General features: G+C 38.7%; 1 protein-coding gene across 1 annotated transcript; it reads left to right on the forward strand.

Moving 5' to 3' along the window:
- Nucleotides 1-18,939: 18,939 nt before the first annotated feature.
- LOC100733423 (aldehyde dehydrogenase 1A1-like) lies at nucleotides 18,940-50,607 on the forward strand. Its single transcript, XM_063249716.1, has 13 exons — nucleotides 18,940-19,101; nucleotides 22,060-22,164; nucleotides 27,547-27,687; nucleotides 28,746-28,875; nucleotides 30,455-30,516; nucleotides 31,402-31,530; nucleotides 32,940-33,053; nucleotides 36,545-36,647; nucleotides 38,322-38,506; nucleotides 41,495-41,659; nucleotides 43,960-44,117; nucleotides 45,869-45,943; nucleotides 50,048-50,607. Exons 1-13 carry the CDS (start codon nucleotides 19,036-19,038, stop codon nucleotides 50,118-50,120), a joined length of 1,506 nt encoding a protein of 501 aa, XP_063105786.1. The 5' UTR covers nucleotides 18,940-19,035; the 3' UTR covers nucleotides 50,121-50,607.
- Nucleotides 50,608-65,527: the final 14,920 nt, after the last annotated feature.

Genomic DNA, 65,527 nt, shown 5'->3' on the forward strand with positions numbered 1-65,527 from the left:
TTTCCTTTTTGAATATCTAGCTAAATTTTAACAAATACACCTGTCTTAATACGAACTCTGTGCTACCTGGCAGGTCCATAAACTCAAACACTTTCTTGGAAAAGGTTTGAGGTTAATTCTTAAAGTAATCATTACCAATATTGATGTAACCATTAATGCCGGATTGTTGGGTGAGTTGGCAACTCCTCTAGTATATTAACAAAAGTCTTCATTTAAACAAATTTTAATCTACAGAGGATATCTAAATTAAGGATGACTTTTTTCCTTTCCAAGACTTTTTTTTTTTTTTAACATAAGTCAACATAGTTCACAAAAGGTTCACAGAGCATGGGTTATTTCGGTGTCTGGAAATGCAGAGCAAACTATGGACGTTGTAACATAACAGGATCCTGGAGGAAAGAGCCACACAGGGTGCTCCTTGGCTGTATTAATCATGAAGTCGGTGGGGAACAAAGAACTGAAAAGACTTTGTTGTGATTCCGATTATTCCTAAGAGATGAGATTGCTCTTCACTGAGTAACACTGTAGAACCTATGGATTTAACAGCTCGTGATGTGATTGGTTTGAAAAACTCAGCACCATATTGATTTAATTCAGCTGGTGTTAAGTTGCCTACCAGCTTTTATTCCATAACAATCCATCCCTTGACACCTTAATAACCACACGCATTTCCTTAAACTACAGTCTTTAGTGGCATATTTGTGAAAGCTAACATATCTTGGTCTACTCAGATTTACATCAATTCAACAATTACATATGTATAATTCTTTTTATACTTATTTCTTCACCAAAAACAAAATATTCAAAGGGTGACCAAGGTTCAACTTTAAAACACAATACTTTTGATTAATCTTATTACAAATATATAAAAACAACATTAAAATCAAACTAAAAGAAAAATTACAGTCACAGTCCTTGCTTCCCATTAACCTTTAACAGGGCATGGCAAGACTAAAATATAAAATCCCTGTAATTCAAATATACTCTTCATTTTCCCATTGTCCTGTTCCTCTAAACATCTATGTAAAGTTTTCTGTTTTATCTTTACAACCCACAGTTCCACTAGAGCCTTCTTTCTGGCCAAATATTTTACTCTATTCCAACATAGATCTGGTCGAAAGCTCTCAGAAGTAACTGTACTACCATCCCACCAATAGACTGCCCTAAAATTTTCCTGCCATCCAGGTAGTATTTCTAAACGGAAGCAAAACGCAAAACAGCTTTCAGCCAAAGCACAGAATACTGCCTGGACTCCAACAGCCATCACAGTCCTTCTCAGCAGAAGTTTCCAGCACTCCATCTTAACCAGCGTTTCCATCAGTTCTCTGATTTTTCAGGCTCTGACCAGAGTCTCTAATATAGTTCACAGCAGTTTCCCAAAATTTTTCCAAATTAATTGCCAAGGCTCGTAAGCTGCATGGCCAGGCAACAACAGAGCAATGACCCCACTCTCTTGGTACCAATTTCTGTTGTAGTCAGGGGTTGTGCAGAGAATAATTAGAATCAGGACATAGAATTTATAGTATTATTTATGATGACCACCCAGAGTTTAACAAAAGAAAGTGCGGGAAATCTGTCCACAACACTAAAGACTCAGAATATTCAGTCAAGGGTCTGGATCCCACAGCAATGTCCTGCATGAGGCTAAAGAATGAAAGCCCATGACAGTGCTTCCTGCAGGTCCAACTGGAGGTGTAGAGTCCATGACAAGGACTCACACCAGTCTGTTTTACGGATCTGCACCAGGAAGGCCCAAAGGTCAGGGGTAGAAGCTAGAAAATCTATGCTAGCATGGAGAAGAAGCTGTGCTGGTAGGTTGAGGGTTCTACACTGGAGCCAAGAAGTCATACTCAAAATAGGACCTGGGCTGCCCCCTCAGGGACACGAAGGTCCTGAGCTCCTCCAATGATAAGAACAGTCAAGTACGTGCCAGAAAGCCAGCATGATGAGTTTTTCCTGGAGGCTAAATGGACACATCTCCTCCAGAGCCAGGAAGTGATGCTCGATGTAAAGACCAGAGCTCCCCCAAAGTGAACCACAGCCACTCTTACCAACAAGGTCCAGAGCTCTTCCGATAACAGTGGTTGAATTCACACTGGGGAAGCTAGTCATGATGAGCTCCTCCACTAAAAACAGTGGCTCAAACAGCAGCATGTGGGAGAGCCCACAATACCCTACTCATTTTCTTTACGTCTCTATTTAGGCTGGCAACTCTCCTCAGGTGGAACATCTACGCTCAGTACCATGTAGATTTAATTCCATTGGCATTAAGTTGACCACCAGTCTTTAATCCATAACAGAATATCATTTCAAAAACACTAGTTTATCCAAAACACTAGTTTAATATTATAATTTATAAAAAATATGTGAGTCTTAAAGCAATTGTTCTAATTCAAGTAGGAAGAAATATAGAGTCCTGGATGGAGGCCAGGGAATCCAAGTCCCACAAGGAAATGTTTTTAATATATTGCATTATTCAGACATCTACTCTCTTGGAATATTTGATAATTTTTCATGCCACTATTCAAAAATTCTTCCAAATCAAGAATGTTTTCAATATTGCAAATAAAGTACTGAGCCAATATTTTTGTTATACTTTCTTGAACCACATTATTAGCTGAATTCCTTTAGCATTATGATTTTGTTTAGGTATTAGATTCCTTTGGTTGGAAACAAAGAGTGCTTTCAATACTTTAAGAAGTATTTTCAATTAGTTATTAACACAAAAGTCTTGTGTACTGTTTTACACACAAATTTGGTTAATCAATCAGTGTTTATTATGGTAATAAGTAGGCATGAAACAGGACAAAAAGTAAAGATGATTAATGTAATTCTTATCTTCCAGTTGCTCACAAAGTCTAGCAGAGGGAACAGACACACAATCTCAATTATAAAACATCATGACTAATGTGTGTAAGATTTTGAGGCCAAATCTAAAGAAAACAAATCAGGAAGCAGAGAAATGCAGAATCCTGAGGGTATAATTTGATCTCTTGAGTCTGTCTGTGTCTAGATCCAATTCTTTCCTATTGTAATTCTCCAATTAAATCAATTCTTTCTGTTCTGTTTTGATTTACTAACATAGTTTGAGTTGAGTTTCTGTGCTGATAGTTGAAAATGCTCTCACTGATACAAAGAATGAAATTCAGAGAAGAATGTGAGCAGAATCTAGGCTCGTGTGCTCACCTGTAACCCCAGCACTGTGGCAGGCTAGGCCAGGAAAATGGTAAGTTTGAGCCCAGCCTAGTATTGCTTAAGAAGGAGGGGGAAGATAAGGAGGAGGAAGAGGAGAAAGAGGAGGTGGAGGGGAAGAGAAGGGCTGAGAGGTATAATAAAAGGAGTTACAGTAATTTAGAAGGGCAGTTACACTGGGATTAAAGAAGAAAAGATATATTCAAGTTGAGCAAGACTAGAGGGGCAGACAGAAGATGAGGTGTCAGCAACACTGTAAGATGCCCAATCCTAGCACATAGGCAGGTGAAAAGAGCTCATTGTTAAAGAAAATGAGTCAATGGTAAGGGCGTTCTCTAGTTCTCTTTGTGGGCAGTCCAAGGAAGCATTTAGGGATTAATGCGCCCTGTTGGAGAACCAAGGGGAATAGGCAGAGACCACGTGTGCAGCTCCCCTCAAGCACTCGCAGAGCTGGTTCCAAAACTGCTGTAGATAGTTATGTGGCCCTTGCTACTCCTTCTTTGCAAAGCTGGGCATGGCCAGATGTAAGAGGTCACTCCAGCTCTGTGCCCACCGCAGGGTGCAGGTGACTCACTACTGCTGGGAATGGGATAGAGACCCAGACTCTTAGCTTCAGAATCTCTCACTGTGGGTGACTGAGTAGCAATCCAGTCTGCAGCAATGTCAGTGGTTGCAGAGAGGTGACATCTTCCCTGTGCCAGGGTGCAGCCAGAAGAAGGCTCCACTGCCTCTACTCAAATGTTCACGATTAATCTAGGGCGATTTGGCTCTCACGATGGAATGAAAATGAGAGGCTAAGCAGGACTTGAAGTACACAACACAGAAGTTCTGAAAAAAAGAATTGAACTATTTATTGCCTTCAGCCTACGGAGAGATTATCCGAAACTAAATGCAAAACCCACGATCTCAGTATGAAGGGGGTGAGCGTGAGCATAAGTGCACAGCAGAGAGACCCAGGGACACAGGTAGCATCATAACAATCCTGCAAGCTTAAATTAAAACTAAGCCAAAACAACGCAGATAAGTTACCCTACTAGTGTCTCTTAGTTCATTGAAAAGAAGGCTTGTGTTAACATCATTTGGAGAATTTTTATGCCCATATTTGTACTCTGAGTAACTAAATATAATAATATAGAATGTGTTAGTTATTGCTACTCTTCTATTATTTTGTTATAAAATTTTATTTTACTTTTTTCCATAAAATAAAAAGTTCAAAAGAAAAAGGAAACATATAAGCCAAAGTAACTTTTCACTTCTAAACACTTGAACAAGAAATTAAAATATTAATGTAAAATCAATTTTGAATAGAGTATCACAGTTTCTTAAGTTACACTATTCAAAGCCACAAAACAGACTTCCTCTACCCCAGTATTCCTATTCCTGAGATAAGATGATAAGAATATTATTAATAGAAGTGCAAAGCACATGCATGAGAAATTCACCGTAGCATTCTATATAATTCAAATGGACTGAGAAAAGATTAGATCCATAATAATGCATAAATGGATAAAAAAGATCCTGCAAAAGTGTAGATACTCATAAGTACTAAAAACAGAGTGAAAATAAGAAAATCAGGGTAAGTTTTGAAAGAAAGAAGCAGTATACAAAAATGCCTATGCATTATGTTGTCTAAATGTATAATTTGGACAAAGTTAAATCACATAAGAAAACAGGAACTAGGCAAGTATATGTATTGAAAATTAATTCATGAGACTGGAAGAGGAACAGAGAATCTCTTCAGTAAATTGTGTTTGGATAACAGAAAAAACAAAATCAATTCTAGGTAAATAAAAAGCTTAAATGTAAAAGGTGAAACTTTTAGACTTTGAGAAGATACTTAGAGTAAGCTTTTTCTGGTCTCTGAACAAAGAATATTGGCCATTAAAAATATGTGGGGGGGGGAAGCATTTAACATAAAGTAGCAGAACAGGTATCATAAAAATAAGAAACTTCTTTTTGTCAAAAATATCCAGTAAACAGTAAAAATTCAATCCACAAGTGTGAGGAATGCATAAACTGACCAGGGATTTGTATGTATGTATACAAAGGATTGAAAGATGAACAAAAGTCGTAAATATATACTTTATAGATTTAGAACTATAAATAACCATGAAACACATGAAAAGATTCTAAATCTCATGAATAACCAACCCATTTGAAGTGAAACCACTCTGAGATATGTTTTACACCAGGGCCGCTATATGTTTAACTCCAAAAGAATCATTCATATGCATACAGTACAAGCAGCACCTCTGGAAGCTGAGAAATGCTTGGTTTTCTTTCACCACCACTATGCCTGCAGATTTTCAGAAATCGCCAATAGCAAGTCTCTACAAGGAGGTGAAATAACAGGAATCTCGGTGACTGATTATCTAAGTATAAACTGGATCAAATCCTTTGGAGAATAGCTGCCATAATCTACTATGACTATTAAAAGACTTGATGAGGAATTGGCAAGAGGGTTGACTAGTAATGAGCAGAGAAGTGAGCAATCACCAAGCCATAGTCACAATAAAAATGCACAAAAGAATCAGCAAAAATTTCTCCAGACAACCTTGGAAGCTGGCCTCAAAAGCAAAGAAAGCAGATCAATAAAGTAAAATAGTGATGACAATGATAAAAGATTGTCACTGTGGGTAAGGTTAAAGTTCGGGAGAGCTAGAAAAGTGGAAGTGTAGGGAGAAACAAATTTGAAATGCATTCTGTGATATCCATAATAATACAGAAACCAGGACGTGAGTCAGCAAACCACAACCTTGGAATCAAATTCAGCCTCCTATCTGTTGCAGGGAAACTCTATTCAGCGATCTTTCTTAGACCAGATCTTCCAGATAGGCAGAGATTTTCTCTCCTGTGTCCTAGGCAATGGGAAGAGGAAATACAATAGTTTCCCAGTCACCGAAACTTCTGTATATTTAGTTATTTGGAATATAAGGACAACCAGAGCAGAATTACATGTTGTCACAGATTAAGTTAATCTCAACCTAACAGGAAAAATTATGAAACCATCACAGGATAAGAACACTACCAGGGGGCGGGGAGGGGCATGACCAAAGTTTCCTTGCCTCAAAGGCAAATAAACAGAATTTCTGTGGGAAGTAACCTTGCATATGAACCAGAAAGAAACAGAAAATCTCTTGCTTTATTAACAGGCTATTTACAGTGTAGGAACTGGAAAACTGTGATGCTAACTAGTGACTTTTTAAAAATTTCTTTGCGAGTTTTCTATCTCCTCCAGCACAGGTTGAACCATGGTCCAGGGAATAATAAACTGTTAGCCATTTATCAAATAGATACTATATGGTCTATTCTTAAACCTAGCTTTTCTCTTTTAACATCAATGTCGACAATTTACAAAATTTAAAAGTAATCATGGAAAAGTCAGTCAAGTGCAATGTCTTTTTCTCTGTATCACATTTATACACCACCAAGTGACCTGGAATCTAGGAAAGGTTAGGAAGACAGTAACAACCCAAAGGTATTACTGACCTCAACAATCTAAGTGTTCTTTTCTGTATATTGGCAGAAAGAGTCCTAATTTTCACCTGAATTTGTGAGATACTCAGAGCAGAATTAAACTTATAGCAGCTAGAAATAGCTGTCATTCTCATTGTCACTGTTCTTTTAGTGGTTGACCTTCTTTCAAAGTGAGATTTTCAATAATGAGCAATATTCCACTGACTGAAAAATGATGGAGTGTAGAATGCTACACAGATGGACCAAAATAACCAACTCCTGGATAAATCATTGCTATGTATCCAGAATACCACAGGTTTAGCATGGATTTACTAACTGAAATACCTTTCCTGAGCCAAAAGCCTAAAAGGATTTCTGAGACACCAAGCTTTTTTTGGCTTTATTTTGTTTTGTTTTTTATGCAAGTTATTTTTTTTAGTAGCAATGATTTTATTCTCCCAGTTTTATAAATTACTTGCTTAGTCCTTTAGAGGGAGAGCTCCAGCAACCTCTTTTGTAGATTAACCCCAGGGAAAAAATAATTTTCTTCATCCACAGTATTAATAACCACTCAGATATGGAGGCATGTAAGAAATAGTTCTAGTAGACTCACTTTAGAGACTGACTCAGATGGTGGTTAAAGTAAAAACAGTTAGTTACATCACGTTAGCTTCAATTCCCCTGAAGTGATGTACCTCTGCCAAAGTACAAGGAAAGAGTAATTTACGGTTGTATGGAGCAGAATAAACTCTATGTACACAGTGCTCCTTAAAATCCAAAAAGCTATTTTCAGCATTAGTTATGTGCTTTGTAGAATTTTTCAGTTTAGAGGGACTTTGAGGAACAGTTGGCTTACGCACAGATAATTTTAAGAGACACTATGTGTTTATGGAGCTTATGACCCATGAATTTGAGAAACATTTAGGAATATGAGGCAAAGAAATGTACCATTTCTTTTTGACTAGAAAAGCTGTGTCCTAGAAGAGGAATTTCCTGATGATTTGGCTAAGGGAGCCTTTGAAATCTGGATCCAGAATGAAGCATGATACTATTGTCTGAGAGAAACTATTTCCTATGTTCACACACCATTTATTTTGAAAATGTTTAACCTCACCATGCTAAATTACCCTTCTGTGTGCTAAAACTGTAACAGTGTGACTTCAAATAGAAATAGATCCAGGATTCTCAGCACATTATCCAAACCATTTCCAAAACTAACAGAACTATTTGCTAGCAATTTGGGGTTAGTACTTACTTTTGATATCAAGTTTTGAAGAAGAGGGTCCTGAGTGAAATCATTGCTTGTCCCTCAGAAATAGACTAGAAACACAAGAAACATACATGAAAAATGTCCTTCTAAAATATTCTTGAAGTGGTATCTAATATATGTTAATCATTATTTATGTTGTCACAACATCTAAGGATTAAAACAAAACAACAAGACATGGAAGCAAAACATTTAAAATACTGTGAATTTCATATTAACAGAGCATCCATTCTTGGTCTGTTTGAGAATAATAAAGCCTATGTTTCTTGGACTTTCATTATCCATGGTGTCGCAAGGTCTGAGTCTCCCATCAAGAATCATCCCACAGCTGGGGTGAGCCTTGTGTTATCACACACAGTCACCGCAGAGCTTTTTTCTGCTTCTAGTTTATATTTCTAAAATAACCTACTGAGGTGAAATTTATAGACTATAAAACTCTACTTAGAATTTTGAAATGAGTCATTTTGCAGAAAATACTTCCGCGGTCTTTAGTATGTTCACAGTGTGTTCACAGTATGTTCACAACCACCACTCTTACCTAGCTGCAAAATAGTCCCATCACCGCAAAGTAAAACATATCCATTAAGCTTTTCTCTCCATTTCTGCTCTTTCTACCCTTTTCTTAGCTACCACTAATCTTCACTCTTTCTCATCTCCTTCTCCTTCTTGATTGTTTCCTTTTAGTGAATGTTTATCAACACATCTACTCTCCATAAACCCATCTGACAGCACATCTCTGCTGCTGCCATTTACAACTTGATAGATTTGAGACTAGAGAAAAGAGCACATTCTGTCTTGGAGGTCACTGCCAACACCCATTCCTCTGCTATATTAGCTCCCTGGCTACTCTACCTGCTCAGCATTGCTGTGGTCCCTGCATCTTTGCTGCCTTGAATGATACACAGAAGTCTTCAAATTATCCTGTGGAGACTGTATTTTCTGGGTTCATTAATAAGCCTCAGTCACTGTGAGGAGACCATGTCTGTCTATCTCCTTTTATATTTCTCTGTATCACATGGGGAAAACACTAAACTTGAAACTCCTTAAATTTCTTTGTCTACATGGAAAGATGATTTTTCATTAATTAAGGACATTTCATTAATTGAATTCAACCAATTTTTGTCTCTGTAATTATGACCAGAGATTATGTTTGGGAGAGGGACAGTAGATCAGAAGAAAATTCCAATAGCAATTGGCCAATTATTATCAGAATCAACTCTCATCTCTGGTAACTAAAGTATTATTAGAAACCTAAGCTTTCTCTCCTGCTGGTATATTCAATTGAAGACGCTCCTTAAAAGTACTCTTGATAAGGCAATATAATCAGTTCCAGACACAGCAAAATGTATCTGGATACTAGATTTTTAGTTTGAATTTATTTAGAGTCTACTGGGATTCTAAATGAAAGTATGAAACTTCATACTGGAATAATAAATTGAGATGATTTTACATTTTTTAGCATCAACTTGATTTAAAATGACCATAAAAAGGAAAAACTTCAAGACAATATACATAAATGAGGAAAGATGCGTCAACACATACATCTGTGCATGTAATAGGCAAGTAAACTATAATGAAAGAGGCAAACAATATCATCAGATATTTATTATTATTCAAAAGAAAAGGCTTAAAATATGCAGAAAATAACAATAAATAAATCATAAAAATTAGCTATTTTATGAATCAACCAACTTTTTAAAAATCACTGTGCTTTTTCTTTTCTGATTGAATAATTTCCATTTCACTCCACATTTCTCCTACTAAAACTCATTTGAACATGCAAGCTAAAAACATCATAAATAGCTATGAAATGCATACTTGTTTCAATGAGAAAGGAAGACGAACTCTCCAAAGTCAAATGAACAAGAAAGAAAATAAAACTGAGGGTAAACAACTGTGATCATTCTTATCAATGTTTCACCCATGAACAAAAGTTTCAGTAGCTAGAAATAAGCACACTTTAGGTTTTATGAAGAAGAGTTGGGAGCTGACACCCTATGTTTTGGAAAGACTTCCTCATTAAAGTATGTAACAGGACAATATATTATTTAATAACATTAGTTATTTAATGGCATGGTCATTGTCCTTTACCCTAGATTGTAGATCTCTTTTCTGAGATTTCATAAGCAAAGGCTAACACAATTTGGTGATATTAAACTTCAGCAACAATTTCGATATTTTGAAAAATTTCAGCCACTTATGTGGGTGGAGGTGGCCCATCTCCTTTGATTTTGGCAGTGACTGAGGTTTGAATGGAGTTGGATGAAGAGAAAGAGCAGTTTTAGTGACCCTAGAAGCATATTTCTTCTTCATAATGACAACTTCCTCAAGGACCTGGGAAAAGTCACATGTTAGAGATGAATCATTTGTTTCTTTATTTTTCATCTATTTTTTCTCTGTACACAGAAAGGATATTTTAACAGCCCTTGCTGACTGAGCCCCTCATACATTAAGTCCACAAAAGTGGGTCCAGGCTTGAGGATTGCTGCCATGGCCGGTTACTGTCTCCTCTGTAAGGAAAGGAAAAAAGGAAAAAGTCTTTTAACCGTGTAACCATTTCCAAGAATATAACATTATTCTACAGATAAGGAGCGTAGCCCACAATACTTTGCCCAGAAATACAGATATCAAGCACTGTGGTTTCTAGGCAAAAAGTGAAAGTAATTGCCCAAAAGAAATTAAGTTTGAAGAATGACTGATCCTTAAATGATGCTTAGTAAACAGTTGTTGAAATTAAACCTGTAGACGTGGTGACTGTCTCCAAAGCTGCTGCTTTTCCCTACATTCCCTAATGTCTGTGTTGTTTGTTTCATTTAGGTTGCTTTTGTTTGGTCTTGTTTTATGAAACAGAGTTTTGTTATGCAGTTCAAGTTGGCCTTCAACTCATTGGATAGCCCAGGCTGGCCTTGAATTTGGGGTGTTCTTCCCTAAGGTCCCTGTTGCTGGATTTATAGGGGTGCTTTACTATGTTCACCTCAGTAATGCCTGTCTTAGAGCCTGTACATATATAATCATCCAAAAACATGCAAAGATGTGCTCATCTGAAGAATGAGATGGCTGAGATGGAATACCAAGTATGTTACGAAATCTGGTGCTTTCACTGCTTGGACATTGAATAAGCCAGTCTTTGTATCCACAAACAACTGTGAGGCAGAGAGCACAAGAAAGCAACAAACCACAGCTGCTGGGCCCTGGCTGCAGCCGCTGCAGGTTTAGTAGCAGCTGCTGTGGAATTGTAAAATGCTGAGGAAATGCATTTATGGAAAAACAATTAGACTGAGCAGAAATGAAAGTTGAGAGAGAGTGGGAGTTTCCTTTGAAGATGGACAGAAAACTGAGATTTCACATTTATTTTGGAAAAACTATTCAGTAACATTAGTTTTCCCATTTAAATTCAACATTCTGGGAAGCTAGTAATTTCACTAGAAGAAAATTGTTGTTGCAAATTCACAATAATCAGAGAATCCAAAGAATTTTACCTTGTTCCTAGAACTTTCACTTTAGCCTCCATACAATAAAGCATTGTAATTAACATGAGCATACTTTCCTTTAAAATTGTCCTTTGTGAAAGTTCCAAGCTTAAACACTGTTGGGAGCCGCAGCCCCGAGCCCGGTCGCCTCACTTGGCGGACGTGAGGCCTGTAGTAAAGAGTAAAGCCTGAGGTAGATTACCCCTCCCATCGAGCACGTTAGTTTCCTGCTTACCGCGTAAGCAACCCGCTCAACAATATAGTCTGCCTGGCAACTGATGATGTTAGCCAATCAGCTTGCCTTGCTTACTTTAACATGATTGGACACTATCCGTATATATACTGGTGCCACCCCTGGGGGGGAAGAAGAAGCCCGGAAGTAGAAGCCCAAAAGGAGCCGCGGGGAGCGGACCAAAGGAGGCTTCGGCTGGGAGCGATCCCAGGGCAGGCTGTACGGAGAAGGAAAATAAAAGAAAAGGTTGTCCACTGCCAGACTTTGTCGTGTGTCCTTCCTGCCGGCCGGGAGCGACATTGACATTTGGAGGTCCGCACGGGGACTGATCACCCCCGAGACGTGACAGCGGACAACGCTCCAGTACAGAGCTGCGAGACAGGTGAGTTGGGGATAAGCCTGGGCTCTGGGTGGCGCGCACCTACAGGGCTTTTAGACTCCCCTCAGGCTCACGCGTAAGTGGCGGATTCCTTGGGCCTCACGCGGTGAGTAACATATTAAAAGATGGGAAACATGCTAGGTAGCAACACTAAGAGCGAGGGTGGTTGTGGAGAAAGCTCTCAAGAGCTTACAAAAGTACGCAGGGTATTTGAGCAGGCCCAGTCGGGGAGCTCCCGAGAGGGGCCCGTCAAGGGGAACAAAGATGCTAAGGAGAAGGACGGGGCTCTAGCCTCGGAGTCGTCTGACTCCGAGGACGAGGGAAAGTTGAATGGCAAGGAGGCCAAAGAGACCAGTTGTCAGGAGCCTAAGTCGCTCGATAAGGAGTCGCAGGGTTCTTTCCCAGCGTTGCGCCATGAATTGCGCTCCGCTCAACTTGGTCTGCGGAGGAGTAGAGAGCTCCTGAGCGCTCCCCGGCACGAGAGGGAGGCGAAGCCTTCCGCCCCACCTTGGGGGCTGTTCCCGGAGGCGATCCCTCGCCGCGAGGCGGCCGCCCGGGAGCTCCCTTCCCCTTCGCCAGAACAGGAAGTGATGCACGGGCCCCCATTTTCCGCCCAATCATGGCCGCCGTCTTATGCTCCGCCGCCGGCGGGTCGGTATTTTTACAGGCGGCTTTGGCAGGGGGGACGTTTGTCTCATGAGGTACATCCACCACCTGGGATAGATAGTGGCCCCTACGGGATATTTCCTGTACAAGTAGCTATGGGCCAGGGACGTAATGCATGGGAGCCTTTTGAGATAAAGCAGATTAGAGAACTTAAAAATACAGTTACAACCTTTGGGCCGACTGCGCCTTACACCATTGCCATGCTGGAGAACCTGTCTTCTGGGCCCCTCACCCCCGCGGACTGGATTCAGCTGGCAAAGGCGTGTCTGCCCTCGGGTAGTTACCTGGATTGGCGAGCCTGGTACGCAGAGTTCTCTGCAGAGCAGGCTGAGAGAAACGCCAGTCGGGGAAACCGGGGGTGAAACAAGAAAATGCTTATGGGAGAAGGTCGGCACGCTGATGATCAGACTCAGTTCCCCGGCGCTGTCTATGAACAAATCAATGCCATAGGGCTCCGCGCCTGAAAGCAGGTAAGTGGTGCCGGAAGAGCCTCCTTGTGTCTTTCAAAAATAATTCAGGGTACCACAGAGCCATTTGTTGACTTTGTGGCCCGAATGCAAGATGCTGCCGATAAGATATTTTCTGATCCGGGAGTGGCTCGACCGCTGGTAAGACAGCTGATTTTTGAGCAATGTACAAAGGAGTGCAAGGCAGCGATAGCTCCTCATAAGAACAAGGACCTCAACGCCTGGATTAGGATATGTAGAGAGATAGGGGGGCCGCTCTCCAACTCGGGAGTGGCTGCTCTCCTGGCCGCGGCTGTACAGCAGAGGGGACCTCGCGGGTTAGAAGGGGAATGTAAGGCTAAAGGGTGTTTTGCCTGCGGGGAGCCAGGACACATTAAACGTCATTGCCCAAACAATGCAGATGCTAGGCCTCGCCCTAGGAATAAAGAACCATATGTTTGTGGGCGATGCAAGAGGGGATCACACAAAGCTGAGGAGTGTAGGTCGGTCTTTGACGCTCAGGGCAACCGTATTTGTGGACGAGATGCTAGAGAGCCAAAAAACGGCCAGAGGGGGCCCCCTTCACAGGCGGGCCCCCGCCCCAGAGACAGGACAGCTCAGGATGGCAGCCTTCAACAAGGGCCACCCCTGGGTCAGCAGGTGTGGACCTCAGTGTCGCCTCCAGACTTATATTAGTGCCTGATATGGGTGTTCGAGTGGTTGAAACCACCTTTAAGGGACCGTTACCCGAAAATTCCGTGGGTCTGGTGATCGGGAGATCCTCCACGGCCCTTCGGGGTCTCATAGTAGTCCCGGGGGTCATAGACTCAGACTACACAGGACACATTAAAATTATGGTTCAATCTCTTGTGGGTACTATGGTAATCAATAAAGGAGACAAGATAGCGCAGCTCTTGCTGCTCCCCAGTCTCCACAAGAGATTCCCCTCAAAGCAGAAAATTAGAAAAAGTCAAGGTTTCGGTTCCTCAGGGGAAGTCTTCGAGGGACTCCATATAATACTTGATAAAAGGCCCATGCTCTCACTTAAGGTCAATGGCAAGAATATAACAGGGCTCCTAGACACAGGAGCTGACCGTTCCATTATCTCTAGAAAGGATTGGCCCTCCAACTGGCCCACCAACACTGCAGATAACACGCTGCAGGGCCTGGGGATGGTGTCAGCTCCTCAGGTTAGTGCTTCAACCCTGTTCTGGTGCGATGAGGAGGGTCATCAGGGCCATTTCCAACCATTTGTGTTGCAGTTGCCAGTGTCTCTATGGGAAAGGGATATCCTCACTCAGATGGATGTCACGCTTACGTCAAACTGCTCCCCCCAGGCTAAGGATATACTCAGGAACCAGGGATATACCCCCGGCAAAGGCTTGGGCAATGCCCTACAGGGTCGGACATCCCCAATACCAGTAGAGAACAAAAAAGGTAGGCAAGGGCTGGGTTTTTCTTAGGGGCCGCTGAAAAAGCTCTCCTACCCACTTCGATCAAAATCACCTGGAGGTCAAATGATCCGGTTTGGGTACCTCAGTGGCCCCTGCCTAAGGAGAAGCTATTAGCCTTGTCAGAAATAGTCAGTACACAACTTAGATTAGGACACATTAAGCCGTCAACCTCCCCATGGAACACCCCCATTTTTATAATTAAGAAAAAGTCTGACAAGTGGAGGCTACTCCATGATCTAAGGGCGGTCAACGCGCAGATGCAGTCCCTGGGGGCGGTCCAGAGGGGGCTGCCAGCTCTCTCAGCCATCCCTCAGTCCTGGCCAGTTTATGTTATAGATCTTAGAGACTGTTTCTTCTCAATCCCCCTACATCCAGAGGACACTCATAGGTTCACCTTCACTTTACCCACCATTAACCAAGAAAGCCCTGATCTCAGATACGAGTGGATAACGCTGCCCCAAGGTATGGCCAACAGTCCCACTATGTGTCAGATTTACCTTGATTCCCTACTGGCCCCCCTACGGAAATCCTTTCCCAAGATAAGATGTGTACATTACATGGACGACCTTTTACTCAGCGGCAGGGACCCAGACATGCTAAATAATATGCTTGGCCAGTTGGTCGAGGCCCTGAGACAAGCTAATCTGCATGTTGCCCCCGACAAGATTCAGGGAGAAAAAATGGTGACCTACTTAGGTGCAAAAATCTCCCCTATGCTAGTCTCTCCACAGAAGGTCACCATTAGGACGGATGGCGTTAGGACCCTAAATGACATGCAAAAGCTATTGGGAGACATTAATTGGATTAGGCCATATTTACATATACCAAATTCAGATCTCAAACCCCTGTTCGACCTTCTAAAGGGAGACCCAGATATAGCCTCCCACAGGAGGCTCACTCCTGAGGCAAGAGCTGCCTTACAGAGAGTGAAAAAAGCCTTAGGTGGGGCTACCTTACACAGAATTAAACCAGGGCGACCCTTTGATGTCTGTTTGCTACAGACTAGTCTACAGCCCACAGCGGTGATTTGACAGAAAGGACCATTACTGTGGATACACCCTAAGGTCTCACCTGCAAAAGTCATAGAGCATTACCCGGAGGCAGTCGCTTCATTGGCCCTTAAAGCGCATGATAGAGCTGTCCAACATTTTGGCTCAGGACCACAAGCCATCCGAGTACCCTATACCGCCAGCCAGATCAAGACCCTGGCTGCCTGCATAGATACGTGGGCCATTCTGAGATGTGTTTTCCATGGGGATATAAACAATCAATACCCTAAAGACCATATCTTGTCATTTGTCACTCAGCACCCTATAATTTTTCCAAAGGTTACTGCCTCTGAGCCATTAGTCCCAGCAACTACAATATACACAGATGGCTCCAAGACAGGGATAGGCGCCTATGTGATCCTAGGCAAGCCCCCGGTTACCATACAATTTAAACCTGATCAGCCTCAGGTGGTAGAACTACAGATCGTTAAAATGATTCTTGAACGGTTCTCAGAAGCCATTAATATTGTCTCCGATTCTAGGTATGTGGTCAATGCTATGCAAGTGCTTGAGACTGCCGGTTTAATTAGATCCACTTCCACAGTGGCTGGGCTGTTCCTGTCTATCCAGACATTGCTTCAGAACAGACACCATAAGGTCTTCACCACCCACATAAGAACACATACATCCCTGCCGGGGCCCATGGCACAGGGGAATGCGGCTGCTGATACTGCCACTCGCCCGTTATGGATTTTTACCTTACTAACACCAATCGAGCGAGCCCGTGCCTTCCATGATAAGTTTCATGTCAATGCCAGGACACTAGCAAACCATTTCCATGTTTCCAGAACAGATGCACGAGATATCGTGCGACTATGTGACTCCTGTGCCACATACAAACCTGCCATACCGATGGGAGTAAACCCTCGAGGTTTGATCCCTGGTGATGTTTGGCAGATGGACATCACACATATACAGGAGTTTGGGACTCTTAAATATGTTCATGTTTCCACAGACACCTGTTCTCACGTCATATTCGCAACAGCAGAAACAGGTAAAAAAGTGTCTAATGTGATCAATCATTGCCTGGCGGCTTGGGCCTCATGGGGCAAACCAAAAATATTAAAAACTGATAATAGACCAGCCTATATAGACAAAGCCTTCAATGAGTTCTGCAAAATGATGGAGGTTCAATTAAAACATGGTATCCCATATAATCCCCAAGGTCAAGGAATCATTGAGAGGGCTCATAGAAGCCTCAAAGAAATTTTACAAAAACAAAAAGGGGGAGTAGGCCAAGGCCTGGCCCCAAAGGCACGATTATCCATGGCACTATTCACACACAATTTTTTAAATTTAAATAATGATAATTGCTCCCCAGCCGTGGAGCACTGCAACCCTTCCCCCAACCATAAAGGGTGGGTGAAGTGGAAAGATGTCCTGACAGGACAATGGATGGGCCCGGATCCAGTGGTCAGCTGGAACCGAGGCGCGGTTTGTGTTTTCCCACAGGAATCGGGACGAGAACCACTGTGGGTACCGGAGAGACTGACACGGGCGACAAAGCCCTCGACTGAAGATCAGACCTGCCCTACCGGAGATCCATCACAGACCAACCAACAAGATGAATAGAAATAGCGGTAGCCCGAAATGGACAAGAAGATCCTCAGGCATATGCATGGCTTGCTCGCCTAGCCTACGACCGAGTCTAGGGGTGGTGAGCTTCCCACACTCCTCCTCTAAAAAATTATGACATAGCTGGGTAGGAGAGTCAATGACGGGTAAGAGCGTACTCCCCCCGTGCGACTCAACCTAAGCCAGGCCCTACCCCATCCTGCACGTAAGCCGCTGGACTGTTAGATGCTGCCCAGGTCTAAATTTCTCTCCGAGGGGATTTCTTTACGGAGAGGAAATAAGTGCAAGCTTGTGTGCATCCAGGTTCCGTCCAGTTTGTGCCTGGCCCTAGAAAAAGGACGAGGGCCTCAGGGCCTTGGCAGACCATGGGACGGCCGACCAGGGTCTAAGCCAAGGACCTACGGTGGGCCTACACATAGGGCATAAGCCTCTGCACCCAGTCCAGGAAGGGCTACGATGCGCACATTCATAAAAAATAAAAAAGGGGGAGATGTTGGGAGCCGCAGCCCCGAGCCCGGTCGCCTCACTTGGCGGACGTGAGGCCTGTAGTAAAGAGTAAAGCCTGAGGTAGATTACCCCTCCCATCGAGCACGTTAGTTTCCTGCTTACCGCGTAAGCAACCCGCTCAACAATATAGTCTGCCTGGCAACTGATGATGTTAGCCAATCAGCTTGCCTTGCTTACTTTAACATGATTGGACACTGTATCCGTATATATACTGGTGCCACCCCTGGGGGGGAAGAAGAAGCCCGGAAGTAGAAGCCCAAAAGGAGCCGCGGGGAGCGGACCAAAGGAGGCTTCGGCTGGGAGCGATCCCAGGGCAGGCTGTACGGAGAAGGAAAATAAAAGAAAAGGTTGTCCACTGCCAGACTTTGTCGTGTGTCCTTCCTGCCGGCCGGGAGCGACATCGACAAAACACCAAGAATTGGAATTGAGAGTCCCATTTAAAATTTTTGTGTGATTGTCTATAGCAGTGATTGATGAATACACACACCTTTCAGAACCAGAGGTCCCCTTAGTTTTAACTGAGCTTTCACAGATGACACTGTCACACGGCTGATTTCGGTGACCCTGTGCTGTGTGTCAGTGTACTCTGCATGCCCTGAGAGCCCTGCTCACTGTTCTGTATCCACATAGAAAATACATGTAATTTAGGGCTTCGGAAATCACTGTAGACGCACTCACCCAGCACTGGAGTACACCTGAATGATTAGGTGTTTAGCAAGCTGGCATAGGCAGCAACTACAGGGCCCTTATGCCCCTTCGAGGTCTGGTTCTCTGGGGATGGACTGATTTGCTGCCAGCCTTGTCCACCTGGTTAGGGCTGTTTTCCTTCCCATCTTCCCCTGAAAACAAGTGTCCCTTTGGACTCTTTCCATTCTCAGATTCTCTAATTCCAAGGCTGTCAGAGAACAGAAAGTTTCACAGTACCATAAGAGCCAAAATAAGTAAATAAATAAATAAAGAACTGGGTTTAGTGGCCAGAGCAGCTGTGCTGCATATTCTTATCACAGGTTTAAGCTCTGTAAATTTTAATTCATCTGTAAATAGTGCCCTGTCTCCAGATGCAACTTTGGTGCTGGAGCGCTGGTTTTCTTAAGGGCTTAAGTTCAGAATCAAAAGTGTTACAAATAAGTAGTGTCCTCGTTTTTTTTTTTTTCTTTCTTTCTTTCTTTCTTTTTTTTTTTTTTTTTTTTTTTTTTTTTGTTCCGGGTCTGTTCACCCAATCATATCCCAATATGCAAATAAACTTTAGTCACTGCAGATAAAACAGGAAAAATAAAGCCAAGTGCTGTATCTGAGTCAAATTGCTCAGCTCGTCAACTGTGTTCCAGGAGCAGAACCAGAAATGTTTCCCTCAGCAAAAATAGCTGTACCTGCCCCTCTGGCTGATTTAAAGATTCAGTACACTAAGGTGAGTACCACTAGCATGTGCTGCATTGCTTTGGGTTTCCATAAGATCCACCTCTTTGAAGCTTAAAAGGTCGAAGTAACTGGAATTGTGTGAAGAGCCCTTTGGAAATACAAAAAATAATGCGTTATATAAAATGCAGCTCTGGTTGTGCGTAATCGTGCAGGCCTGTAATCCCTGCACTCCAGGGGCTGAGAAAGGATTGCTGTGAATTTGAGGCCACCCTGAAGTACATGGCGAGTTCCTCTCCTAAAAACAATATTGAAAAAACAAAAGGCAGGTCTGAGCTTGGTGGCCTAATCATATAATAAATTCTCAATTGTATTAAACATTTTGCTAATTTATCATATTTGCAAGTGAAAGAAATTCCTTCCTATGTGAAAGTTTATCATTATATTATTATATTATATTATTATTATTCTGGTTTCCGTAGAAACCAGAACTTAGTGGACTTCAATAAACAGTGCCTTCTGCTTAAGAAACAGTTATCAGAGACCCGCTATCTCCCTTGGGAGAAGACACTGGTCTCACTGTGAGGAGGAAAGTTAGGAAGATCCCTTTTTAAGACTGCTGTTAAACATTTTCCTTTCATCTGTGATTTTCTAGTTAATTTCCTTTTACATTTTTCTTCTTTGAAAAACAAATATTTTTCCACTCAAAATTTTGCCTTGCTGCCTCAGCGTTTGAGCTTGAAGCTGCTGCCAGAGATCTAGCTTTGTTTCCTTTATGCTGCACCTAACTATGTCCCAGGGCTCTGGTATTGTTTATTCTTCCCTTTATTTCAACTATTTCTTCTCTAGTCCTCTTTCCCTCCAGTCTTTGGCACACTTTTCGGTCCCTAAGGTTGACAAAATATTGGCAATATATTTTACTCCCTGTGTGTTTACATCACCACCACCCCCTCTATGTCAAAATGAACTGCAGGTCTGAAAATCCACACAGCCAAGTCATAAGGTGATTCTATATAACCTCCCCCTCCTTTGGAATATTTGAAAAGAAATCCTTTGTGCACTGAAAATGGAGCCTCTTCACAGCTCCCTGCCATAAGGAAGTGTTGGTTCCCCTTACGAAAGCACAGAGCAACTTGCTCACTGGGGCTTAGGGCAGCAGGAGCTGATTAAGGGAATTTAGGTGACTTTGTGAAAGGGAATCTTACTGCAGACTCCAAAATCGCTCATCAGCAGAGAAGATTGAGAGGATTTCCTCTAGCCACCAGCAAAATACGAACTTGATATCAGGCTGAAATATTTGGAGACTGCTTTTTAAAAAATCTGTAGTTGTATACCAAACATACTGAAATATAGTAACTGTTACTCTGGAAAGGCAAAATGTTCCAAAAATATGATCTGGATATTAAACTGAATCTCACAAAGGGGTATTTGTTTGTCAATGATAACAAGATGTATCTTTTTAAGTCTAACATATCCAAAACGAAAAGTATAGAAATCTATTTGTATGTTATTTTGACATTCCCACTGATAGTTTCTCCAAATAAAATAAGACACACTTGAATTCAAAGAGCCTGCATAAGCATCTATAATTTCAAACCAATATTGTGCAGTTAATAATGTTGATGTCATTATATTACTGTACATCTTTATTACACTAAATATCCTGAGTCTAAAATTGTTACTAGACTTGAATATATATAATGATTAAAAAGGATTCAAGTACATATTGCTTTTACATCATTCTATTTATTTGCTAATCTTGTCAAAGTCAGACAGGAAGCAGAAAATTAGGTTGTTGCCATGATACATCATTTCAACAGACCCAACAAAGATATCATCAATATTATAATAAAAATTTTTTAGCCTGTACTACTCTATATCTACTTAATACAATTATAGGGGGTGGTATTTATTCAAATATATGAACACACAGCTAGTATAAAAATAATAAATGTAAAGCTAAGAAAATTAAAATACACAAAAAGGTAGCTCATAGATTCTCCATAACTCAGAAGCAGAAAATAATGTCAGAATACCATGGATTTACAATTAAGGGCCAGGGATTTAGCTCCCAGCATAAGTGCTTGCCTGGCAAACATAAGGTTATGTGTTCGATCTCCCATACCAAATATAAAAAAATCAAAACAAACAACGTACAATTACTTCACTCATACTATCTATACCGAGTTCTGTTATTCCCTTGTTCTCTTATTGATGATAGAAGAAAAGTGACTTATATTGCAAAGGCCAATACTACGTTCTGCACTAAAGCCTCAGGCTCTTATTCTTAGCTTACTAATATAGACTCTGGGCTAATTCATAAACTGGTTTCTGTATTTCAAAGAACTTTTGGTACTTTAAAATCAGTATTTGCAAAACACTCATTGATCCAGAATATAGGTCAAGCTTCTTACTGGGGCATCAAAATTCATCACAAACCAACTTCCTTCTCATTGTCAGGACTGATCCATGACTTGATTTAATGGGAGCTCTCAGCTGGGGCAGCCTTTATTTCTTCAGAACCAATCAATAAAATACAGACCTCTAGCCAACAGTTTCTAAGCAAATTTCATATAAACCAGCTTGTAAGAACAAAATAAATCATCAGAAAGTAGTCTGTCATGAGATCAATTTAAAATAGCCAAAATGGTTGTGCTCAGAATTTGAAGTAGAAAATAGATCAAACTGACCAAAGCTTCTACTCTGGTCTCAGATTCCCACTATTTCACGCAACAACAGCAATTTTAAAATTGTTTTCTCCAGTCTGTACTTTCAAGCATTGAAAAGACTGCATACCTTCCTGAAACTTAAAAAATATTACTTTATTTCTGTGTGCAGATGTGCTTGTGTATTTGTATGTGTGTTTGTATGTAAAATGTCAGTTACAAACAAAAAAATTTAGCTAGGAAAAATTGTTAGGCATTGTGTGATGCTTCAGTTTAAATTCATAGACATTTCCCGTAGGTGTGACTTTAATCCTCTTTAATGTCTTTTGTCTGTATCCCCACAGATCTTCATCAACAACGAGTGGCATAATTCAGTCAGTGGCAAGAAATTCCCCGTCATTAATCCTGCAACCGAAGAGGTGATCTGTGAGGTGGAGGAAGGAGATAAGGTGAGTTTCTGAATCCAGCTCTGCTTCATGCCAGGCTCAGCTGCCTCTCACCGGCCCTGAGCTCCCACTCCATTGACAAGTGAACACGTGGCTTGGACACGGGGCTGTGGGACAGTCCTGGCCTATGAAGAGCACTGGGTCACTGCATAATAATGACAATCCTTATAGTCAGGTTTCAGTGTTATTTCTCTTCTTATAGTTTTCTCTGCTTTTCAAATGCATAGTGCATAATACATTTATGATACACACAATTTGTACAATAAAAGATTAATCACAGGTTTGAAAAAGGAGAGAAATCCTTTATATAAAAGACTTCTTTTTAATTTGCTGGGTAAAAAATTTAAAACTAATGAATGATTTTGGACACTAATTATATGATAACTACATTACCAACTTATTTTACTAAAAATGTTTTTTGTTTGTTTATTTTTTGGGTTTTTTTGTTTTTGTTCTTTTTTTTTTTATGTTTTGATACCATGGATCAAACCTGCACTGCCAGGCAAGCACTTGTACTGCTGAGCTAAATCTGCAGCTAAAATCTTTAAATTATTATGAATTAGTATACCCTTATGATAACAGGTGGAATAACTAGCTAAAAGTATAGTTATATTCTAGTTAAAATAGTAGGAAAACAGAAACTACTTAGATAGTTTTTCTTAATTCTAAGTACTGCATTAATTTAATAATTCTAACTTTAAGGGGAAGGTAAAATTTTTAGTTGTATTTATAAATGATGATAAATAGCAGAGTAGAAATAGCTGAGTTTTTATTCGAGTATATTACTAATAACATCTTGAAAAGTGCCAGGCACTTAAAGCTTCAGTTACTATGGGATTTTACACTTCTTTCAAGTCTTCTCAAATCTTCCCTGTGTAATTAGGGAACATTGTATTGGCCCGTAATCCTGTGTTACTCTATATAGGTAGTGGTTCTTGTAATGTGCCTATTCACAGTAAACCTAGTATTGTGGAACTGACTCTTTAGGTAATGAGCCAGAAGTTTCAGGGACGGAATGTACGGGTAGAATTGAACTAAGACTGGGCTTTCAGTGCTATCACAAAGCAAGGAGGAAGGGCGGGCACACATGGAGTTTCCAGAGCAGAGCGAGATGTGGGTGGTTACCGGGTTCACTTCAGTGGCTGTTTTAGGCTGTGTGGAGTAATCCTGCAAACTGCTCCTGGTACTGCAGCATAAACTAATAAATAATTGGTGGGTATAAAAGTAAACTGCCATTAGAGTAAATTCTTGTGATGAGGATAAAATTAATACTGCTCTGATAACCGTTTTCTTCATCTGTGATTAAATTCATATGGCCATGTGTGATGAGAAGCAGCTGAAGGGTTCAGTCCTTTATCAGTGCGCAATTTAAGAAGTTTTCATCATTCAAGTTATTTTCATACACTCAGCTTGTGGGTCTTTACTTAAAAAAAAAAAAATCCAGCTCTTAAGCAATAGTGTTTCTGCTGGTAGTAAATTTGAGTTAATGCCCGAATTGTTTTCTGGTTCATTAAAAAAATTAAACCCCTGAAGATTTCAGCCCTTGAATAAAACTGCTAGCTCTGAATTTAAAACAACAAAAAAATGAAAGATTAACCAAAAACAACAAATTTTATGCCTAATATCTTTAATAATACAAAAGCTTTGTTATGTAATGGAATCAGTTAAAATATTACTTATGATATAAATGTCAATAAAGTTATATAAGGGTAACATGATAGGTTTACAAGATGGCTAACCAAATTATGAAGCATTTATTAACTGCCTATTGTAGGCCCAGAATAAAAAGAAATGTAGCCTGTAACACAGATCGCAGTAAATATTCATTGCAAAGGGGACATTATTAGAATTCTGCAGAGCTACAAAAACTACACTGAAGTCAGATTTTAGTTCTGCTCTGCTGGATCTCATGTTTCTGGGTTCTACTCACCTGTGAAACAAGATACATGAAGATCGTTGTAGTAACTTGGGGCTATAAAGAACGTACATATTATACGTTCCCATATACAGAGCCTCAGTGTAAGTAAGCTCCCGTTACCTAGCATCAAGCCTGATCAGTCTGATGAGGATTTAGTGATATTAGAATATTTGAAGGCTAAAGAAGGGTAGGATTTTGAAAACAAAGGACTGTGCTGGTAGAACTTTCTTGGCAAGGAGCATCCCAGGATGATAAGAAGTCAGATCAGAGGGCGTTTCAAGGTCCAAAGATAATGACCTTGGCAGTCTGGCCTTGAAACTGTAGGCAAAAAGAACAGTTATAAACACCAAGAAAGAAAGTGACAAGATAGAATTATATGAAAAAGACTCACTGGGTAGCAACAGGCAACACAAGAAGGGCAGGCTGTCAGCAGTTTAAAATAACAAAAGGTACAGGAGTAGGGTGTTACTGAAAATACATTACAGTACACTGGAATTGCTGAGGGGTACAGTATTTTAATGCTATGACTTCTAGGATTATAAGAACAATTGCAACTGTCCAGAAATGTTTACCATAAGGTCTCTCTCTCATAAAAAGTGGGTATCATGGGTTACCTCATTTAATCCGCAACTCAACTCTGTGAGGTCACTTACCTTGAATTTACAAGAAAACAGAAGTTAAAAAATGTGGCACAATGTTTGACTTTAGAATACAGTAGAGCCTCTGTATCTATAAACTCCTCCTTTGCAGAATGAACCCACCGTGATGACGTGGTTGCTGACACCAAATATGAAGTTAGGCTTAAGAGGGATGGGTCTATAACACTGAACATGTGCAGACATTTTTATCATAATCCTCTAAATGAATAACATAATAGCTACTTGCATAGCATTTGTATTATAGTAGATACAACAGTAATATAGAGATAATTTAATATATATGTTAAAATGTATATATATATTTTATTTTTTGCAAAAATACTGTTTGTATTTAAATAAAAGACATCTGTGGATTTAGATTAACTCTACGGTGGTCCATAGAATAAGTTGCTCTTGGATACAGAGGAATAACTGTTACTCATGGTATATAAGATAGTGGGGTGATGATTTGGGTAAAGTCCTTCCCATTTGACTGAATATTTCAAAAGGGAAATCTCTTAAATACAGTATTCTATCATTAGTAGACTGATGAGAAAATGCTGTAGGGTGGATTGTGTATGAAAATCTTTATATGGATGGATAAATAGAAAGATGGACCAAGTGATCACTAAGGATGGCTGGATGACTCAAAATGTATCTAGTAAGTAGGAATTTGAATATGTCTGTTTTATGTTGCTCCAAAACTATAAGTTAACTATCGTGTTGCTATTTATGCTCTCTACGCTTAAATATAATATATGAGAGAAAGCCAGATACAATTCAAAAGACACAGCCACAAGAATATCTTTATTTTAGCAACATTCTCAAAGGATGTGTTTTTCACATGACAGAGTAATTGTCCTGAGGCCAGTTCCTCTTGTTCTTCTGGGGTGCTCAGAACACATCTGAAAGCCCATATTTGGCTATGACCAACAGCAGAACAATGAGCAGAAGGACAAAAACAAAAGTTGTGTCACACAGAGCTGTTCAAACACAGAGCTGCATGCATTTGATAGGACATGATATCCAGAGGCCATACTGGCAATCACAGATTCTTGTGGTTTGCTTCTCTGTTTCTTTTCCTAAACAGTGCTCTCTGATTTTAATTGGAGAAGGGAAGAATTTATGGTAAAAGCAATGATAAAGCATAAACAATATGATTAACCAAATGCTCAAAATATGCACTGTGTATGCTTTTATCAGCATGAAAAGCAATAAAGCCATATGTTTTACTGTATATATTCATCATTCTTCCAGGTTTTACAGTGAGACACACGAGTGAGATGAATTACAGTGAACAAAAACTTGTGCATAGATAGTCACTTAATTAGATCAGATGACACTTTTAGAGTGTCTCTCTTGCTCCATGTTATATTAGTTTAGTTATAAATACAGATACAGATTTACAAAGGTTCAATTTCCAATTTTTAACTTTAACAAGATGCAAGTGTAATACACATTCAGTGGAAATCATACTTTGAATTTTCAATTTTGATGTTTTGCCCCAGTCTGGCAATACTCAGCAGAACAATAGTTTCCTGAAACACAGAGTAGCAGCAGCAAAGCACAGCTCCCAGTCAGCTCCACAACCCAGCTGTACACTGCCAGTACTGCTCAACATTGAACAGCAAAGGGAGATATTCACCACTTGACTCCCGTGGTATCTTAAACATTCTGAGCACATTTAAGGCAAGCAAGGCCAAACCTTGACATTGTTTAGATCAGGTCTATTACATGTATTTTGACTTATATTATTTCAACTTACCTGTGTTTATGGGGATGATCCCTCTCAAAAATCAAGGAACATCTGTATTTAAACATGCTTCTATTTATTTGCACTTTAATTTTAATTTGTAATTTGGATATTTCTTAATTGAATGCAGTCTAAGGTGGGGACATAATAATTTCATGTCTATGACTCTCTAAAAGGCAGGATTTAGCTTTAAATAAGATTCACCTTGTGAGCAACTTCAGAAGAGTCATTTCCTTTTACTCTTCCTAATTCTCAATGGGAATTTTATCTTCAGCCAGAAGTTGCAAGCTACTGGGGTGAGGTGTTGTCTTAATCTGTGGAATTCCGCAGAGTAGTCAGGCCGATACAGAAGAACGGGGGTGAGAGGAATATTTGCAATTTAATGTATTTGCAATTGATGTGTGGGAAAGTAAGAATGGTGATACTTATTATAGGTATATTTTGTAGGACATGAGAAGCTGTCAGCTCAAGGATCCATAAGGAAATGGAAACCAAGGAGGTTTAAGAGACAAGTAACGGAGTGTACCTGATTTAGAAAATAACACAAAACAATGAGGGAAGGCAGCTTGAGAGCAGGATGATATGAGGCAGGTTACCAAAGGAATATAAAGTATGCTGAAGAGCAGGACATCCATGCTTAGACGAGCTTCACTGAAATTCAGTTCATCCACTTTTAGATACTGACCTTGAGCAAATCTCCTCTCTCCTCTCCTGTGTTTCTTCATCTGTTAAAAGAAGAACATGTTGGCCCTAAGATATTGTTGAGAATCAAATGAATCATCAAATATAACATTATTCAAACAGTTCCCAGAATATGGTAAACACTCAAATGAGAACAACTAGTAAAATACAGTTAACACTTATATTCTAGGAAATCAAGCAGGTGTCAGGAGTGATGGCTCAGCAAGGGTCAGTGCAGCTACCATAGCTGGATGTGTAGAATGTGCCAGGCTTGGAGGTCATGGAGACGCCACACCTGCTCATGAGTAGCTACAGCTGTTTTCAAGGGTTGTTGCTATAGGCTTTGCTCTGCCAGTAAGTTGAGCGCATTGAACTGAATTCTCCCTGACTTGCAGGCAGATGTTGACAAAGCAGTGCAGGCCGCAAGACAAGCCTTTCAGATTGGCTCTCCATGGCGCACTATGGATGCCTCAGAGAGGGGCCGCCTCCTCCACAAGCTGGCTGACTTAATTGAAAGAGATCATCTGCTGCTGGCAGTGAGTATGACCACACTGGATGCATAGGGGGAGCTCGCCAAAGCATTTGCTGTTTGCCTTGGCACCATGATTGGTTTTTGTGAACACTACATCCTCTCTATTTTAAAAAGGAAAAATACTTGGTCTTTAGGACTCTTAGCCCTGGGGTTATTGTCAAGTAGTCATCCACTGGCTTGTTGTAGGTGATGCTAACTTCTGCTCCAATAACTAATCTTATTGACAAAGTTTTGTCAGTTCTTCAGTTAAGCCAAATTAAAGAAATGTCTTTCCTTTATTGTAGACTTTAACAAGCTTGCATGCCAGCATGCAACGGGAATCTTGTACAATATTGTACTAAGTTGTCAAATTTTCTTACCTGTGAACTGTTATTGAAATTCTTACTTGACTTTGTGAAGGTATCCCAAATATTTCACTAACATAAATCTTTTTTCTCTTTAGTTCCATAATTTCTGCTGAAGAAAATTCATGAACGAAAGACCCAGATGTTATAATTATTTAAGTGGATTACTAATATTTATATATAATTCAACATTAAAATGATTCTTTTGAGACCCATCTTTTCCTCTTTGACATTTTATGTAGTCCAGGGTAGCTACTAACCTATGGTGATCTTCTTGCTTCAGCCACCAGAGTGCTGAAAATATCACTGAAACATGATTAAAAATTACTAATAGGAAACTGTCTCCATGTTGAAATCTTATGGCAACACCAACCTGATCAAGGAGACTCCGTACTGTTCTCACAGCAAGTTACATCAAATTGTCAGCAACTCTTCAAATGTTGATTGATAGAAAACATTCAGACTGAGACGGAGTAACCACTCTGGTTTAGTAGCTGTGATTTCCTACGCATTTAATCTAGATTGTGTAATATGACACTATACACAGGTTATTATATCTCTTTTCTAGTTTTTCCTTTTAAAGAGCAAATTAATCAAGATAATTTCAGATTTCTTCTATATCCAAAATTCTGAAGTGCATATTCAACATTTCAACCATATGTATTTTAATCTAAAATTTTTATAGAAATTTAAATTTATGGATTGATCTATTTTTCAGACCATGGAGACAACAAATGCTGGAAAACTATTTGCTAGTACATATCTGATGGAAATAGGAAGCAGTGTGAAAACTCTACGCTACTGTGCAGGCTGGGCAGACAAGATCCAGGGCCGCACCATCCCCAGCGGTGAGGAGCCACAGGAGACCTCCGGGGCAGGGATGGGGCAGGGACTATAGAGCTGAATAACTGCAAGTGCCCTCTTGAACATGCAGCCAAGTGAAGCAAAATTATTCTCACCTGAGGTTAAGCCAACAAGTTCTAACCTAGGGTGTTCTGTGACTACTCCGCAATCGGCCTTTAAAGTTGTTTTAGCATAACAGGGCAGAGCTCCAAGGATAGGTTAGAAATTGGTGAAGTAGGAGCATTTTCATGGTTACAATTACTGATTTGGGGCAACTCTCTTAGGGCCCAAACTTTTCATAGCTGACCTCAGACATTAATTATTTGGGTTTCGTTCCCATAGTGACACTTAGACCCTTCCACAGTGTAATTATCAAAGGCTCATGGCTGCTCCACTGTGGGCCAGTTATGGGCATCTGTGCGTGTTCAAACTCAGTACAGTTAGAGCACAATAATCAAACAAACCAGCTCATTTTGATTGACTTCAAATATCTTCAAAACAATGTGAGTGTATGTGCATAGCCTGAGGTAAGAATTTGTGTATATAAACATGCACATAGGTATTATTTTGTTGTATATATGCACATAACAAAATAGAAATATTAAACATGTTTCACATGAAAAGAATCAGTTGGAGAAATTGTAAGGGAAGAGTTTAACTCATACAAGTGTGTTAACTTTGGGAATAAACCACTTCCAGAAATGGCCCTGATGTGCACTTCTAATCTAGCTGGAGTTTCTTTTGGGTTACAAGGGACAGGAAGTAAAAAGGGGAGAATGAGACCTCCGCGATACCGAGAAAGGGGATCCCTTTAGTGATGGTCTTACTTTAGCCTCAGACCATATAGGAAAAGCCACTGAAAGCACACGTGGATCTTCAGAAAGGCAGGCCTTGATCTGGCAGCCAAGGGGTTCTGCTGGGGATGGAAACAGAGGTAAACCCACCGAGCTGTGATGCTCTTGGGATGCCCACATCAAATTCTGAAGCACAGTAACCAGGCAGCTCTGGACAGAAAGGAGGTGGCCTTCACAGGGTCGTTTTTCACATGGACCCTGCTCTTAGTTTTGGTTTAGTAAGCAGAGGAAAAAGACATTTTAGAGCAAGTCGTTGAAAAAGTTTATTCCTTCTAGAAAGACAGTTTTAATTTTACTATTTTAGAAATTAAGTTGCTTTGTTCAAAATGGCTTGGTTATTGGTAAAGCTTTGAGCTGCTAGAAACACATTTGAACAAGGTTCTTCTTTCAGCTAGATATGGCCCTGCCTCCCTTTTCTTCCTTTTCCTATAAAACTTGAGCATAACAATGTAGAAAATGTTTCTCCTTGATGAAGAACAACAGAATTGTCTTCCTGATACTTCCTGACTTTCATCACTGTTTTTATTTAACTCTGTCTTATGGTTTCTATCCTTCTGGATTTAATTTGAAGGCTCAAATACATGTTTTGTAAGTTATTTAAGATATCACTTCTTTTTCATTTCTTTGATTACTATTTTCATCTTCCTCTCACATCAGTTTCAAGTCTCCATCCTTCCAAACTCAAGTAGATTAGCTCCCTGTAGAGCTGGGTGTGTGCTTCCTTTTCCAGATGGAGACTTTTTCACTTACACGAGACGTGAACCTGTTGGAGTGTGCGGCCAAATCCTTCCTGTAAGTCGCTCTCTTGTATAAGGTTTTTTTAAGGCCTAATTTAACATAAGCCTATTTAATTTGTTAACAAATATTTCTATGACTCAAACGTATGCTTTCCTACTGGTTTAATATGATGTAAATTTCAACAAGTAGGATTTATTGAAACCAGGTTTCCTATGACTGAATTTCTGGGATATAATTTAGGAAATAATGAAAATCTATCTCTACACTGACATCTTATCACCACTTATAGAGGAAAAAAATAAAAAACAAGAAACTTCCCTGGGTTCACAGGGCTACTCAGTGGTTGCATTGTGACCTTAGCCAAGCTCTCCTCCTGGGAACCCTCGCAACATTTTCTTTAACGAGACTGTTTGTCCAGGACTAGGGGAGTCGTTTAGTGGAGGTCCACATGCAACCTGTGTGAAGCCCTATGTTGGAAAACTGTAACTACAAAAGCAGAGTATTTATCCTATAAATGATTAATATTTCGGGGGTAAATAAAATGAATGACCTATAAGGAGATGAGAATAACCACTTTTTAAAATCAAGTGCTATTATTTTGTATTCTTATTCTACCAGAAAAAATAGTCACTACACTGTTGGCTGGTATCCAAAAGCAGGCAGTGATTGTTTTTCCTGGTAGAATAAGAATTTAAAATAACAGCACTTGATCAAATATGGGGGCTCTATTCTTGTCCCGTCTATATGCTTCCATTAAGAGTTTGTCATTTACAAGTTCCTTCTGGCCATGACTTAACCAGAACACACTGATGTCTGTCCAAACTGCTACAGTCATTATTTAACAACTACTGGGAAGGAGGAAATATGTAATGTCAAAGTTACGTTAATAACTGGGCCTTTGAGCAAAACAAACCCACAGTGTGGAATGTTGCTTTCCAGTGGAACTTCCCGTTGGTTATGCTGGTCTGGAAGATAGGACCCGCTCTCAGCTGTGGAAACACAGTGGTGATCAAACCTGCAGAGCAAACTCCCCTCACTGCTCTTCACGTGGCATCCTTAATTAAAGAGGTAAGCAAGTGTCCTGGGTCAAAGCACAAGACTCCAAGAGCCCCAGCTGCAATGGACAGCCTGATATAGACTGCTGCACTGCTCTGGAAGGCTCCATCCAGTGGTGAGGGTGCCCTGAGCAGGGCTGCTAGCTGGGATTTCTGGCAATTAGTGTGCTTGAGTCTTCCCCAAATGCACAGCAGAAGCCCGAGCAAAGGCTTGGAGTCAGTTACCTGGTGACTGATTATTTTGTTTTTTGTTTTTTTGGTTTGGTTTTTTTTTTGTTTGTTTGTTTCTGTTTTGTTTTGCTTTTTCCCCACTCTCATGAATACAAATTCATGTTGAAATTAATATAGAGTTCTTTCAATGCTGGAATATTTTGTGCTAGTTCCTAACTAGCAGTAATGGCCCAGTAGTTTTTGCAAATTTGTTTCAATTTAAACAGATTTTTAGTTTTAATCCCTGAAGGCTGGAGTTCACTGTGCCTGTATGTTCTTTTGTAACACTGGGTCATATTCTATCTAAATCCTACTTCTATGAACAAATATTTTTATATTCACTTTTCTATTATTCATTCTTCTATATTTTCTTCTTCAAAGGCAAGCAAAGGGTATGTGAATATAATTTTCATTAGCTATCCTAACTTTGAGAATATATAACTTTTAAATCACTTATTACTCTTTATCCTTCACATCTTACCAAAACTTAAGCAACTATTAGTCATTGGAAACTTATTATTTACGAACTCTACACTCATACCTTAAAGAATATTCTTCATTTCAAATTAAATATAGACAAGCATATGTGAAAATTAAGCACTGTGATGTAATGACATGCAGTTCAGCAGGCTCATATCAATTCCAGCCCTACTGCTGCCTACTTGAATTCTTTAAAGGGGGTAACAGCAGCTCGTGAAGCTTCATCCTAAACAGAATGATCTTGCTTACCTGACATTTTACCTATTGACTAGTGTCTCTGTTGATTTTGCAACTCAGCTCCTAAACCTTAAGCAATCAACATCTAAACAGTTAAAAATGTGAGGTTATTTCATTTTTTCATTTCTGGTGATATAAATAATAAACATACTACTTTCATATAGTAACTCAAGGAGATAGCATACACTTAGAGGTAGTTATCTCCTTGAGTTACTATAAGGAAATCTGAGATGGTCCTCATTAGAGCATTGCTCCATAAACTACAGACTTACCCTGGGAAAGAAGCACAGCTGAATCTTGCCTCCACTGAGTTATTTTCATGTGGGCTGAGAAATGGCATAATAATAATAAGTAGTAAAGAACAAAGCTGCTTAAACACTTTTATCTGTGTAGGGAAATGCACAAGATGAGCCTGCAGCAGCAGCCTGCACCCCACCCCCCCCTTTCTTGCATCTTTCTGAGTTCCTTGTACCCATTCTGCTTTTTTCCTTTCAGGCAGGTTTTCCTCCCGGGGTGGTGAATATTGTCCCTGGCTATGGGCCCACCGCAGGGGCCGCCATCTCCTCACACATGGACGTGGACAAGGTGGCCTTCACAGGGTCCACAGAGGTAATGCTACTCTCTCAGCCTGGCCGCTAGATGTGTCAATGCCTGTGATGCCGAGGGTGTTTATGGGACTATTCCTAAACCAACACTTCCTTAAAACTCAAGTTCACTTTAATGACCTGTGTTGTTTATTCTAGCTACCGTTTTGCTTACACAACATAAGCAATTGTAGTTCAGATGAAATGAAATACTGACTACAAACACGGAAGCACTGAACTGTGCTCAGTGTGTTCTTTACCTTCTCTTCTGAGAAACAGCTTCTGTGTCATATGATTCATACAGTTTCTGGTAGAAAATATAAATCAGGCCCTAGTGATTTGTGTGAATGAGTGAGTTGTTTCCCACAGAACATGAAAATTAAGGAGAAGCTCTTCACCCTGAGATCCTCATCAGGGACTCCTTTCCTGTACCTTCTGAAAGGGAGTCAGAAGCTCAGTTTCTCTTGATGTTACCAATGGTCTCACTCATGTTCTCTCTAGCCTGGTTAGCCAAAAATTTAAGTACAGTCGGATTCCTTCCATGAGCACCTCAAGTAGAGGGGATGTGGAAGGTAGACTTTGGCAGGGAGAATGGCTTTCTATCCTAAGCAAAATTAAGTGAAGAAATCATAATTGTCAAGCAAAAAGTTTTCTTGAGTTCTACTGTTAGATGATGACTTTGTCAGATGTTCACTCAAAAAAATAATGTGAGCCTCTGACTGCACAGCCTAAAGGATAAATTCTGAGCAAGAATTCATCTTACAAAGCTGCTGACATTAGTATAAACCAAACCAGGCATAATAGAGGGAGAGATGTATATAAAGTGGTGTAAAGAGATTCATGAGAAAGAATATTGTTCTCAAATGGCTGCTAGAACTTCCTGTGCATTTGGGGAATGCTTCCGTGTTGAACCCTAAAGATTGTAAAATAGGAACATTCTCTAAGGCTGTCCAACCTGCAGCCCACAAACCAATTGTCCTTTTTATGTCATAATGTAAAATATAAATAAAACCAGTTTCATTACTCACATATACTACCTATATTATGTGCTTTATGTGTGTCCCTACACAATTTCTCTTCCCTCCATGGGCCTCAGACAAGGAAAATGTTGGACACCCATGTATCTCGGGAGTAAAATGAATATGCTTTCATTATTTTACAATCTTGTAAGCCACCCTAATATATCTTTTAAACCTATTAACACAGAGGCTGGGGATTTAGCTCATCAGGCACAAGCACCTGCCTTGCAAGTGTGTGATTGTGAGTTCGATCCCCAGTACTGATCAAAAAAAAAAGAAGAAGAAGAAGAACAAGACAAAAAAAAATGTAAACTTATTTACACAGAAAACTGATGTAGGATGTTAAATATTACTATTTTGATATACTAAATCTAGGTAAATAAAGACACATTTTTCATTGGTTTTTATAGAGGTAAGAGTAGAAAAATCTTGTATTCTGCCCATCTCTGAGATAAGGAATGGCCAACCAGTCTTCAGGATTTTCTGTGGGATACACAAGAATTACAAGACATGGCAATAACTATCAGTGTTATTTTTTTTTAGTTTGTTTTTTAATTTTTTTGTTGTTGCTTTTGCTTTTTGTTTTCTGGGGTATTTCTCTTTATTTTATGTATATATGTATGTATGTATGTATGTATGTATGTATTTTTGTTATCAGGAGTTAAACTCATGATCTCACACATGCCAGGAAGGTGCTACATTCCTGACTCCACAATAGCTAGTAAAGTGACTGAAAGCACAGCAGAGAAGGGCAGGAATGAAGGCACAAGCTCCCCAGCCCAGAGCTGTAACTTTTCACCCCCTAGACACAGGCACGTTTCCAGGTCGCTCTCTTCTCCCGTCCATCTGCGTCCCCTGACCCCACTGTCCGCATCACTGCCCGTTGGACCTGGCTCATCCCTAAGCTCCTGTAGTGTTCTGGGTCATTTTACCTGCAGAAAAGGAAGCTTGACCTTAGAAGACTGGGAAACTTCTGGGTTCCCTCCTGACGCTGCCCCTCATGGCAATGTGGCTCACAAATGTTAAGTGTCCTTGTTAAGTTTGAAACTGAGCTTTAAAGGGACAAGAAAATAATTCTAAATGACTTCAAATGAAAATTCAGTTTTTGAAAATGGTAGGTGAAGTATGTTGTAAAAGGAAAATGGACTACAGTAGAAATTCCAGACATTTACTGAATACAGATCTACATTTAGTTTAGCTTTATTAATCTACTTTTGGAGGTTTGATTGGGTTCCATGAAACCATTTTAGGAAATTAATATTGAATTCTATAAGGTACAGCACAAGTTCAGTTAACTGCATAAGATGTTAGTGCACACATCATTTGTTTAATAGAAGCAGGAGCTTTTCATTAAAATCTGACACTTGGTATTGTAAAAAAAAATCCAAGTAAAAATAGAAGCAAAATAAATTTATTGTGTAAAAGAGAAAGACTATTTTAATGAATCTAGATGTCAAGTGAAATGAATAGGTCAGATTTTATACTTTAAAATACAAAGCTACAATGGCAAATAATCTTGTTGGGGCATGATCCAAAAAGAACAAAAAACAAATAAAAAGACTTATTTGTGTCTGAAAAGACGCAAGGACCATTCCAAAAGAAACCAGTACAGACGATTCCAGCTCACTGGAGTAATACAACAGAGTACCCAAGCAACAATCTAATTTCATTCTAACTCCGCTCCTCAAAGGTGAAACAGAAGGTGCAAGGGGTAAAAGAGAGACAGAGACGGGGAGGAGAAAGACAGTAGAAAGAGAAAGAGCCAGAGAGAGAATTTAAAAGCATAACTGAATGAGACCATCATGATAACCACCGCCCAGGAGATGTATACACTGTTAAGACTTTGTCATACTTACCAAGGATTGGACAATCTCCTTAGCAAATTCATGCAAATGTAAACAGATGCAACTGATACAATTTTAAGTCAACTCTGAAAGTATCTTCATGAAGTTCATTGGGAGATTAAAAGAAGAAATGATTTTCTCTATCCAAAATCATTAGACAGGATTTTAGGAAGGGCTAAAATCTAAACTGAACCCCACTAAGGGCAGGGCTTAGATGGGACCCACATTGGAATGGATAGATAAGAAGAAAATGAGGATCAAATTATAAAGAATGGGCCAGTTGGCTGGACAGAGTTCTATGAATGTCAGTAGATGGAGGAATGAAGTATCAAGTAAGTAACTTTAGGTTGCATTACAGTGCATCAGATCAGTTTCAAGACCTGATGAAAGTTCTGATGAAAATAAGAAGGAACATCCGCCTGATCACACACATCTGCACCACTATGTGTTCTGCATCTCTTCTGTGTTGTCCATCCATAATTTTCTGCTTCATTTTTTCATGGAGGATCAGTTAAAAACTCAAGATGCCAGTTGGAGAAAAAATTGTGTTGTGTTTTTTCAAGTGAAATCTAGTAATGTCACATCAGATAAGTGTAAAATTCTGTCTTCATGAGCACATAGTAAGTCTCCTGCTTTTCAATGCTGCCTTTCAGGTTGGCAAACTCATCAAAGAAGCTGCAGGGAAGAGCAACCTGAAGAGGGTCACCCTGGAGCTGGGGGGCAAGAGCCCCTGCATTGTGTTTGCTGATGCTGACTGTGAGTACGGCTATCTGGGCTAAGCCCGCACCCCCATCCTTTCTGGGGTCTGATCACGCCAGACAGGGAACTTGGGTTCCCAAACATATTTGTTTCAGAGTGTAAGGAATTCATTAGAGAACAGAGTTAAGCCAGAAAAATTGTTCAATTGTCTTAACATTGGAACACAAAGAAACGTTAATCACAAACACTTTCTTCTTGATATGGAATAGATTTCTATTTCCTCAGATGAATCCCAAAAAATGAAAATATTTTGCATTTCTGGGTCCAGCAGAATATATTTTTTCATAGTTATTTAATTCAGTTATTGGCACTGTGCTAAACATACTGAGACACTTTGTAATGTTGGATCAACACAAACTCAGGGGACAGTAATTCTGCGTTTGTCACCTCCCTTTGCTCTGAGTCATACACTCATTAATTGAAATAGTGAGAAGAGAATGAAATCTGCTTACACTGCTTCTTTCTTCCCCTACAGAGGTCAGCTGAGTTTACAACATAAACTCAATAATATGATGCGGTCCCATTATATAATGTTCTAGGTTCATTCTGATTATACTACCAAACAGAACCTATTAATTATTCCTAAGTAAGAGTTTATTAGCAGAAGTGAGTATTCATTCTTCCAATTCTTCTTAAAATTTTGCACTATTGGTATAAACAAACAGTTCATGAACTGGATTTTTTTGCTTTATGATTTAATTGAAGCTTTCGAATGTAGTTCCTTATTAAACATTCTATAAGCATGACAATATTCCCAGCATTTCAATCCTGGCAGTCAACTGCTTCTGAAGAAACTTAAATTGTATGCTTAGGTTGCAAATTCACACCCTGCTGCTTTAAAGTCGAATTGAATCTTCAGCATTTAGAAAATTAAAGTGCAAACAAAACTTGATTCTTCATGTTGAAGATTCAATAGTGAAACAGCGTATGCATAAAGTGCTACCTAAATAGATCAGGCTGTAGTAACATATATGAAATAACACAGTATACTTTTAGATAGATTTAAAAATATTTTTTCTAAATAAAGATTTTCTGCTAAGTAGTTCTATGAGTGGACTTTTGTTGAGTTTTATTGTTGCAGTTATTTTTCCAGAAAGATAAACTTTTTTATTGATCAAGATATTTAAGACTGGTTCAAAATAAAGGAAGTGGACATTTTAGATTTTTTTTTTCTTTTTGTCTGAGAGGGTCTCACTATGAAGTTCAGGCTGCCCGTGGGCTCACTTTGTAGCCCAGGCTGGTCTCAAACTTGCAATAGTCCTCCTGTCTCAGCCTCCCAAGTGCTGTGATACATAGATTTTCTTTCTAGTTTAGTTATAACCTAATATCGAAAGGACATATGCATATATATCTATTTATAAATGGAGATATGTATATAATACATTTGCAATGGTATTTGACTTTGGGATGAACTCCACATTCTTAATTTTATGCATGTTAAAGTTAGGATAATAAACACCATTTTTCCAGATTCTAGCATTTATTGGCATTGGTTTTATAGTAGATAAAGGATCACAGAGGTTAGTCAGATGAATTAATAAGAAATGAGATACACACAGCCCAAGTTCAACTACCATAGTAATTTTCCGTATCCCATATCACCCCCAAGAACTGTATATACCATGTCCACACTTTAGATAACATTTCTTCTTCAATGTGATTTTTTTGTAGTGGACACTGCTGTAGAAAATGCACATGTAGGCCTGTTCTTCCATCAGGGCCAGTGCTGTGTAGCTGCATCCAGGCTTTTTGTGGAAGAATCAATTTACGATGAGTTTGTTCGAAGGAGTGTTGAGCGGGCTAAGAAATATGTTCTTGGAAATCCTCTGACCCCAGGTGTAAGCCAAGGCCCTCAGGTGAGTATACAATAGGAAGAATAGCATTTCAGAGAAGATTTAAATATCATGTTCTGTGTTTTGTTTTGTTTTGTTTTGCTTTGTTTTTTGACAAAGTAAATATACTTCTCATTTCTACAACTTATTTAACAATATTATACCAATTTGGAGATGGAAAAGTCTATTTATAACTGCAAAAAAAAATCATTCTGGTTTTGTGTTGCTTATTCATACTTACAAACAGTTTAAAGAGTCTTTCTGGATATTAAACATGTGAGAATAATCACAAGGAGTGTCAATTTCCTGCTTTCCCCAACCACATCTTTCTACTGTGCACAATCGTTTGTCCACATGAAAGTTCCTACACACTCTATCATTTCTCCCTCAAAACCAGCCCCTCCTCTCAGCTGCCATTCCACAGACAGAGACAGCTGGAACACCTTTAAGTCTCCGCAGTTTCTCAGTTACGCTCGCCCTCCAGGGGTAGTGCAGGTGTCTTCAGAGATCCTCATCTCCAGAAATCCCAATCATTTCCTTGAAGTGTTGGTTTCCCTGTTTCTTTGGAAACATTATCAGTAAGAGTATTTGTGACTTTCTTATGAAAGATCACCTTTCTCTCTTCCTTGCATGCTTCTTTAGTCATGGTCTGTTATTCAAGATCCTGGATCTTTGGTTCTAATTTTCCTCTGTCCCTTGGATGTCCTAGCCTAGCAGTAATCCCCAAATATGGGCAATCATTTTCCTGTCCCCAAGGGGTCTTTTGGCCATATCTAGAGAGATTTTAAGTTATCATACTTGGCAGGAAAGTGTGGTTCTACTTGAGTCCAGTGAGTAGAGACCAACAATGCTGCTAAGGCCTTAGGGGTATAGGAGACTCTCAAGACAAAGAAGCACCTGGCCCACCATGCTGAGAGGGCTGTCAGGGATAGATTATGCTCTGGAGACTAGGGAGTAAGATGGAGACTCATGTTCTCACCCTACATGCTATACACTGTTCCATGCTATTTATTTGAAGCCAAACTATTCTTGTTCAGTTGGTTAAGGAAAAGTAATCAATCATCCAACATTTTGTGAACCTACTATCAACTAAATCCTGAGAAGCACTGAGACAAGCACAAAGCACCACCAAAAAGAACAAGGAAGATGGGTTCCCTGGCCTCCTGGAGTTTACCTTCTGTGTAACTTAGATGGCTGTCTTGAGTTTTCCTATTCATCATTAGTATCCAAGTAGCATGATCTTAGTATTTACATAATATCAGGTAAAGACAGTTCAAAACCCTAAAATACCTGACAAATGAAGTCATAATTTGTTTTAGTTGAATTATATTTTGTATTTCTTTGTAAGTTTAATGATTACATATAAGAAGTTTCCAAATTTATCACAAATATTAAACTATCAAATGTATACAAAATTATGTTCAACTTAGAATTGATCACACATTTTGAAAAAAACTGAATTTCTAAGTGTTCTGTTATGGTTATCTGTGTAATGTCTATCTGCCTATTACCTATGGAAAGATAAGGAACTTTTCTATTAATTGATAAAAAAGAGAGACCAAAGGGTATAGTATCTAGCATAATTAATATTCAAGATTGGTTAGGAAATACTTCCCTTTACTAGTGAGTCTCGGCAATTCAACCTCATCCAAAAATTTTAGAGAAATGCCTCATTGTTTTTAAGAGAAAGAAATTAAAGATAAGATTCTTGAATAAGTGATCCGGTGCTTGTTCACACATTGCAATGAATTAGTGCAATAAGTGTGTACATGGAATATTAAGAAACAAAGGACTGATAAGCCCCTGGGACTTCTAATCTTGACAGTTATCATGTGCTGTAAGAAGATGCTTAAAGACAAGAAGCCTTCACTCACTATGATTCAATCTCACGACTCATCCCCTGGTACTTGAGGGAACTGAGGTCTTTTACATATAGTTGTAGAATCCGCATTACTGATCACAAAAAATAGTTACACAGAAAGTACTTGCCAAAAAGAATTTTAAAGCAAATAGGTTTTAAAAGAATGTAGATTTTTTTTTTCTTATTTTGGAGATAGAAAATTTGAAAATCAGAGAAGATAAAGACTGCAATTTCTTGAGTAATGAGAGGAAATGACTTAAGTTGACAAGAGCCCCCAAACTCTTCATGAGCTCCTGGGTCTCTTGATTCCCCTTTAATCCTCTTGACATAGGAATCTTCCCCAGTGATGAAATCATTCAACCTGTAAATATTCGAACTCACAGCACAGATCGGCCTCTTCTCCCTTGAATAGGAGAGAGGTATATGCTCCTGGTACTTACAACTATCCCTCTGAGCTTTATCCTTTCTGTAAGATGTACTGTTTAAAAAATATTCACTTAAATAATGCTTTTCATATACTCACATGTGACCATATACTCACAAAACAGAAAAATGAAAAGTGGGACTGACCAGAAATTGGAATCCCACCTTCATAGCAGAACCCAGGAGCATGCCCCAACTCAGCTCAGAATGTGGTATTAAAGTGTGGAGGAAGCCAGCAAGGACCCATCAGGGATTGGGAGATGCAAATGAAGGCAGCATAGGAGCCTTAAAGAGCAGAAGCTCCAGCTCCATCTGCCATGTCTAATTAAATCAAAGTCAGACTCTCTTTTCTGCTTTCACTCCCATTATTTCAATTAGGACTACAGTGTCCAGTAAGTGTGTACTATCCCAACCACCTTTTCATCCAGAGTGAATCAATGACACTTGTGTAAAAGAACTCATTTGTGTGAAAGAACTATGTATGCTCATACTGCCTATATTCTTACAAACCTCAATATAAATGTCACCAAAATTTCTTTCCTGAAAATGTATTAGAAATAAATATACTGAAGCAATGATTCTGAGCATCTATCAGCTGCTTGGTTCAATATTGAATCAATGGCAGTATCATAGAATATTGAACTCTTATTAATAGCCCCAGCAATGCATGAAACTTTTATACACTGCTCATTAGTAATGATTCCTTCTCCTACGGTATCTGGGGACAGATTGACAAGGAACAGTACCATAAAATTCTGGACCTCATCGAGAGTGGGAAGAAACAAGGGGCCAAGCTGGAGTGTGGTGGAGGCCCCTGGGGGAACAAAGGCTACTTCATCCAGCCCACTGTGTTCTCCAATGTGACCGACGAGATGCGCATCGCCAAAGAGGAGGTAAAGGCTCCTTCCCTCCCTCTGCTGTTTTGTGTGTGTGTAGAGACAGTCTGTTTACTTGACTGTCCCAGATCTAGGGCATCTTTCTCAGCCATGTTAACCTTTGTTTCTGCTACTGAAAAAGCTTTACGTTATATGGGACTAAGACTAAAACTTGGATGGAACCTACTGTTCGTGCCACTAGTTTCCAGCCAAACCCAGGCCAGGACGCTCAGACATCTTCAGGGTTTTCTCTTCCAGTTATAAGTCATGGAAAAGACTCCTGTCATCTATGACAGCATGAATATAGTGGGAGTACGTGTTCCGTGATGAGCATCAGACATGGAATGATCAATACTGAATGATTCCTCGTTGTGGGGAGAAACTGAGTCAGACTCACAGAGGCAGAGCATGAGATGGGGGTCACCAGTACCTTGTGGGGGACTAGGGATGAGGATCCCTGAGATGTTTGGGAAATGACACAGAGTTGCACTCATGCAGAAGCAGTAAGTTCAAGGATCCGCCTTCCAGTGTGGGGAACACAGTAGCAATGGGTCACGTGTGTTTTCATCACCAGAATAAATACTGAAACCTTACCTATGAGGCTAGATTTGCTCTGTGGCTTTTTCCTACATCAGAGCCATCCAGATATGAAATAATAACATTCATCTATATCTTTTCATTCCTCACATAGGCCTATGTTCCTTCATTCTTCAGTGGTGAGGCTGTGTACTTTTGTAAATAAGAATGTGAGAATACAGTATTCTTTATATATATATATATATATATATATATATATATATGTATATAATTTGTATGACAGGTTCATGTGTGCTCACAGTAACAATATGCTTTGTTTACAAAACTGTAAAAAGATATTATTTCATCACAACACTACACCTGAAAAAATCTGGAGGGAAGAGTAGATGAATGTTGGGGAATATGTAATAGATGAATAATTATACTATTACATATAACATATATACTCATTATATAGTTAGAATATTTATACCTACATTACAATGTATGTCACACACTGTGGTTAAATATTTGGTAAGCAGCTAAACATCAAGGAAATTGTTTTCCAGAGATGTGATGTTTAACTCCTAAGGATGGGCCGTAGTCTTCTTAAGAGTGGTAAACAGTCTGCCTCAGACCCCCTGAGGGTTTTCCATGATGCAGAGATGGCTGCCCCTCTGACTATGAAAGGGTTGCACCACACCTCACGATGAGGAAATACTCACAGCTCAAAGAACTCATCATAATCCTTCCAGTCATTTGTTCCCCATGTTCTGCTGTGATAGAGAATCTGAGGTCCTGTTCCTTCCCCTCAAAATATCTTCAAACCAAGAAGAAAAGCATTTAGTCAGCCTTGCAAGCAGATGCAATAGATAAGAAAAACAAAACTAAAAGTCAATGTATTTTTGAATGATCAAACATACCTAATTTTTCCATGTCAATTTAGTCTTCAATTGAATTTTAATGTTTTTATTATTGATAGAGTCCTGTCTGATCTGTGATTTGATTCTTGCATATCTTGATTAATAACAGATAAAAATGTCTAAGGGCAAATATTTTCTATTAGGTTAAACTTACTGTGTTCCTATAATGTGTGTAGAATAGTTAGCCCGCCACTTTAAAGTGGCAGTCTGGAACCTTGTGCTGTGTGAATTAAAATAATCCAAAAGATGAACACACCTACTGCAATAGCTGCCCTGTTCCTACATCACAGTGTGGTGAGTCTCCCATGCAGACTCTCTGAATGGTGATACCTGTCCCTGTACTGTGTAAATCAACAGTGAACACCAGAAAGACCACTTGACACTCCTGACACTTCAGTCAATGACTTGGTGACATTTAAAACATGAATCTTATCATGAACCATTGTCTATTCATTTATCCAATGGAGTGAGCATTGCTTTTGGGACTTACTGTTGCATATAGTAAAACTGGAAGATGAAGAAATCTAGGCAGAAAATGTTTCTAAAGAAATTCTCAAGTTAGTGATTTGATGCTCAGTAATAAACTCTCAGAAGTTTAATTCCAACATCTAGAAAATAAATAGTTTTATTTATTTGCCCTACTTTGCTCAGGCAGAATGTAACTCTTGAACATTATCTGTTTTCATCTACCATTTCTGAATGGTTCTTCTTCTATTTTGGTTCTTACACACATATCTGAGATGAGAAATAAACTTTTCTCCATTCAGAACAGTGTACACACACACACATACACGCGCGTGCGCGCACACACACACTTCACTATCTTTAAACAATTTGATTTTAGCATCTTGTTTTGTTTCCTTCATTCTTGCGGTGTAGATATTTGGACCAGTGCAACAAATCATGAAGTTTAAGACCTTAGATGAAGTAATCAAAAGAGCAAACAACACTACCTATGGCTTAGCAGCAGGAATCTTCACCAAAGACCTGGACAAAGCAGTAACCGTCTCCTCCGCTCTGCAGGCAGGAACAGTGTGGTGAGTTAGATGACTAAAAACAGACTGTTCATTGTTATCTATATCAATAAATAGCACTATGCAGTGTGCAAAGAAAATAGAATTAAAATGTCTGCTTTAAATGGTTTTGACGTAGTAGAGATAATGCTTACTGCAACATTGAATTCTTATTTCAGATTCTCACTCCAGGATCATTACAGGTGTCTAAGGATTGTAATTAATAAAAAATGTACTGGATTGTTTGTAATACCTGTTTCATTTTGAACCTCCCCATTTCTTCCATTTTATAATTTAATGAAGGAATGTAAATTCCAAGGCCATGCCCCTCAAACTCTTGCAATCTCTCACCAGTTCCCAGCCCTTAGCCTGCTTCCTCAGTACTTTCTGTGCTATAAAACCTCCCTTTAGTCCCTCATTCCTGGCAACAGGACAAAGTTACTTTCCTTCACACACAAATTCCAGTTTAAAATGAAATATTTAGAAGACCACTAATGAATTCCAGAGTTGCTTAAATTTTACCAATAATTTCAAGATAGAGTCTGATATTTCAACTTAAAGTATGATTAACAAAAGTTTCAAAATTAAAAACAAAAACAGAACAGTGACACAAAGTAGAAATGCAAACTTTCCGTTAAGAGAGCAAATTTGTTGAAGGAAATATTCCTTCCTTATGAGAGACAGTAAAAAGCTCCCTGTGGCTCATGATAATATGAAACCTGGGAATTGGGAGAGGAAGTATTTTAGCTGAGAAAATATTTGAAGACTATTTGAAAACCAAAGTAAATATTTCAAAAACAATACAATTAATTTATTTGGAGGTTACTTTATTTTCTACCTATTATTACAGCATGAAAGAAAGGAAAAATGTAAAACCAGAATATTTTTCTCCTTTAATTTTTTTGTTTATTTTGGGATATCTTGGTTTGGTTTCCATTTTGTTTTGTTTTGCTATCGCTGTGTAACGATAACATATTGGTAATTAGCTTGAGCTATTAATTTTCACCAGCAGAAAATTCAAAGCTGAACAAATTGTTCATCACCTAAAAAGTTGTAATTATTTTTTCTTGTCCTGTATTCTATCATACATTTTTCTTTGAGTCTACACACATATTTGTAATAGTATTTCTTTATATAGTCACCTCTAATGAATAGAGTTTTTAAACTGATACTTAAATCCAACTCTTGGAAAATCTTGTGTTTTATCAATTTATTAAATCAAGGAATGGCAAGCAATGAACCTGTTATTATGATACATATTTAAATTGATTTTTTAGAAGGATGTAACCTTCCAGAGAGTTACGAAGCTTATTAAATACTGGAAATAAAGAATAATCGTTCAGAAAATTCCAATATCTATCCTTTTTCTTCCTTTTTCATCTCCTTTATAATTCAAACTACCAATTCTTTCTATTTTTTTTAATTTTCTATTTTTTTATTTTTTATCGGTACCAGGGATCAAACTCATGACCATCTGCTTGCAAGGCAGGTGCTTATACCACTGAGCTAAATCCCCAGCCCCTTAAATTACCAGTTCTTAAGCACTACTAAATGAACTGTGAACACACGTATTTTATTTGTTTTTAGGTGCTGTGTTTATATGTATGTATCCATAAGATTTCTGCATTAGTATTCATAATGATTTTTTAAAAATCTCAATGAACATGTTATATTTAAATGAATGAAGTTCTTAAAACAGTTTCCTCATTTTCTAAATTTCTCAAGTAGGAATTATTTCATACACTATATATTTAATTTCTTAATTTCTGCCCCAGGGTAAATTGCTATGGTGGAGGAGGCAATCAGTGCCCCTTTGGTGGATACAAAATGTCTGGAAATGGACGAGAAATGTAAGACAATCTTTCTATTATGATAAATGTTTACTTTCATAAAAGCTTTTATCACTTCAGGGAATTAATCTGTGTTCACTATCACAGATACAACCTGATTTGTTCTGTTTTAAAGAGACATAAGAAAACTCATTAAATAGTGTATTAATTTATAACTTCAGCAAGACAATAGCAGAAGGGGAGTATAATTTTCTAGGTGTCATCTATTAATAAAGGATCATAGTGAGCACTTTACACTGGAGATTGAATTTTTCTATATTTTTAGACTTGCTTGTTGTGTACATATGAATGTAAGCTGTTTGAGAGATGTTTCCAAAAAGAAGGTAGGAATTAAATTTGTGATTGTAAGAAGTATGTAACTATAAGAACCCATTTGAATATGTTTTAAATAAATTAATTTGATGCCTTACCCAAAAATAATTTCACAATTAAGATGAATGGTATTATTTATTAAAATAGTATCAATACACACTCTAAAATTTTAAATTAACTCAATGAGTTAGTTTTGAAATTAATATATAACCCTATAAATGAATTTGACTGACAAAAACATGTTTTACACTTGTGACTAGGCAGTGAATATTTACACATGAATTTATGAGCTTTATTTTAAAACAAAGATATGAAGATATTTTTAATATTCAAAGGCATCTTTATACACAAGGAGCATGACACTTTATTGGGTTAGTTTTGTTCAAACACACTGATCCATTTTATTTGTTAGAATATTTTTATTTCATAATAAATCTTAGGAAACAAGATGATGCCTCACAGACAAAATATAGAGTCAAACATGATAAAGCTTCCTATATTTTTAGCAGCAAGTATAATGAGCCTCGATTTCTAAAGCTGTGACTGTGCTAATATAGCCATCATCACTGTCTCTTTTCTTGCTCAGCAAACTACAGCGAAATAAACACTTGTGGGGAAGTAGGGAGACGGGGCTGTGGTAGGATGACCCGTGCACATTCTCAGATACATTCATTACACGCTTGCTATGGATAAGGCTCTAGGAGTCCTCAACAAATGACAGCACTTCCCATCTTGAGTACGACTATAGTGGCAGAAGTATATTAAAAAAGACGTAGCTCAAAATGCCCAGACACTGTGTGAATTAATTAACAGAGTAAGAGTCCACACCTCATGACACTAGGACATAGGATTTTAAAAAGAAATAGGATACAGATTTAGATGTCTGGAAGCCAAGAAAACTGGCTTGGAGGTAAGTGGAGAGCTGTAACGCTGTGGCCATCTTTAGAAAGGGGGTGAGTCCGTGGATAGTGGTTAATGATAAGAAGTAGACACACCGCAGAGCAAACAGAATGGAAGCCTGACTGGACTACAGCGAAGTCCTGCCTCCATCACCAGCCCACCGTGAGGCTGGTTCACATTGTCCAAAATCTGAGCCTCTGTTCCCGCACGTTTAAAATAAGGATGATAGCATTCCTTTTAAGATGATAGAGAGTTACACAATGTATTCAATATTCAGTCAATAGCCTTGTATGACTGACATAAAGTGAGAACTGCATAAATGATATTTTTCCTTCTCCAGTTTCTTCTCTTTATGGTATTCTAACTGGAGAAATCCTTGAGGAAACTAATTACTTTGTATAAATAGCTGTGAAAACGACCAGATTAAATTGCAAGGTTGGTCCAGTATAGCTAGCCTCACTCTCTAACACATTTGCCCAAGAATCTTGATAAACTAAGAATTATAGAACAACTAACATAGGCAAAACGTGTCTGTTTTAATACAATTTGTTCAACTTTAATAAGGTTGAAGCATAAAGAAATCAAATAAGACAAAGATTAAAATTGGGAATCAATTATCACTCCTAAAACACTTAATGTGGTTGTACATAATTTCTCTCTTTAAAACACAAAAGGAGTTTTTTTTTACTTCAAAAATCTCATTTAACAATGTCACTGTGAACACCTGTTGAATAAATTTCATGAATTTAATAAGTTCCTGCTTGCAAGAGTTTTAAAGGGAATCCCTGAGGCAATAACCTCAAATAACCCCAAGATCTGAATTATAATTTGTGGTCAAAGATGGAAAAGCAAAATTCTTCAGTGAGGAATATAAAAAAAAACAAAAATAGTTCAGTAGTGACACTGAGTCACCAAACTTGACTTTTGAATCTCTGATCACAGTTCAGGCCCTGGAGTGGGTTAAGTAACAGAAATTCCTCCTGAGGGTAATTGCACTGACTATCACATATTTTACCTGGTTCACTTGAGACTTGGCAGGTAAGACATTCACACTTAATAGGATCTCAGTTTTTGCTTTCAAAAGAAGAATAAGTAAATATGAACAGGCTTATGTAAGAGTACCAGTTTCCTCTAGGTCAGCTTAATTAACATAAAATTTCTTTCTGGCCCCAGAGGAAAATCTAGATAAAATTCTTCAGCAGGACTCTTTAGGTATACTGTGTGCCATAGGTGGAAAGCCTGAGTATTAGGTGGGCACCTAGTACAAACGCAGTACCAGGTCTCATTCCAGAACAATTGAAATCAGCTGCATAACAAGGCCAAAAATGCTTGGTAAATGCGTTGTTCACAAACACAGATCCAGGACCTCAGAGACTTGATAAGATAAAGAGAATCTCAGGCATATGTTTTGTCTTCTATCATGGGTGTGATATATGTGTGCAGAGGAATCCTAAGGAAGAGGACCTGTTTCAGCCAGAGTGTGACAAGAATCATAGTCCTCTTCTGAGAGTTTCAAGCCCCTTGTAAGCCAAAGTGTAATGACTAACCTATTAGTAAAAATCATGAATTAGTTCATATACTTTTGGGAGCTATAAATACTTAGTGAAGACTCTATAACTAAATTCTTCAACTACATTGAAAAACAGGCTTATCAAAGCTTTTAGGACATATTCCAAAGCTTAATCACCCCCAAAATTAATCAGTCAGAGAATTATGTTTCTCTGGAGAAAAGATGTCTTCTATATAGTTGTCCACATCACAGGAAAGGTAGGGAAGAGTATCAAGATACTCTACTGTGAACCAACATTTGCATAGGTGTTATGATTTTAAGCACAGTCTTATTCAAAATTAGATCTTCTCATCAAAACACTACAGAAAATAACTGATCTCAGAACTAGTTGTCTCTTCAATAAATTGCAAATCATATCTTCCAAAATGAATATAAATCTGATAATCGGGACCTGAGTGCAAACACTATAATTCACGATAATTGAGTATTATTTGTGGTGGACATGAGACGTAGTCAAACAAATGGCAAAAGATAAAGGGGGCTGCATAAAGGTGAAATAGCTACATTTGTAAAAAGTCCAAAAGCCTGAATTTAGACCAATTTTGTCTTTCTTTGTTTCAAGAGAGGAAACATATATGCCCTCAAAAAAAGAAACAAAATTTAAAAAATAAAGTTCGAGCTTTTGCTTTGCCAAGAATCAAAGGATATTAACACAGCACATCCAAAAAATATTAGGAACCTTAAAATGAAAGTGGCAGTGCTGTGATTTTCTACCTGCACCATTTCTGTGCCAGCAGCACATTACACACAGGTTCTGCTTCAGTTAAATAATATTACAGTACCACCCTTCAGTGACAATTATCGCCACTTGTCTTATGCTATGTCTGTCTATTTATCTGAATATAAACTGAGAATGATAACATTTCTGTTCTTAAATTATCTGTGGAGTAGCTTGAGCTTCAATACTTAAGCAGAGTCATGTATTAAATGAACAATTTCTATGAAAAACAACTGAGGATGTGTAGTACTTCAAATGAAAGACATTTGTTTGAGACCAGGTCTCACTATGCACAAGCTGACTTGATATTGCTTGCATAGACCAAGCTGCCCTCAAATTCACTGTGATCCTTTTGCTTTACCTCTCAAGAACTGGGATCATAGGCATCCGCTACCAGGCCCAGAGAAAGACACTTTTAAGAATGTTTTTCTCAAGGAGATTTATAAATAACCAATTTATATTTGGCTAACTTCACTGTGCATGGGAAATATATTCTTAGATAGATTAGCAAGAATATAACGGTACCAAAGCAAGAACTATTATATAATTGAATCACTATATTCAGTGATGTTCATGAGTAAATTTTTTCTCTCTCTCTCTGCAGGGGTGAAGATGGTCTCTATGCATACACAGAGATCAAGACTGTCGCAATGAAAATTTCTCAGAAGAACTCCTAATCCCCAGGAGTGCAGACACTTCAATGAGCTGGCATCCCCTCCAATCACCAGTGTAGTAGAATTTATATATAAAATTTATTTTTCTTAATTTTTTAAACAGAAGCTAATCACATTGCTGGTAATACACATTAAAAACTAGACATGTCACTCACTGTGAAAGAAACTTTTTCCTCTTGATATTGACATGAAAAGGATGGATCTAGATGCAAGATCTCTTTAGTTTTGCAGCAGTGATGTACTGTTCTTTGTAAGTATTGTCAGGAATAATCATTTTATAGAGGTGCACCAATAGTCATTTATGCCTTCACCCTCAAAGATTGTGAGGTCTTAATATCCGTATTAATGACAGCATGAGTTGCATTGTTTCCAGCAATAATGTTGTCTGTGGAGCATCTTGAAATGTTTCCTAGAATGTCGTGTCTGCTTCTCAAATGAGATGTTTCATTGTAATTTGAATACAAAGATTAATTAAAACACACTTACATGATTCTCGTTCATTTTGAATTATTCTTACTTACAAGTTTGGGCTATTGTGAATTATTTACTCAGTCTCTGAATATTGAAGAACAGTATTTAATTAATCATAGTGATTAACTTTAAAATCAAAGATGGAGGGAAGGGAAGGAAGAAGAAAGATAGAGACAAAAAAAGAAAAAAAGAAAGAAAGAGGAAGAATTAAGCTGTGTTATGAACATGTAACTAAATACCTAAGAGGAAGGCAGTCATTATGTACTGAAAGCTGGGACTAATAAAATTTAAAATTTAATAAACAAGCCATCTACTCATTCTCCCATGGATGAGGACACAGATCTTATTTTCCAGAAAAATCTTTGAAATCACATCAAACCTTGAGAGAGCTGGAATCAGTCCTTCATGAACATTTCTAGATCCTATGAAGTTCTAACCATGCATGTTATACAAAACAGAAGAAAAGTGAGGTCCATGGTCTCCACAAGCATTAGCCTAGTAAAGAACAAAGCCACAATCCATTTCACCTTGCCAATGGGGCTTCTTTTTTTTTTTTTAATTTTATTTAAGGAGAAAAAGGGAAAAAAAAGCACAGAAATGGTACAAGTTATACAGATTTACAGAAAAAAAATAAACACTAGGAAATCACTAGTTAATGGATTACATTTTGTCATCTTAGAAATAATTGTTCAAGTTATAAAATTAAAGCTTACAAAGTGGACATTCCAACAGGGAGACTGCAAACTGTTCTGTTCAATGATCCAACAAAACTCAGTAATATCATTATCTATCTTATACACTTAAATATACATACAGTTATATCGTTTAGAGCATTTTCTTTTCCTCTCTTTTGTACAATGACAATTACACATTTTGGGTTTTGTTCTAAAAGCTCTAAGAGTACAGTAGGACCTCAAGGGTATAATGGTGACTACTTTTTTGTTTTTGTTTTTGTTTTTGTTTTTAGTCTGTTTGAGACAGAGTCTCACTATGTAGTTCTTGAGCTCACTTTGCAACCCCAGCTGGTCTCAAACTCACAAAGATCTTCCTGCCTCAGTCTCCTAAATGCTGAAATTTTAGACATGCCCGACCACTCCCAGCTATAATGGTGATTTCTAACTGAATCAGTAAAGATGGCTTCTTGAAAAAAATTTGAATTGACATGAAATTTAACAAATTTTCAGTAAATAAAAGGAAAGAGATTTTACATCACAACCTATTGGGGCATTTTTTTTTAATTACAGACATTCCATACAATATATTTTTCTCTGGAATTTCACACTGTGTGTCAGTACCATAATATAGGTTCTACTGAATCCCACAACCTTTTTAGTTTTTTTAGTATAAAATTTTCCCAATTTATTTTAACAGAAAGACTGCTTTCCTCTTATACCTCCTCATTTAATACCAATTAACAGTAAGATACTTTATCAGAAGGTGCTATTCTTTGCAAGAGGCAGCACTTCCTTTTCTAGAAATGCATCTGTAGACTCAAAAGGGAGCATCTGGGAAAAATGCCCTCTGCATGAAAGCTCACCACCCTGTGCTTCCATTATATGCTTCTATCAAAGGCTTCTTCCCCTGCTGTTGAGCTCCTGTGGAGGATGTGACTTAGGCCCCAGTACAGTCAAGAGAATATTTGTATGTTCTTGTACATATTTGAAGATTTTCTTAGTTCAACAACTGAAAAATCTAAACTCAGTGAACTATAAGGTTGACTCTTTGAGATTGAGATGCTATAGAAGTAGTTTATAATTTTATATTGATAGATTACCTATTGACACTGATCCAGTGACACAATGATAGACACTATTGTCCAGTACAGAAACATACAATGAACGAAAGTCTTGAACTTCTCAGATCTGGAAAAATTTCAACTGCAATTTAAGAGTTCCTCAGACTTAGGACTACACGTATGTAAGCATATCACTTTGTGAGAAGTAGGGCATATTAATCTTCATTGGAAAATGGAGAAGCCTGAATTTTAGGGACAGCTAAAAAGTCTTTGGATGTTGAGAAGGAATAATGTCCATATACAGAGGAAGACTGTGTTTTCCTAAAACTAGATTGTGCCCATATTTTTAAAAGAGATTTTTAAAACACGACAAACAAATTATGTAGACAAATTCATATCACAATGACATCCTACCATGTCATAATGTATAACAGAATGTTGTTTAGAGAATAAGGCAAAACCTGAAGCAAGTTTAAACACTTAAAAATTAAATTACCTTTTTATAAATACACATTATATGATTTAACAGAAAATACCGGTTTCATATTAGTTTCTCCTGAGTTTCTGAACATTAAATGTATTGCATTACTTCTATGAAAATCATAATGCAACAATTCTTAAAACCTTGAAAAATTAAAGAGTAGCTTATCAATCCATGTGTAATTTTCCATCCAAATATGATCTCATCTCAGCTCCCAAGGTAGAAAATATATTCATCTTCAAAAATACCAAACTAAGCAACAGAAAATTGAACTCACTGTTCAGCTAGGGACAAAATCAGGTCTCAACACAGATTCTCAAATGTCCACTATAGTAAGCCTCTCTCTCTCTCTCCCTCTTTCTTTCTCTCCCTCTCTCCCTCTCTCTATCTCCCTCTCTCTCTTTCACTCTCTCTCTCTGTCATTCTGTTTCTCTGTCACTTTCTTTCTCTTCTCTCTTTCTCTTTTGCTGATAACATAATTCTGGATATATTTTTAAGTAGACAATGCAAACTAGGAAGACATTTTTTTCTCAGACTCTTAACATAGATTCAAATACATCTAACATCCAAGGTATATAATTTTAGTAACTTTTTCATCTAATTCAAGAGAAAATAAAGAACTCCAAACAATTTCTAACTTTATCTTGTGATTTTTTTATCTCTGGAATTTTCATTTTGATTCTGCAAGATACATAGGAAGAAGATTCAGAAATAATAGTGGAACAGGAACAGAAATACCAAAATGACACCAAGAATATGAGGTAAGCTTCTATTACCTTCAGAGGCAGGGAAAGAATCAATTGTCCTGCTAAATGTTAGGACTCAAAAGTCCAGAAAAGGAGGCTTTAATGAGGTTAAAAACGGAAATACCTAGGCAGAGCACTTTGCTGTCTTTGATTTTTTAACATGAGTCATAGTGACCAGCTATGCATCACAGTGACCCATCAGTTTCTAGGAAACCACAGGTGAGGAGTTATAACAGGAACTATTACCTGAACAACTAAGAAACTGAAGATCATTGGCTGAGGGTGGGCGGGGTGCACATTCATTTTTTCTACAATAACTAAATTCCTTAGAAACCGAAGTTCAGTGTCTGCTTGGACACCACAAATGCTTTGTGTTGTAGCTCACCAGGACTGAGACATTTCACAAAACGACATCCTGAATCAAGACATAAGTGAGGGGAAACAGCTGAATATCACTCTATCCTTCTGGGAGAGAATTAAGAAAACATCTCTGTGAAGAACACAGAGCTATCTTTGTGGAAATCACACACATATCCCAAGAATTTTAGATGGCCTTTGACTTCTGGGTACTGAGTGTATTCCTCCGTCATATCGGAAACATCAAGGACAGATAGCAAATGATTAAAAAGTCATCATTGCCACCTCACAAACTAGCAACACTAAAGAAACTGTGATGCTTTTTGAACATTTACTTTGGAATCATCTGCTTAATAGATTCACAAAAATTTAGAACTCTTTTCAAATGCAGGTTTCCAACTTACAGATATTTTCATACATCACTGATATAGTGCTACTCTGAAGAAATTTCATCAACATGTTAGGATTTGTGTTTGTCTCCTTTTATTTAAGTTGTTTAAAGACCTAGAAATATGAAATAAATATTTTTAAAAGATGCATTTGTGGGCTTGGGATTTTGCTCAGTCACTTAAGCATTTGCCTGGTAAACAAAATGCAGGGAGTTCGATCCCAGAACAACAACAACAAAAAAAAGGGATTTATAGTACAAAATGCTTTTGCAGTATTTTCTGTTAAAGTAACCTCAAGCTGTTGAAAAGGATGAGATAATGAACTGTACATTTTAAGTTTCTAATTATTAATATTTTTCTCATTTGTCTTTAATGCTCCCATTTTCATTACTGATACATTTTTCCTTTGAGACACAATTAAAAATATCATGTCCTTTTAGGTAAAAATGATTAATATATGTTCTACAAATAATATCATTATTTCACAAAATGACTGTGGAATTCTCTGATAGAAAAAACAGAACATTGACAAGTATCATGGTTTATGTTGGTGGCCCCCAGGCTTGATGCATTTCCATTGTGCATTTGTGATTGGTTCATTGTCTAGAGCTTGGATTGATTGTGCCAGTGCTACACCCACCAAGGTGTGGAGGCAGCATACAATGTAATGGCAGAAAAAAGGTGTGTGTGTCTCTCTCTCTTGCCAGTTTCCACTTTGCTGTTTGCAGCCACCATGAACTGTGGCCCCGCCATGCCACCCTGCCTTGGAGTCAGCTGAGTATGGACTGAAACATCCAAAAACTGTAAGAAATAAGCTTTCCTTTTCCAACTTTGGGCATCAGGTATTTTATCACAGTGACAAGTATACCTGACCATGTTTTTGAGAGGATTTGGAAATGGCTTATGGGCAGAGTTTGCAAAGGTTTGGACGTATCACGTGGATGCAGAGAGCTGGAACATCTTAGCCTGTTCTGTAGGGGACTTTCTGGTCAGAGCTCAGGAGACCAGAAAGCTGATAGAAAGCCTGATGGTAAAGACCAGTCTTGGGAAGTTTCTGTTGGGAAGAAGGACTGCATTGGTTGTTGGACTTCCCAAGATGTTTGTTATGTCTTGGCAGAAAGTTTGTCAGCATTTTGCTCATGCCCAGAGACTTTGCCTGAGACTGAGACTGAGGGCGATGGACTGATTCAGCTGGCAAAGGAAATTTCAAGGCAGTCAAATATTGAGGCTGTGGCAAGACCAGTGCTGGGAGCTTTTAGCCAGCTTTATGTTGCGAATCAAGAGCAAAGAACCCAGCTGGATTATTTACAATATTGTGAGTTTGGTCAGAGAGAAAACTCCAGTAAAGCTGTGGATTATAAAGATAAAGCTGAGATTTTTGACTGCTGAGAAGAAACAGAGATAAGAAAGATGGCCATGGGGCATCCCAGGAAGCAGCGGTTCTCTACCCTTTGCAGCCTCAAAACTACAAAAGTGAAAGAATTTGCTCAGAGGAGAAAGCTGCAGAGCACCATGCTCCAGAATGGCAACAGAGACCACATGATGTTCCAGAATAGTGGCATCATAGAGAAGCTTTCCTTCACAATCAGGTTAACAGAGCAAAATGAGCCAGGCAATTGACCCCTACAACCAAGTGAGAGAGAAGCCTGGCTACTGCTCCAGCTGGCAGCAAACCCTGACACATGGTACTGATTTTAGGTTAAGGAAAATGCACAAATTCGGAGGGTAAGACAGCTTCCACTTCAATTGCAAAGGCCTGGAAAGCCAAGCAGTGTGACTTTGAGAGGGCAATTTGTAAAGATGTAAGGGTGAAGCCAAAGGTACACTGGAGACTCCAGAAGTTTTAAAAAGCCAGGAACGTGGATCATCCAACGAAAGCAACAAAAAGCGAGTAGAGAGGGTTTAAGAGAGAAGCTGCAGAAGCTGAAATCCCTGGAAATGCCGTGGGGGTGGAATGACCCAAGCCTTTTGGAGCTTACAACCAGATTGCTTCAAACGCTGAGCATGGAACTCTAGGACTTAATGTTCATCCTCCTGGATGTTGGACTTGCTTTTGTTTCCAATGTTTTATATTGCCCTGTTTGTAACTTTTGGAAGGTAATGTTTACCTTGTACCTTTGCGTTTCAGAAATGTTTAATTTTTTTTTTCATTTGTACAGGGAATTACAGTTAAGAGTTTGCCATAGAACTTGGAGGAGACTTGGGACTTGGACTTTTCAGCAATGCTAAAAATGTTAGGACTTTGTCAACTCTTGGAGATGGAATAAAGCATGTGCATCAGTCTTGGGCGCCATGGGTGGAATGTCATGATTTATATCAGTGTCCCTCAGGCCTCATGTATTTTAATTGTGCATTTGTGATTGGATCATTGTCTAGAGCTTGGATGGGTTGTGAGTGCTACACCCACCTAGGGATGGAGCCAGCACACAATGTAATGGCAGGAAAGTGTCTCTCTCTCTCTCTCTCTCTTGCCAGTTTCCACTTTGCTGTTTGCAATTGCCATGACCTGTGGCCCCACCCTGCACTCTGCCTTGTATCCAACTGAGTATGGACTGAAATATCCAAAAACTGTAAGAAATAAACCTTTCCTTTCCCAACTTTGGGCATCCGGTATTTTGTCACAGTGACAAGTATAAAGTAATGAAGACCATAAGACACCAGCACCTGCCTAATAATCAATCTATGTACAGTGTTCTCTAGTTGTCCCAGGAAATGCCTTCTTTGCACTTGTCCTCACCATCAGAAGGTTAATGCATAATCATGTTCTGCACTCAACTATCGTTACTACTTTCTGTCTCCCTGTAGATTAGTAACAGGAACACAATTTGCAAGCACATTTAACATTCAGTTAGGTTGGCTACATGGCCTTGGCTTAGAAGAGAAGTACACAAAACACACCACATTGCACTAATGAGCTGACAATATCCAGCCAAAAGGGCCCTGAGGGCTTTAAGGAAAATATCTCAACTCAGTGTTGGATTCTCACTTGTCATCTTTTATGGTAAACCAGACAAAAATGCAAGAAAACCATGAATTGTAACTTGTTCTACAAGTGTTCTGCAAGATGAAAAAATGTTTTAAATAAATATTAACTTGATAAATGAGGCATAGCTTGCCATATGAGTGGCATGTGATGTCAAATGTTACATGATCACAACTCAGGCAATGGTTTCTTTCTCTTCCTGTCTCTCTGTCTCTGTCTCTGTCTCTCTCTTTATATCTCTCTGGAGAACTCTGGGTGAACATGTACTAGTAGTAATAGGCTATGGAGGAGATAACATTTGCAGGACAGAAAGGGAAATGAATCTCTCACTACAAACGAAAATAGGGAACTGTACAAAATACACATAGTGCACTGTTTTGTAGAAAGGCACCACCCAAGACTGCAGAGGGGCAAGCAATGAATCTGTTTGAGAATGCAGAATCATATTTCTACGAAATCCTCAAAAGGAAGCAAAAATAAATGGCATCAGATAAGTTCTTTATTAAAGTGCTCAAAGAAAATATTCCCTTGAGCCAGTAGATAGCACTGATTCCATCACTAATAGGGAAAGTTGTCCTAAAACCATAACCTTATGTCTCTCATCTCACTCACACCACAAAACAAGGCTTTCACAAGTAAGTTCAGATGAATTTACTTTCTTTTTAGTTTATATTTCTTTATTAATATTAAAGCGGTACAACTTTACATAAATATATGAGTTGTGGAAAAATTACATGCCCCTGTCATTTCTCCTTGCGAAATTTGCTTGGATATAAAAGTGCTTTGGGTTACAAACATGTCTCCAGAATAAATTGTGCTAGGAAAGAAACAAAATATTATTATGTTTTTGAAACCTGAAAAAGTGTTCCTTCTCTTTTGGAAAAGTGTGGAAAATAAGGTTGCCTTGAAATCTAAGTGTCTGTTCCTGTGTGTTGCCGTTTTCCTTCCTACTCTACCTTTATTACTACTTTCCTATAACCAGTCACTTGCACTCTGATGACATCTTAAAATCAATTAGTTACAAATCCCTTAGTCACGTAGCGATGGCACTTTCTTTCCAAGTATGTCTGTGGTAGTTAGAAGGACCCAGAACTTTGGAATCAAATAGATGAAAACTTGTATTTCTGCCATTCACTATCATTATAACCATGAGTCAATTATTAAACTTTTCTCCTATGGTAATAAATTAGCAAGTCATGATAGCCTTGGATATTTGGGAATCAGTAAGTGTTTTATCTAACAGCATGCATTCTTGGAGCCAGGGCATAGGAGTTCAAATTCCTATTTCACACTCACTGGCCTTGGAATTTTAGACAAATTACCCCATACTTCTGCTAAGTTCCAACGTTTTATGTGTAAAAAAAATCAATAACAACACCTATCTAACTAAAATATTATCAGTCCTCCTAAAGAACATTTGCCTAATATATTTTATTCATCTACTTGATAAATATCTTAGGACTAGTAAATATTTCACTAGAAAAAAATCTTTCTTTATAATCACCAGGCTCTTCCGCTTGATTCTGGCGTAGCATCTCTTTCTTACATGCTCTAGCAATCTTTTTTATAATGCTAGGATGACCACTGCTAGGGCCCCATCATAGCTGTGATTATATAATCTCCCTTCCATCCTATTTAAATAAAAAGCATTCTCTTCAGATAGGTTAAAATTAACTACTAAAGAAAGAACAAGGTGGAGCACAATATGAGCTAAAATGTGGATTGTGATTTTAGTTAGAAAGCCAAATACATTAACTTTGACTCCAAATGGGCTCAAGGCCAACCTGAAAATCCTGTCTCAAAAACAAAAACAAAGTTATCAAATACATATAATGCTACAGTATGGTTTGTTCTAATGAACTCAGTTGCATTTCACCAGTTACTACTCACCACAGAGAGAGCAGGACAACATGAAAAGCAAACCCAAGCAACAAAGAAGGTCACCCATTGATGCTGGTCACCCAGTGATTTAAACAAACTCAGCCCATATGAACTGAATGGGATTAGTGGACTGACAGGCACAGGGATTAGCAATTCTGTCCATTGTGTAGCCCTCTTCCAGCAGTGCAACCAGAGACATCAGGGCTGGCAGGAGTCCAGTGATCTCCCAGCCCAATAACTTTGCTTCTCAGGGACAGTAATCAAATGACACTAAAATACTACTAAATAACTAGAAGCAGAATCTAGCTACAGACTTCTACATTCTAAGTCCTGATTTTGTGCCGCTGCTTTTATCCCATGTGATGCTGAGAACATTTAACTAAAATTTGATTAAATTCAACATTCATTGTTACATTATGCATTTTATTGTATTTTATTTGTCTTTTTAAAAAGAGAAGATATGCCTGCCCAATTTTAAGTCATTTCACTCTACTTTATTTATTGGGACTCATTTCCCATAAATTAAAAACTGAAATTCCACACTATAGTTTATGCAAATCATCCCAAAATGCAAATTAGTTTCCATCATCAGAAAGGTCAGTGTCCTAATAAATTAGTTTGAAATATCAAAACAGTCCTTCTGTTTATGTAACAGTCAGTAAACATTCAAAATACTGAAAGCAGCAAAAGAAAAAATTAGTGTTAAAATCCTCTTTCTATGCAAGCACAATTGTAGGTGACACTTAGAGTTTTTTCCCTTTACATACTAAAGCAAAAATCTTGCTCTAAGAATATTTAAATCTTCTAGAAATGATGAAACATACATACAGAATTAAGAAATCAAAGACAAAATGCGAAGGATGTCATAAGATTGGTAGCACCAAAAAGTCTGTAACTGTTTGGAAGGAACCAAATGGCTTTTCATTGGAGGACATCATGACATGGGTAGCTTTTGGGTTGGCCTTGACATCAGCTAGGATCCAATCTGTGCAAATGAAACAGAAGGAGCTCTCTAGCCTGACAGGGAGGAGTCAAAATCAGAAAACCCTCAATGTATATGATGAAGATTGTATTTGGCTGAAATATAAGACTAAACAGACAGTTTGAAGATAGGACTTAGAAATTTTGAATCCATCATTAAGCCATAAAAATTAAATTAATCAAAGAGGAACCTTAAAATGAATGGCAAATTTCTTGAGGTTGAAATGACTACATTTTTCTTTTAGATATTTATAAACAAGCATGTGGTAATTAGCAGTAGTACCAAGTTTCCAGCCATGGTAACGTCTTGTAAAACTCTAGTAGAATATCACAAGCAGAATACAAATATCATTACAGCCAAGACTCACAACTTGGCCAGCACCACATGGTCCCTCGTGTAACCTGCTTATAGATACATCCATGTCCTTCTCATCTTTCCCTCTTCTTTAACTCTTGTGTTTTAGTTACATTTCTCTTGTTGCTGAGACAAAATATCTAACGCCCAACATCAGGGAAGAAAAGGGTTATTTCTTACAATTCTTGGAGGTTTCAATCCATACTCAGTTGGACAAGGCAGTGTGACATGACATGACAGCCATTCATGGAGGCTGCAAACAGTAAAACCATGAACCTGTAAGAGAGAGATACGCCTTCTTCCTGCCCTTACACTGTATGCTATTCCACTCCTGGACGGTGTAGCACTCATACCACCAATCCCTGGGCTAGAAAACAAACCAAATCACAAATGCTAGATTTGGCCATGTCCATGATTGCTTAAGGTTTGGGAAGGGCACTGACATAAACTATAACACTTTGTGTTATGGCTGATACATTGTTTCAACTTGAAAAGTCTAGAAGCTTAACTAAGTAGTTCAGCAACTCTTCGTCCTGAGGTGTAGAGGACTCAACATTACCTCTCTAAGACATTGGCCATTGTGTCAATGTTGGAATCTCAAAAGTTTAACTAAGTGATTCACGGCCCTTGTTTGTCAACATCCTCAGCCTGTGCAAGAGGAGGGCATATAGATGGTGTGAGTGCTACAGTCACACTAGGGGTGGAGCCTGTTTACAATATAAGGGAGGAAAAAAAAGCATCGTCCCACCCTTTTGACCCTCTTTTGCACTTGTTGCTTGCTGTCTTTGCCACCTTAAAATATTGCCCATGTGCCACGCTCTCCAGCTTTTGACCCAGGCCATTATGGGCTGAAACTTTCCAAAGGGGAGCTAAATAATTTCCTTCCCTAATTTTGGGTCTTATGCATTTTCTCCCGTAAACACGACAGAGTTTGGTACCAGAGAATTGAGGGTGCTTGTGTGACTACACCTGACCACGAGCTTCAAGAGCCTTTGGGAATGGCTGTGGGAAGAGTTTGGAAAGATTCAGAGGTGTGTTCTGAAAGACTAGACCTGAAATGCATTACACTGTTCTGTATGGGAGACTTTGGTCAGAGCTCAAGACCAGAAAACTGATTAAAAAAAAATCCTGCTGATAAAGCATGCTTATCAAGGTTTCTGACTGGAATGAGGGTTACATTGGTTGTTGGACCACAGAGGGTGTACGTTTTGGTTTGGCAAAAGTTTGTCTGTACTTTGCTCATGTCCAGAGACTACTACTGTGGTCTGTTCTTGTACATGATTGCTTGCTCTTGACATTCCTTGGTTCTTCAGAGATATTCAAACTTGGGATTTGCATAGCAGCTGTGCCTCACCCAAATGAATATTTCTTTAGAGCGCCTAGAAAGGTATTCTGGACTGGTGATATAACTCAGTGGCACAGCACCTGCCTCGCAGGTGCTAGGTCCTGAGTGTGATTCCCAGTTCCAAAAAATAAAATAAAATAAAAAGGAAAATTATCTTTCCCATATCCATAAAACATCTGTAAGTCAATCTTTTTGTTGGACAGAGAGCAGAATATGACCTGACAGCTCTATTATTTGTGTTTTTCATACACAGCATGTTATGGACTGATTTGTGTTCCCTCAAATTCTGCATTTGGAGAAGACTTTAACACAAGTTCTGAGATCAAATGAAGTCATATGGGCAGATCTTCATTGACTATAACCTACGCAAACTTCTCAAGATTAGTTTTCTCCAAAGAAATCCTTCTAATTTCTCCTCACAATCACCCAAGCTAAGATTTCTAATGAAGTTAAGAGGTTCTACCACTGTATCATTTGTTTTTAGTTAACTCTCAAATTCCACATGTGGTTTAACATTTTATTTATAAGGCAATAAATATCGAGCCTCAGGTTTTCAGCTAAAACTCTAAGTAACCTCCCAAGCCTGATAGCTCCTACCTGCCTACCTACATTCCTAAGGTCTGCTTTCCTAAGCAGCCTCTTAATGAATCTCAGTGGAGAGTCACCATATTTAGCTAAGTGCACTGTTGAAACTTGCAAGTTTGCAAACAGTTTCACAGAGCTTACTCACCTCTCAAGCCATCCAAGAGCCTTGAGTTCTACCTTGAGAAGGTCTCTTTTACAGGATGGGCTGAATGGTATTAACTATTGTCCTGAGCAAGACAAGATGAAGGTTGTAAAAGCTCCTATTTTTACATTGAATAGACTGTCACACATCTTATTAAGTCTTGACTCTAAGCCAAGCAAAATGCAGCCTGTTTCGCATAACATTTTTCAATCTTTCCATCACTGTGACAACAATATCTCCCAGAATAAATCTTCTGGTGATTCTGTATTGTGGTTCTTTGGATAGTCATTTCTTTTGGGGAGTACTTCAATTCTTGCAATGTATGACATTTAAAATCAGCTCAAGCTATTTATTTCTGTCACTTCAATGTCAAATATAACACACAAATCTGTGACCAACCAAGTCCAGAATCCACATATCAAAATAAAAAGATTCCATAAATCCTCCAAAGCAATTTGGGAAGTATTTAGAGACTTAGAAAGCTGTACCAAACTAACTGAGCCAAAATTGCAATCACATAAGAAGCTCAAGGATAATTTTGTATCAAATAACCCTATCCTTCCCTAAGTAAATAACACGGGGTACTGAGAAATTACCTTAGTAGAGTAGAAGTGAGACAGACAGAGAAGACATTGCTGTGAAAACTGTCTGTCCATGTTAATGATGGCATTTCTACTGGGATGCTTAACCTCCCACCTCTCCAAGTGTATTCTCATAAAAATGAGAGCTATGCTTAGAGACCGATAGACATGTCACTGGTTAGTACACATGTGTGTAGGATGGGGTGGATGCTGTACAATTTCCATTTCTGCTAACAACATGGGGAGGGAAAGAATATTATACAGTGAAGGGAACTAAAGTACAAGGATAATATGTTACTTCTTCAAGGGCATTTGGACCCTGATTGAATACACTTCAAAGGAGCTCTCAACTCTAAATTTCAAAGACTGTGCTTTAGAGCTCCCGCAGCACCTCTCACATAACACACACACACACACACACACACACACACACACACGTATGCACATTCATGCACATGTATGCACATGCACACGCACCAGCATGTACTCCATTGGGATCAGCAAGTATAGCAGTAAACTAAGAAAACAAGCATACCGACTGGGTAACAAAGAGTCCAGAGGTTTCTTCTCTCTTCAGATCCCTGGGCAGGAGCAGATAGCTTACTAAGGATGACGCAGTGGATTCCTCAGCTGCTGTGTGTTTTTACTCCCCCAGCTAATTCAGCCCTTTGTTTGCTCATGGGTTTGTTTACTCATTCATGTACTAACTTCACATATTGATCTTGTCAGTGATTGAGAGTTGAATGGAGTCTGCAGAGCCTTTCTGTGAAAAAAGAGAGCAGTTTTAGTGACAGTAGAAGTGAATTTCCTGATTATAATAACAACTTCCACCAGGATTTGGAAAAAGTCACATACTGGAGATGAATGCTGTGTTTTTTATTTGTAATTTAATTTTTCTCTGAGCAGAGAAAGTTGATTAAACAGCCCTTGCTGGTTAAGGGTCTCAAGCAATACAAGTCCAGAAAACCCCATCAGGCTTGGGGATTGACTCCATGGCCTGCTATTCTCACCAAAACAGTTTTTCTCCTGTAAGGAGAGGAAAGAAAGAAAAAGTCTTTCACCTGTGTGACTGTTTCCGGAAATACAATATTCTTCCTAAGATAAGATCAGTGACACATAATACTTGGCCCAGAAAAACAGATAATAAGCATTGTGGTTTCTAGGCAGAAAGTGAATTTAGGTGCCCACCTGACAGAAAGTTTGAAGAATGATGAAAAAGCAACGCTTAGTAAGTATTTGTTGAAATTGAATGTGTAGGTGTGGTGACTGTCTGCAAAGCTGCTGTTTTTACCTACATTTCTTAAGGCATATTTTCGTTTGTTTCGGTTCATGTTTGTGTGTGTGTGTGTGTGTGTGTGTGTGTGTGTTACTTTTGTCTTGTTTTATGAGACAGCTTTGCTACACAGATCAGGCTGGCATTAAACAGTGTGCTCCACACGTCTCAACTTCCCTGTTACTGGAGTGCATGCTTCACTACGCACAACTCAGTAATGCCTGTTTTAAGAGCTTATTCTTCTATAATTATCCAACAACAGACAAATAAAGATGTGCTCATCCCAAGAATGCGATGGAATGCCACGTGTGTTTGGAGCCTGGTGCTCTCACTGAGTAAGCCACTTTTGTGTCTACAAGCACAAGAAAGCAGCAAACCACAGCTTCTGGGGCCTGCCCCCAGCCCCCTGCAGAGTTAGCAGCAGCTGCTGTAGAGCTGTAAATTTAACTGGAAACACATTTATGAAAAAAAAGTTGAACTGAGCAGAAAAAGTTGTGAGAGAAAATGAGAAACATCAAAAGGGCACAGAATTTTCTATCTGATTTGCAAGGGTAAAGTGCAGGGGAGTCTAGGACTTTGGAACAAAACAGCCTTGGAATCTAGAGGAGTGGCCCATGCTGGCAGCGAAATCCTCCCTGCCTTCTGGCTTTCTATTAAAATAATAATAATAATTTTTTGGAAAAATCTCTAAACTCAGTAAATTACCTACTGTCAACAGCTTCTTATGAACAAAGTAAAGGAATCTGTAACAGGAGACATCTGGCCCACAAACCTGAAGATGTTTAGTATCTGCCTCTTGACAGAAAAGTGTGTGAATTCCTGACATAAAAGAAACCCACTCAAACATAAGTGCTGTGAGGGTGAGGATGCCACTGGAAGAACCAAAGCAGCTGACTCCAGAACCTGTCTGGGATTCTTTCTACAGAGCAGGGGCCACGGTGAACAAGAGCGTGGGCTTTGAAACCAGGCTGGCTGGAAAGGACACTGAAAGTTTGCTCTCATACTTACTAGGTTTCTGATTGAAAGTAAGTTACTCACTCTTGCTCGGTCTACAGAGTGGGTGTTTTGGAAGAAAACTGAGATTCCCATATTCATTTTGGAAAAA

The sequence above is a fragment of the Cavia porcellus genome, unplaced genomic scaffold (genome assembly GCF_034190915.1).
Source record: "Cavia porcellus strain 051 isolate PalLab524CR breed Dunkin Hartley unplaced genomic scaffold, mCavPor4.1 scaffold_1, whole genome shotgun sequence".
Classification (NCBI taxonomy): Eukaryota; Metazoa; Chordata; class Mammalia; order Rodentia; family Caviidae; genus Cavia; species Cavia porcellus.

Bases quoted from the DNA above. Each gene is read 5' to 3' on its own strand.
- LOC100733423 (XM_063249716.1), top strand. From the start codon at position 19,036: ATGTTTCCCTCAGCAAAAATAGCTGTACCTGCCCCTCTGGCTGATTTA. The intron at 30,517-31,401 runs GTAAGTCGCTCT...GTTGCTTTCCAG, and splicing joins TGTGCGGCCAAATCCTTCCT to TGGAACTTCCCGTTGGTTAT. The intron at 38,507-41,494 runs GTGAGTATACAA...ATCTGGGGACAG, and splicing joins GTGTAAGCCAAGGCCCTCAG to ATTGACAAGGAACAGTACCA.